Genomic DNA, 71651 nt, shown 5'->3' with positions numbered 1-71651 from the left:
ACTTGTATTTGGCCTTGAGGCAGGAGAGAGGAAATGCGTGTGGTGGGGGGGGAGGGAGTGGAGGAGAGACTTTCCTCTATAATATCTTGTTATATCTTGCTTGTATACTTTCGTATTTCTATTAGAAATTAAGTTTATTATGGAAAATGTATAGAGAAAGGTATGAAAGAAAAATCACCTATGATTCTATCATTCAGAGATAACCACTTGTCTTCGTCATTTAGTGCTGCTAAAACAGAAATACCCAAAGTCGATGGCTTTAACAAAGAGAAGTTTATTCTCTCACAGTCCAACAGGCTAGAAGTCCGAATTCAGGGCGCTGGCTCCAGGGGAAGGCTTTCTCTGTGGGCTCTGGAGAAAGCTCCTTGAGACGCATTGGTCTTCCCTTGGTCTTGGAGAATCTCAGCCCAGGAACCTCACGTCCAGAGGACGCACTCTGCTCCTGGAGCTGCTTTCTTGGTGATATGAGGTCCCCAACTCTCTGCTTGCTTCCGTTTCCTTTTATCTCATGATCCTTTTACATCCTGAGAGAGAAAATGTGGTACAGTCCATACCCCAGGGAAACTCCCTTTACATGGATCAGGGATCAGGGATGTGACCTGGTAAGGGTGTTATTACAATCCCACCCTAATCCTCTTTAACATAAAATTACCATCACAAAATGGAATCAAGGCCTAACCAAGTTAATACACACATTTTGGGGGGGACATAATCCAGTCCCTAACACCACTGTTCACAGTCTGGTATACACTCTTCTAATTTTGGAGGATGGGCGCCATTTGCAAAACTGTTATCATACAAAATTCTTCAAAAACTTGATTTTTAATGGCTACAGAATATCGAATGTGTCAGAATTCATCTATAAATCATATCTGAAATGTTTCTAGGGAGGATATTTATAATAGGAATAATCACCTAATTTGTAACTATAGGTTTATTAATGATGAGTTTCCTTAAAAATCAGACACGAACTTTTTTTTTTTTTTTTTAAAGAAGAAAAGCCTTACGAGGCTTGCTCATTCATTCAACCGTACTTGTTGGCCGTCTACCATTTTCCAGATCACACAAACAGCTCTTTTGGCCTGGGAATCACAGCAGCTCAGACAAAAGGAATATCCCACTCTCTTCTGAGTGATTGTGCTGGAAAGCTCTAAGGGTTGAGGAGAGGAAATTTGGCTGTTCTGTTCCCCAGCACTCAGTGAATGGTGCATGAAGATTCTAAAGAAGAAGTACAAAAATTACATTCGTGTCACTTTTCCAAACCCACATAGCAAGCATTTGAATAATTTCCCAAATCACTGAGGTTCAGCCTGAGAGTTTGCCAGGCAGCAGAAATGAAGGCAATTAGCATCTTGCGACTCTTTCTTGACAAGCAATCATCACTGCTTTCATTCCAGAAGAAAAATGTCGCATTCGAGAAGTAGAACATTTTAACAATTCTTTACAAAGCTCTACGCTTCAGTGAGATGAACAGCCAAGGAAAGAACAAAGCAAACAACATAAACTCTGCCTTGAAAATGCACTTATGAGGTTAGTAGACCGCCCCCTTTTATATTTCATCAGAATATCACATTCACTCCTTCTCCTGAGTGCCAAGAGCCTGGGACGCAGAGTCAGGCAGAACAGGGGTGAAATCCCCCCCCACCACTCGTCAGCTGTGCAACATTTGGCAAATTGCTCAAAATGTTGAACATTCAGTTCCCTACTCTGTAAATCCAGGACATTAATAGATTATTGCTCATTGGATTGTTGTTGTTGTTGTTGTTAGGTGCCAACTCATAGTGACCCTACGCACAACAGAATGAAACACTACGTGGTCCTGCACCATCCTCATAATCCTTGTTATGCTTGAGCCCATTGTTTCAGCCATTGTCAATCCATTTCATTGAGGGTCTTCCTCTTTTTCGCTGACCCTCTACCAAGCATGATGTACTTCTCCAGGGACTGATTCCTCCTGATAACATGTTCAAAGTATGTGAGACGAAGTCTCACCATCCTTGCTTCTAAGGAGCGTCCTGTCTGTACTTCTTCCGGAACAGATTTGCTCATTCCTTTGGCAGGCCACGGTATATTCAATATTCTTCACCAACAACATCATTCAAAGGTGTCAATTCTTCTTTGGTTTTCCTTACTCATTACTCAGCTTTCGAATGCATATGAGGCAATTGAAACCACCTCGGCCTGGGTTAGGCACACCTTAGTCTTCGAGGTGACATCTTTGCTTTGTAACACTTTAAAGAGGTCCTTTGCAACAGATTTGCCCGATGCAATGCGTGTGATTTCTTGACTGCTGCTTCCATGGGTGTTGATTGCGAATCCAAGTAAAATGAAGTCCTTGACAACTTCAATCTTTTCTCTGTTTATCATGATGTTGCTTATTGGTCCAGTTGTGAGGATTTTTGTTTTCTTTATGTTGAGATGTAATCCATAATGAAGGCTGTGGTCTTTGATCTTCATCAGTAAGTGCTTCAAGTCTTCTTCACTTTCAGCAAGCAAAGTTGTGTCATCTGCATATTGCAGGTTGTTAATGAGCCTTCCTTCAATCCTGATGCCCTGTTCTTCTTCACGTAGTTCGCTTCTCAGATTACTTGCTCAGCATACAGACTGAATAAGTATGGTGAAAGAATACAACCCTGACACACACCGTTCCTGACTTTAATCCGTGCACTTGTTCTGTCCAAATGACTGCCTCTTGATCTATGTACAGGTTCCTCATGAGCACAATTAGGTGTTCTGGAATTCTCATTCTTCATAGTGTTACCCATAATTTCTTATGATCCACACAGTCGAATGCCTTTGCATAGTCAATAAAACAGAGGTAAACATCTTTCTGGTTTTCTCTGTTTTCAGCCAGGATCCATCTGACATCAGCAATGATATCCTTGGTTCCTTGTCCTCTTCTGAGTCCAGCTTGAATTTCTGGCAGTTCTTTGTCAAGATACTGCTGCAGCCGCTTTTGAATGATCTTCAGAAAAATTTTCCTTGCGTGTGATATTAATGATATTATTCTATAATCTCTGCATTCAGTTGGATCACCTTTCTTTGGAATAGTCATGTCCTGGGTTGAATTGTGTCAACTTGGTTAGGCCATGATTCCCAGTATTGTGTGGTTGTCCTTTATTTTGCGATTGTAATTTTTTGTTAAAGAGGGTTAGGGTGGGATTATAACACCCTTACTAAGGTCACATCCCTGATCCAAAGTAAAGCAAGTTTCCCTGGGGTGTGACCTGCACCACCATTTATCTTACAAGAGATAAAAGGAAAGGGAAGTGAGGGAGTGGGGATGACTCATACCACCAAAAAAGCAGTGCCAGGAGCAAAGTGTATCCTTTGGACCTGGGGTTCCTGTGTGGAGAAGCTCCTAGACCAGGAGAAGATTGATGACTAGGACCTTCCTCCAGAGCTGACAAAGAAGCCTTCCCCTGGAGCTAAAACCCAGAATTTGGACTTCTAGCCCACTAGACTGTGAGAGAATAAGCTTTTGTTTGTTAAAGCCATCCACTGGTGGTATTCCTGTTATAGCAGCACTAGATGACTAAGACAAGTCATTAATATGGATTTCTTCCAGTCAGTTGACCAGGTAGCTGTCTTCCAAATAATGGATTGTTGCTCACTGGATTGTTAGGTATAGTAAATAAAATAGGCAGTAGAAAAATATTAGAGGTTCTTAGTGTTTTTATTGTGGTGCATAGAGAGAGACAGAGAGGGAGGAAAAGAGAAAGAAAGAGAGAGATAGAGACAAATAGAAAGACAGAGACAGAGAGGGGGAGAGAGAAGGTAGGAGAGAGAGAGGAAGATAGAAGCAGACAGAAAGACAGAAACAGAAAGAGAGATAGACAGAGACGGAAAAGGAGGCCAGAAGGAAGGAGAGAAAGAGAAAGAGAGGCTAGGATTTGAAAATCAGCAGACTGGAGTTTGAATGTGACCTTGGAGAAACAACTCGTGCTGTCTGAATCCGTTTTCTTGTCTGAAATTACTCACAACTCTCATCTGTATTACTCATAAATGTTTTGGATGCAAGTGATGCAAACCAGATTCCAAACAACTTAAAGAAATTATAGGAATGATTTTTCTCCTATCTGGACGTGGAAATTATATTTTCCATAGCTATCCTGATTTAGGAAACCCTGGTAGCGTAGTGGTTAAGTGCTACAGCTGCTAACCAGAGGGTCGGCAGTTTGAATCCGCCAGGCGCCCCTTGGAAACTCTATGGGGCAGTTCTACGCTGTCCTATAGGGTCGCTATGAGTCGGAATTGACTCAACGGCACTGGGTTTGGGTTTTTTTGGTTTTATCTTGGTTTAAGGAGCCATGGTGGTAAAATGGTCGTGCTTTGGGCTGCTAACTGAAAGGTCGGAGGTTTGAACTACCATTTTTCAGGAGAAAGATGTGGTAGTCTGCTTCCATAAAGCTTACTGTCTTGGAAACCCCATGGGGCAGTTCTACTCTGTCCTAGAGGGTGGCTATGAATCAGAATTGACTCAACAACAACAGGTTTGTTTTTTTCATTTGTTTGTTTTATCCTGGTTTAGAAAGTGTCTCTGCTCAAGTCCTTTTGTTGCTAATCTGCCTGCCCCTCAGTGATGCTCTCAGGGGAATAGCCTTTGTCCCTTTGTCCTTTGTGCCCATTTTTGGGAAAGGCACTGGGGAAGTTTCCCTTCAGGGGATTTCTTCAGTGGTGAGCTTCTTTGGGTCTCCAAAGATGAGGCAGCAGTTGACACAAGCCAGGACTGCCCAGGAGGGAGGGCTTGGGAGGGTTATGAACAGTGCCATGGTGGGTGGGCACCCAGGGACTCCCTATTATAATAAGAAGGTATTAAATTGAATGAACTAAACATCAAACTTAAGAATTCGTATATAGCAAATATACATATACACACAATTTTTATTTATAATTGAAATATCAACACTTAAAAAAATAAAAATGAGAAAAAAAGACTAAGGCAATAATTGAAGTCCCTGGGTGGTATAGTTACTGCACTGAGTTGCTAACTGAAAAGTTTCAGGTTTGAGTCCACCCAGAGGTGCCTTGGAAGAAAGGCCTGGTGATTTACTTTCAAAAACTCAGCCATTGAAAACCTTACGGAACACAGTTCTACTCTGACACACGTGTGCAGTGGGCACCATCAGTCAGAGCTGACTTGACAGCAACTGGAGAGAAAGCAGAAATGAACAATTTTAAAAATTCAGGGACCCAATAAATAAACAGATAATAGGGGGAGGGGTTTCAACATACAAAATAAAATAGGTAGAAATGCCAAATTTAATCTTTAAAAGACAGAAATACAAATTAAAATTTTAAAATAAATATAAACGTGTCACAGAAGCAGGAGACTTTAAAACACATTAGGAAAATACTGTGCATAATTATATTTTGATACCTTGAAAAATTCTGGAGGAAATTAATCCTCTTTTAGGAAATTATGAACGAACAAAATTGAAAATTCTAACAGATCAATAACTAGGAAAGAATTGTAGGTACCATATTGACGAGCGGGGACTTCATATAAGTAGCAAAAAGCTTAATTTTTTCATACAACGGTCCCTTCATTTTCACTCTTTTGAATCTCCCTTCCCCATCTCTGAAGGATATCTCAGGCCGATTCTGAAATTTCTGATCACTTTCAGATATTGGAGTACTTTTTTATCCTTGGGTATTAGAAGGTCCACCCTGGACCCAAACAAGTGAAAAAATATACCTCGATCATGAGTCCGAACTCAATATTGTTAAGATGAAGCGTCAATGTAATCCCAATGAAAATACCAGGAGGGTCGTTTGTTCCTTTTAAAGAAATGGATACACTGATTCTAAAAATCATCTGGAAATGGAAAGGATCAGAATAGCCAAAACAACTTTGAAAAAGATCGAAGTTGGAGGACTAATCCTATCTGATTTCAATAATCATTTAGAAATCATAGTAATTTAAATAGTGTGGTATGGGCACAAAGACAGACAAATAGATCAATGGGGCAGAACAGAGGGTCCAGACATTGACCCACACACATATGGACAATGGCTTTTCAACAAAGATGCAAAGACAGCAGCAGAGAAAGGAGAGACCTCTCAACAAAGGATGACGAAACAATTGGATATTCGTATCTTAAGAAATGATAATTTAGATCCATATCTCACACAATATACAAAAATTAACTCAAGTGAACCGTAGACCTAAGTGTAAAATCTAAAACTATACAACCTCTAGAAGATAACATAGAAGAGAACCTTGGTGATCTTGTATTAGGCAAAGACTTCTTAGTTAAAACAAGAAAAGCTCAATCCGTAAGAGAAAAAATTAATAAACTGGACTTTATCACACTTAAAAACTTCTGCTCTTTAAAAGATATTTTAAAGAAAAAGAAAAGGAAAGACAAGCCACAGACGGGGAGGAAATATTCGATAAAGGACTTGCATCTAGATTTTATAAATTCTCAAAACTCAAAAAGAACTTACAAAACTCAACAAAATGGCAGAGCAGGAAACTCCAAGAGCCTATCCCTTCCCCAAAAGAACAAATAAAGTACAAACGCTGTCATGATCAACTTTCTTGGAACTCTGGGTGTTAATCAAAAGCTTGCAGCTTAATCAAGAGCAAGCAGCTGAATCTCAGAAAGAGCTTTGTGGCACACAAATATTTTCAAAAATTGTGGTCATTCTTTTGACCTACCTGGTGGCTCCCCGGAAGACCAAAGCTCTTCCAGGGCTGAGGTGATACCCAAGCAGGAGGCATTTGTGAAAAACAATTAAAGGCAAATGTATTAGGCAAGGGACAACAGATGGGGCAAGCAATTGTCAGCCCCTGACTCATGACAACCTCATGCAGAAAGGAACGAAATACGCCTAGTCCTGTACCGTCCGCATGGTCAGTGGTGGACTGGACACTTGTGATCCATAGGGTTTCCACTGGCTGATTTTCGGAAGTAGATCACCAGGCCTTACTTTCTAGTCTTAATCTGGACAAACAGTAGAGTAGCCAAAAAGCTTGAGAGGAAAGACTGGGAAATAAGATGTTCTGGGGAATAAGGACTTTGAAAAGTCCCCACGTATTTCTGGGAATCTAGAAACACCGCTCACAACCCAGACTGGGTTAGCACCCAGCTCTGGGTTCTTGTCACCTGGAGCTTCCTGTATGCTGACTTGAACTCGCCTTGTTTCTTTGTCCGGGTGCCCTCCTAAGGACAGAGCCCATTTGTTCATCATCCCACCCCAGCCTCAAGGCCAGTCCCATTCTATCACAGATGCTCAATGCGTGTGCGTTTAGGGCAGGAAAAGCGTATCTGCCACTCACGGTGGGTACTAGCAGGTGGCAGATAAAAACAGAGGAATACAGTGAGGCAAAAATGGTAAAGGACAGAAGGACACACAGATCTGTGCTGTGACATTCACCCCAGATATAGGGAGCGAGCTCTGGTTGGGATATTATATTTTTATATGCTTTATATCCATGGCTGGTAGGGAAGTTGGGTTCATTTTCACAGAACTGGATTTGCAGCCACCTTGGTTGGTACGTGACTTTTCCTCAGCGATAAGGACCCTGGTGCCACAGTGGACACCAATTCTTACCTTCTACTGCCCTGAAATCTGGAAGTCACCATAGCTATTATTGTTGTTGTTCGGTGCCGTCAAGTCGATTCCAACTCATGGTGACCCCATGTGACAGAGTAGGACTACCCCATAGGGTTTTCTAAGCTGTGATCTTTATGGGAGCAGATTGCTAGGTCTTTCTTCCACAGAGTCACTGGGTGAGTTCGAACCACCGACCTAGGAGCCCTGGTGGCATAAAGAGTTAAGGGCTTAGCTGCTAACCATAACTTTTAAACCAAAACCAAACCTGTTGCCACTGAGCTGATTACAACTCATAGTGACCCTACAGGACAGAGTAGAACTGCCCCCATAGGGGTTTCCAAGGAGCAGCTGATGGATTCGAACTGCTGACCGTTTGATTAGCAGCAGAGATCTTAACCACTGCGCTATCAGGGCTCCAACCATAGCCATTAGCTACTAAGAATTTTGAGGGGACGGGCAGGAAACTTCTCTTCAGGAAATCGATATTGAATGACGGTTGCGATTCACACAGCTAATTTGTGTTTATGCAGATTTTGCATCCAAATGCCTCAGAGTTTTTTATACCTAATGCACAGTGTCTCATGAATGAAATCACGATTTTTGCGATGAATGGAAAGTGGCAGCTACTGTTCTAATTAAGACTTCCCAGCACACCTAAGAAGAAAACTGGCTGAGACATAAAAAAGAGATAAAATTAATCTGGATTAGAAGACCTTGAAAAGTCCCAGAATTCAGGGCAGTAGAAGGTAAGGATTGGTGTCCCCTGTGGCACCAGGATTCTTATCTCTGAGGAAAAGCAACCTTGAGCAAACCAGCAGCACACGAAGTATCCTTCAGCAAAGGACCTTCTTGTCTTGGAATGTAGGAGGGCTGCTCTCAAGGTGAGCTGGTGGCAGCAGGCGCTTTGCAGAGGACAAAGTTTCCTACATGTTGGCCATTGCACAGACACGTGCAGTAGCTCAGTAGAAAGGCGGATCACTAGAGCACAGTTTCCAAGAGTCAGGCATCGGGGAGCGGCTTAGCTGGGTGATTCTGGCTCAGGGTCTCTCATGAGATTGCAGTGAAGATGTTGGTCAGGGCCGCATTTATCTGAAGACTTGACTGGGGCTGGAGGGTCTGCTTCTTAGAGGGCTCCCTCACATACCTGTCATGTTAGTGACAGCCGTTGGCTGGGGGCCTCAGCCCCTCACCAGCTATCGGCTGGAGGTCTCAGCTACTTACTGGCTGTTGGCTGGAGCCCTCAGTTCCTCATCACATTGGCCTCTCCATGGAGTTGCTCACAACATGGTGGCTGGCTTCCACTACAGCAAGCAATCCAAGAGAGGGAGAAGTGGAACTCACAAGATGTTCTATCTCCCAGCTTTGGAAGGGATATACCATCACTTACGCTGTGTTCCATTGATCTCATAGACCAGTCTGGATCCAGTGCGGCGGGGAGAGTGATGGCTCGCGAGGGCGTGAGCACTAGGAGGCCCAGGCCGTCAGGGGCCACCTCAGGAGATGTTCACCATGCACAGGGAATAGAAACCCTCCCAGAGCAAACCGTAGGGAACCGCATGGGATAAGGAAGAAGATCAGCTAAAGTGGAGTGGCAGGTTCAAGACATTTGACACCCTCTTGCCCATTAAGCAGAGTCCTCGCCTACCCACATCAGAGGCCTGAGGACTGGTGACGCCACCCACTCCACCTAGCCGCCCTCAACAGGTGTTCGAGAATAGGTGGTGCCTCCAAGTCCTTACAGCCAGCAGCACTGGGTGCCCAAGGTCCAGCTGCAAAACCTACCCATCTACATGCTCTAGGTAACAGGGACACGTCTTCCACCCAGGCACTCAGGGGCAGCTATCAGCCCCCTACCTTGCTCAACAAATGACCCCCTACTGCAGCCAGTCGCCCCTACATAGCCTTGCCTGTCTAGGACTGTAGGTGAGAGCCTGCACCACACCCTCAGTGACCGACGACCTGGACACCTGAGCTGAATCCACACAATAAAAGTAAACTGACTCCGGGGCTCACGTACCTAGTAACAGGTCTAACCACCTGGTGACAGGACATGAGGCCTTCAAAGATGCCGATAATCAAAGTAGCTCACACGACCAGCCTATTTGGGCATACCAAAACAAAACAAGGAGCTAGGATGCAGTAAGCAAACATAAAATAAATAAATACCTTATTGATGGCTCGAAGAATTCATAAATTGAGGATGACTAATGGATTGACAGTGGCTGCAACAGTGGGCTCAAATGTAGCAAAGGTTGGGAGGATGGCATAGAACCGGGCAGAGTTTCATCCTGTGGTACACAGGGTGGCTACCACTTGAACGCACTCAACAAGAAGCTTATTGAATAAGCCCAGCTCTTGCTGTTCTCGGTTTGGCCACTAGATGGCGAGAGGGGCTCAGCCATGAGCAAATGTCTGCCCCACCTGGGGCCCCTCCCCAGCAAGTGACCCAGGACACACCTCCTGTGCTCAGACTCCCTAAGGGAAGGTGTTAAGGAGGATCTGTCCTTGTCCTTGAGCCCCGAAAACCCACGGAGACAGGGTGGAAGAGGGGCTCTGGGGGCTGGCTGATCTGTGCCTCCCATTGCAAACTTACTGGGCTGTCCCCCAACCTGGGCCCTCGTGGGTGCTGTACCCTGTGACCACCCCTCAGTTCCCAGGGGGTCATGACTCCCTTCAGGCAGTTCCCAGGACAACCTACAGACCCTTTCTTCTGACTACAGCTGGAATCCCCATGCAGGTCCCCCTTGGGGACTGTGACTTGGGAGAGGGAGTTCTCCACGGTAATGGAGCAATGTGAGGACAGCTGAGGCGGGTGACCTGTGCACCCCTGAAGGAGGTGCGGGCCCTGGACAGTAGTGGGAGCTCTGGAGCCTGGAGCCCAGGGGGTGGCCTGGGAAACCCCCATCCGGCCCCCTGGAACCTGTCCCTTCAACCTTTTCGATACATACAATCCAGCCGCATGAATTACATTCACGGTATTGTGTAGCTGTTTCCAAAATTTTAAGTTTCCGTAACAAGAACTTAGTGCTCCCTAAGCAATGCTCCCTTTTCCCTCCCTCCCCCATCCCCCCCATCCCCTGGTGACCTCTGTTCCACTGTCTCTGTCCTTTGCCTCTTCTAGATATTTCATATAAGTGGGATCATACAATATGTGTCCTTTTGTGTCTGGTTTATTTCACTCAGCATCATGTCTTCAAGGTCCATCGTATCACAGCACGTATCATTTCTCTTTATGCCTGAGTGATACTCCATTGCATAGATGGACCACATTGTGCTTCTCCATCATCTCTTGGTGGACTTCTGAGTGTTTCCACATCATTTCACAAATTTTGTCTCCTGTGCCACCATAGAGTCAGGGATCACACACGAGTTCTTAATCATTCATTCACACATTCATTCATTCATGCATTCGTTCATTCAGTCTAATTCAGGATTAGGTACTTTCTGTCCATCCCTCCATCCACAGAGCTACTCTGGGCCTTCTGCCCCCTGGGTGTGGAGGGTGGGGCCTGCCTCCAGGGAAGCCACCCCAACTGTTCACCTCTGATTCTCCAAAACGAAATCCAGGCCAACTGCAGGAGGGCACTTACTTTGTTTTGTTTCCCGTTAAACAGCCTTTTTTTTTTTTTTTAACCGCATTCAAATTCTTCTCCAGACTTTCCCAGAGGCTCCTCTGGCAAAATCCTGCCCTACTTATGGGCAACGCGAGAAGCTTGACTCTTCCTGGGAAAAGTGGACCTCACCAATGGGGATTTAATTGAAAGCCTTTCTCTTCATCTTGTTCTGGAAACGTTCCCTTCCTCAAGCCTCAGGTTCACTCCGGGTTTTGGGGGCAGCTTTGGTGTGCAGGTGGGCCCTGGGGGAGACGGGGGCTGTGGCTTTGGGTTCCTGCCCCAAACGCCACTAACTCCCTGTGTTGAGTTCAAGAAAGTCACTTTGCCAGCCTAAGCCTCAGTTTATATAGCTGTGAAATGGGCACAACAGGATAGTGGTTCCTGACTATCCCCAGAGTAATTGTGGGGTAGAATTATAATGGTAATTATAGCAAATAGAGTAAAAGGCATGATGTGCCATGAGAGCCATAGGCTGGCTGTGGGCTTGGGGACAGTGCTGATGACATGACTTGGCTGATCCCAAACCTTCAAGGAGCTTGGGCTCTGTCCTGGTCTCACCTCCCATTCAAATCCATATCAGCATAATAGATAAACAGAGTTTTGAAAGTCTAAAGTCGTACCATGGACCAAACCAGGAAAAACAACAGACTTCCCTCCTCGCCCCCATCCCTATACCTGGGACCTAGCAGGAACCACTCACAGCAGGATTTGTCGGGTCTTTTCTGCTTTACCTCATTTTTATATGCATGTTTACCTCCATATTTCTACATAACATGCCTATGTTAAAACTTTGTTTATTTTTAAGCTTTAGGTATTATCTATTGGCTTTCTGCCTCAAAAGAGAGGCTACAGCTCTCTTAGGACACTCTCCTCCAAAAGAGAGGCTATAGCTCTCGTACAACACTCTCCCTCACCACAAATACATCCCCTTCCCCATCCCTCCCAATACAGCTATAGTGCCGTCATTCCTTTGGGAAAATCATATGACTGCTTATATTATTATGGAAACCCTGGTGGCGTAGTGGTTAAGAGTCCAGCTGCTAAACAGAAAGGTCGGCAGTTCGAATCCACCAGGCACTCCTTTGGAAACCCTATGGGGCAGTTCTACTCTATGAGTCAGAATCCACTCGATGGGCAATGGGTTTTTTGCTTTGTTTTGGTTTTTTTTATTATTATGTCTCTGAATGTCTGAGCCATGAGTGTACCACACTATTTCCTTTCTTGTATAACTCTTTTGGAGTCGGGGCTTGTCTGTCTGCCCAGTAGCTCCTTGTTGAGTGGATGGGTGAACTGATGGAAGGTGGTTGATGCTGCAGTGATTGCCCCTCTGAACCTCAGATTCCTGAGACCCCCTGGGCCCTTGTGTGGTCCTAGGCAGGTGGTAGTGCCCCACGGCAGGGGGCAGCCTGCACCTGTGGCTCCACACTCCAGCCCCCTGGGCAGCCTCAGGGAATCTCGGATGCTCCTTTGGGGGCGTGAATCTGGCCTGGCCCCAGCAGGCAGTTCTCCCGTGCCCATACCAGGCCATCAATGCTGGCAAGTGGATCCCGGGTCCTGCCTCTTGGAGGAGACACAGCTAACCTGCCATGCCTGTCTACCCTGAGGCTTGCTCCTGGCCTGGCCTCCCCCTTATCACCCCTTGGGACTGAGATGGCCACAGGGGGCTGAGGGAGAAATGGGGACCAGTGCGGGGCTCATGAAGAAAAAAACGGCACAAGAGAGCAGATCAGGTATAATACAGGGAGGGAGCTGGTTGTGGGCGTGTTGGGGAGCCTGAGGTAACAGAACTAGATGAGGAATGTGGAAAAGGCAAGTTGAGGCCGTTGTCCTGGGCCAAGGGTGGAAGTTGGGGTGAATGCTAAGGTACGTAAACAGGGTGGCAACTCTTTGGGGGTCATTTTATCAATCCAGCTGTGACAAGATATGGAAGTTCCAGCTGTGGCCTGCCTGCAGCTTGCTGGGGCCGGGGGCGCTTGGGGCCCAGGGAGGGATTCTTCTCCCTTCTGAGAGCACAGTACTGGCCTGGCTGCTCCAGGGACTTAAACCCACTTAGGGCCAAGGAACTGCCCTTCACTGAGCCTCAGTCTCCCCATTTGTAACAGAAGAAAAATAAAAACTACTGTGCTTTTCATTTTACAGACATTAATGACCTCCGTCAAGCCCTGGCACCCACAATGGTCACTGGACGACAGATTACTGTCACTGCAGCAGTAGAGGGTGGACAAACGGCAACACGAAAGAAACACCCAGAAAAGGTGGGGTCCTGCCAAGCCTGTGAGCTATGGCTGCCCAGTACTCTCCACATCCCACAGGGGGACTGTCTTACTCAAAGTCCTGAAGTGTGGGGAGCCCCTCAGGCACCCTTGTTCCCCTGCAAGGGGACCAGCATGGCACCAGCACACCATAGGTGTTTTTACAGGCTTGGGAGGGTGTCTGGGAGCCCCTGATGCAGGGCCCCTGGTGGGGGTGCAGGCCCTGTGCTCAGTGTTGGAGAAGAGCATTGTGGGTGGGGTCTTGGCAGCTCCCAAACCACCGCTTCCAGCGGCCCTGAGCTAGCAGCCCCTAAGCCTGGCCCAGTCTCTGAAGTCCCGGCCCCCATTGGGTAAACATCAGAGGGCACGCGATACCAGGTCGCACAGGATGCCAGCCTCTGGGCCTGGGTGTGGCCACAGGGTCTCCGCCCAGTCTTCACAGAGCGCCACATCCGGAGCAGCCGATGGGCTGCCCTCCATCCCCCACACCCACTCCCAGCTCTGGAGAGCTCAGAACTGACTCCAAACTGCTTCCCGCCTCCTGAGCCCTGTTTACCCAGAGGCTCCCGGCTCCCGGCCACATCTTCGTCCAAGACTGGATTTTTGGAAATCATGTTGCGGGGTGGCAGGCAAGTGCCCAGACCCTGAAGTCGGCCCACGGATTTGTCGTACCTTTATTGCACATTTACCACATTGCAAAACACCCCACAGGATGCTGCAAAGGCCACCCTACTGCTGTGGTTCACAGCAGCCCCACGCGTGGGCCTGTTTACACTGAAATGCCTAAGCAGAGTCAGAGAGTTGGAGGTGAGGCCACGGCGCGGGGGGCGCTCCCAGGCACTGCTGGGCATCGGTGAAAGAGCTGGTGGTTGGCGTCACTCTGAGAAACTGTACTGAGTGTCTACCTGCCTGCACCCAGTCCGTGGCATCCTCCTGAGGCCTCTCCAGCCATCAGACGAGCCTTGTGGCACTCCGAGTGCTGAGGCCGGGAAGGCAGGAGGAAAGGAGTCTTTATCTTTAACCAGGCCCAGCACCCAGGGGTGCTCTTCATGTGGAAGTCCCCGGAGCCAGCGGAGGGAGTGACTCCTGGGTAAATAGTGGGCAATCCATGGCCTGTGTGTCTCTTATATACAGATAACCACTTATAAATACAAAATAGTAAATAAAAGGGTGGGTGCCGCGGCCACCTCCACCTTTGTCCGTGAGCACAGACATCAGCCTGTCCTTCCTGCTGGACCCCTTGGAGTAGGTTGCCTCTGACTCCAGAATGATCCACACGCCTCTGAATTCACTGAATTCACCAAGCGGCTCGCAGCCTCTGCAGGAAGACCCTCCTGCTCAGTCCCCGGCGGCCGGCGCGGCGGGCGGGTCACTACCTCGTGGCAGTGGTGGTGGCCGCCACGTGGTCGGAGCCCAGGTCATCCTCCACCACACTGCGGAGCCCGTCCTTCTCCACGCAGTCCCCCACGGCCCGCAGCACCAGGCGCAGCCTCCGGTCTAATGCGTCCAGGTGCAGAGGGTAGAGCACTGGCGCCACCCGGTCGTTCTGCATAGACTCGGCCATCAGGAGGCTCAGCTTGTACTCCTCCTTGGCAAGGAGCTGCAGCCGCAGGTAGGTGGATCTCCTGATTCTGGGGGGCGGGGGGCGGGAGGGAGGTCAGGCCTCTGCAAGGGGGTTGAGGACGGGGCGGGGGGTGGTCCCGGCTGCTGGAAGCTGGGCTTAGGACCAGATGCTCATCAGCGCTTAGCTCTGGGCCCCTGCTCCCGAGTGGGAGTGGAGGAGGGTCAGCTGTGCTGGGCAGCAGGGGGAATACAGGCAAAGTTGGTGCCCAGGAACTGTCCTTCTCAGCCCAGCACGTCTGCCTGGGCAGGTGGAAGCTCTGACATGTGCCCTCAGAGAAGGACAAATGCCTGCTCCCCGACTCTGAGAGCTAGGGGGAGCAGGGTCTTTGTACCCACCCACCCCTGACCTGCTCTAAGCTAGCAACTCACCCTGGGCCTCAGTATCAGCATCTGTGAAGTGGGGACAAGGCTTTGTTTCCAGGGTGGTAGGTCATGGAATGTGGTGAGAAAGGGCCCTGAGCCCCCCTGGTGGTGACGGGCACAGGCACACGTGGGTCATAGTGCTTGTCGGGTTCAGGGCTGGGGACCCTGTCACCTCTGCATTTTGGTCTGGCAGGGCGGGCCTGTGGGGAGGGGCCGGGCTGTGTGGTCTGTACCTGCAGCACTGCTGTAAAGGCACCAGGATGGACAGCTCATCATGGGAGTGCTTCCCAAACCTGCAGAGAAGGCAGGCGGTCAGGGCACACACAGAGGACACGTGTGCAAGGGACACACAGAGGACATGTGTGCCAGGGACACGCAGAGGACATGTGTGCCAGGGACATGTGGAGGACACCTGTGTGAGGGACACACACAGAGGATACGTGTGTGAGAGACATGCAGAGGACATGTGTGCGAGGGACATGCAGAGAACACATGTGTGAGGGACACACAGAAGACGTGTGAGGGACACAAGCAGAGGACATATGTGTGAGGGACACAGAAGACACATGTGTGAGGGACACAAGCAGGAGACATGTGTGCCAAGGACACATACAGAGGACATGAGTACGAGAGGCACAGAGAGGACATGCATGTGAGGGGTACATGCAGAGGACATATGTGTGAGGGGCACATGCAGAGGACATGTACGTGAGGGACACACATGTGAGAGGAACATGCATGTGAGGGACACACAGAGGACAAACATGTGAAGGGAACATGCAGAGGACGTGTGTGAGGGACACACCTGTGAGGGGAACATGCAGAGGACATGCATGCGAGGGACACATGCAGAGGACACCTAGGTGAGGGGAACATGCAGAGGACAAGTGTGTGAAGGACACACATGTGAGGGGAACATGCAGAGGACACGCATGTGAGGGACACACAGAGGACACACGTAAGAGGAACATGCAGAGGACATGCATGTGAGGGACACATAGAGGACACCTAGATGAGGGGAACATGCAGAGGACATGTGTGTGAAGGACCACAGAGGGCACACATGTGAGGGGAACATGGAGAGGACATGCATGCACGTGTGTGAGGGACATACAGAGGACATGTGTGCAAGGGACATGCAGAGGACATGTGCATGAGGGACACACAGAAGATGTGTGAGAGACACAAGCAGAGGACATGTGTGCCAAGGACACATACAGAGGACATGAGTGTGAGAGGCACAGAGAGGACACGCATGTGAGGGGCACATGCAGAGGACATATGTGTGAGGAGCACATGCAGAGAACATGTATGTGAGGGACACACATGTGAGAAGAACATGGAGAGGACATGCATGTGAGGGACACACAGAGTTTATACATGTGAAGGGAACATGCAGAGGACATGTGTGTGAGGGACACAGGCAGAGGACACCTGTGTGAAGGGCATGCAGAGAACACACATGCAAGGGGCACATGCAGAGGGCACACATTTAAGGGTGCACACAGATGACAGGCATGTGAGGGGCACACACAGAGGACACACGTGTGAGGGGAACACACAGGACAGACATGTGAGGGGCACATGCAGAGGACATGCATGTGAGGGCCACATGCAGAGGACACTCATGAGGGGCACACACAGGATGCGTGTGTGCAGGACACACACAGAGGGCACATATGTATAGATATGTCACGAGTGGGACAGAGGCTCAGTGAGCAGCATGCAGCGTGGGCCCGGGTGACAGGTAGGAGTATTTGTCAAAAGTCAACTGGGGCAGGGGGTGGGTGTGGCCAGCCTCTCCAGGGGTCAGGAAATCAGTGTGGCCAGGCTCTCTGGGGTCGGGAAATCAGTGTGGCTCACCCTCTACCATTGTCCAAGTGGATGATGAATGTCTCGTTCCCAAACTTCTCAAAGGTCTCATAGTGGTGGCGGTCCATGTTTCCTGGGGAGGGAACAAACCAGGGAGTTGTGGCGTGTCCAAAACCTGGCTGTGCCATTTGGACATCCTGCCCCTGCACAGAGCAGGACGCCTTCCCCTCCACCTCAGTTGCCACAATAAGAGAAGATGGCTCCGAGGCCCCTGCGTAGCCCCCTGCCTGCTGCCTGGGAATGCTGGAGGGCAGAACCCTCCCTCCCGGGGTTCCCAAATCCCCCACTGGCAGTCAGAGGCACTGGGCGGCCAAGCCCCAGCCCACACCCAGACGTACCCATGAGGAAGTCAAAGATGGTCATGTCCATGAGGTCTAGGATGCGGTGGGGGCTGTCATAGGGTGGTGTCTGCTTCACCTCCTCACAGTAGTCAGGGTCCACCTCCCACCTGTGGGGGGCCAGCGTAAGCAAGGGCTTCCAGCTCCTCCTCTGTGCAGGCGGGGGCTCAGGCCAAATTCTGGGGGCGCCTGGCCACATGGGGCCCAGAGCCAGTAGATTCACGCTGCAGCTGAAGGACTCAGTCCCCAGATAAACATGCATTAACAGCGGTACAAGGCCACATTAACAAGAGCACAGGGTGGGGAGATGATGGGGCTACCCCATTCTGCCCTAGGCTGGCCACACCTGGAGGCACCCATCTGCTCTGGGCCTGCTAGGAAACAGGCCTGGGGCCATGCTCATGGTGCCTACTGTCCTGTGGCTGAAGGAACAGAAGACGTTTCTGCCGCTTGAGGGATGAGCAAGCAGGGAGTGTTTGGTGTCATGGGACTCTGAGGAGCATGAGTTCAAGTCTCAGAGAGGGAGGAAGCTCTTCCTAGGGGGCTAATCAGGAAACGGTGTCTCACACATGCTGGTGTTGGAGGGAATTGTTTGCGCCTCTTCTCTGCCCCTTTCCACCCATGTAGCCACTGAGGAGGCTGGCACTCCGAAGCCTGGTTCCCAAAGGAGCCCGCTCTCACTCGCATCCACCTCCTCGCCACATCCCCACCCTTCCCCCATCCCTCCCTCCTCTCACTCCCTCTCATCCTCCTTCCCCTCCCCCCGACAGCTGGGGTCCACCCAGCACCCCGCACTCACTCGGCCTTCTTGCGCTTGTGGTAGGAGCGCCGCCAGGGGTTCCTCCATGTCTTCCTCTTGGCCAGCGACAGGTCGGGCAGGAAGGCGGCCAGTGAGCCCTCGATCTGGTCGGGCTTCCCGCACAGGGCGTGCTCGGTGGAGCAGTAGTAGGAGCATTCACCATAGAAGCAGATGTTGTTGGCTGGGCACAGGACAGGGTCCGTTAGAGGGGCCCGCTCGGGGACAGGGCTGTGGGCCCACCCAGAGTGCCCCACCCAGGCCGGGCTCTCCTCTGGCACATCCCATGGGCAGGCCCCTGACCTCTGACCCTTGAACAGAAATGGAGCCTCAGAGGGGTGGCAAATTGGCTGAGGTCATCTGGCTACTAGGAGATAGAGCTGGACTGGACCCCAGGTTCTTTCTACTCATCCTCAAAATTATGGGACCAGAGTTGCATGCCACCCTGAGCCCCTCTAGAGTCAAGGTTCAGTAGCTTAAAAAAACCCATTCCCCCTCCTGCCCCAGCCGTGCTGTCGTGGTAGGGGGCTCTGGCTGGGAGACAGACCCCTGGGCCTGGCTGGTTATCTCCTGATGACCGGGGCCCTGAGGCAGTTCAACTCATGTCATATTCACCAAAGGAGTTCGCAGTCTCACTTTTTTATTTGCTTGATGGGCAAACCCTTAAAGCCTAATATCTAAAAGCCAATTGCCATCAAGTCAATCCCAACTCATGATGACGCCATGCATGTCAGAGTAGAACTGTGCTCCATAGGGTTTTCAGTGGCTGATTTTTTGGAAATAGATCACCAGGCCTTTCTTCCAAGCTGCCTCTGGGTGGACATGAACCTCCAATCTTTAACGTAGCAGCAGACATGACTCACAAAACCTCCCACTGACCCCAACGACAGCCTCCCAAACAAAGGGCTTCCTCCCCTCATCTGCACACCACCCTGAGCCCCTCTGGGTGCTCCTCAGCCTCCAGGGCCCGGACTTGTCAGACTCTCCATGAAATCAAAAGTAAGCTCTGTGGGGCCTGGGCTCCTAAACCATCCAGAGTTTCAGCTTCTGGAATGAGGAGAGGCCAGGGGGCAGCCAGGCCAGGTGCCCCTTTCACAGAGGAGCAAGCTAAGGCCAGGAGTGAGGAGGGGGCTGGCCCTGGCCAGGCCTGAGCATCGGAGCTAGGCTGGACCCCGGGCCCAGCCCCCACCACCGGCACAGGAACCCAGCCATCCTAACAGGCTTCGAATGATCCACTCTTCCCCCTCCCCACTTCACTGTGCCATCCCAAAGCTGAGGCTGCACGGGGACTGTCAGCAAGATCACAGGAAGATGCGTCGCTGTCGTCTGCAAGGGACGCAGTGTGATCAAGGACAACGTGGCCCTGACCAAGGCACCGGCTCCATTTTCAGGAGGAAAATCTTTATCTGATCACTCATTGGCTTGAGCCACGAAATCCGTCAGCTACAATAGCCATGCTGTCCCTGCAGAAGCTGGCTCTAGATGGTATCATGTTAAAAGGGAAAAAACACAGGGGCCCATGCCTTTCCCCATCAGAGACCCAAATCCAGTTTTTAATGAACATCCAAGGTAAGCTAAAGGGGCTCGTAAGGCAACCTGTCTCCCCCTTACCAGCTGTGTGACCTTCCCCTCTCTAAGCCTCAGTGCCCTTGTCTGTAAAATGGGGCTAACAGCAGTGCCTGCTTTGTGGGTTGAGTATCAAACACTGTGATCCATATGGAGACAGAAACATGACTGTGCCAAGGAGGTAGCCGGTCAAGGTCAATGTGGAGAGGAGTGGGCTTTGGGGAAGAGAGGGGTCACTGTCCTTTTCACTTTAATAATAATAATAGTAAAGAGAGCCAGGAGAAAGCCAGGGCAAGGGTCACACCCAGGAGAGAACCTACCCTTCCAGCCCTCATCCGGGAACTTGGGGTGAAACTAAAATAAAGGACTGGCCAGCTCTGCCTGAGCTGTGGGAGCCTGGTCACCACACGGAGCCGGTAAACGTGCAGTTTTCTGTGAGGACCAAAGAGGCCGCCTCCGCAGTGTGGCTCTACAGCCTGCGATAATTCTTTTCCCTGAGAACTTCAGGGGGTGACCCAACTGGCAGGTGACTCCTACAATGAAGACATTTGCAAGACTCTGCCAACCTGAGTGCCTCAAAAATGTGGGCAGAAAAACTGGATGCAAACAAGACATCCTTCAGTGGGTGAATGGGTAAACAAACTGCGGTCCGTTCATACAATGGACTGTTATTCAGTCATAAGAAGAAATGAATTCTCAAGCCAGGAAAAGACATGGAGGAAGCTTAAATGCAAATTACTAAGTGAAAGAAGCCAGTGTGAAAAAGCCAATACCGTGTGATACCAACTCTGTGACATTCTGGAAAATGCAAAACTATAGAGACAGTGAAAAGATCAGTGGTTGCCAGGGGTTCAGGGGGAGGAGGGAGGGATGAATAAGTGGAGTACAGGGCATTTTTAGGGCAGTGAAACTATCGTGCATGATGCTGTGATGGTGGGCACGTGACATTCTACATTTGTCAAAAGCTATAGAACTATACTAAACAAAGAGTGAACCCTAATGTAAACGATGAGCTTTAGTCAATAACGTGTCAATATCTGTTCATCAGCTCCAACAAATGGACCACAGGAATGCAAGATGTTAATAATAGGGGAAACGATGTCCAGGGGGTGAGGGAGTATATGGGAACTCTCTGCACAATTTTTCTGTAAAATCTAAAAAATAAAGTCTATATACTAAAAACTGCTTTAAAAAATGTTAATGGGAAGAAGCTAAGCATCTAAGTTCAGCTCTTTCTCAGCTGCACAAGAGAAGGGTAAACAAAGAGGAGTAAAAAGTGTGGCTGAAGCATTCTTATAAGTGCAAGACTGGACAATCAGATGGGTATCCTCATGTGGGTGTCCACGCCTGGTGTGGTCCCAGTGACCTGGGCCAGGTCATTTCATTCCACTCTACCAGGCATCACTGGACCACTCAAGCATCTCCCAAGAATGGAATGTAAATGACAAAAGTCCTGGAGAGGAATAAAGAGCTTCCCTACAATTCAGACAAAGTGAGCAAGGAGTGCTACACAGTAGCTCTACCCAGTGCCTGGTACAAAGAAGGTGCTCCCTAGCATTTGCCCAGCAAGTGAATGAAGAAAGGAGAGACAGACGTATAAGTGGAGCCTCCAAATGCTAGTTCTGAAACAACCTGGGGCAGATAATGAAACAGAATATGACTTATAGTTATGGATACATTTAAGACCTTTAATATAAAGTCAGAAAAGTTTTTCTTTTTTTATATAAATTTCAGAACCTCATGTATACATTGTACATCTAAAACGGGGGAAGAAGCCCTGGTGGCACACTGGTTAAGTGCTTGGCTGCTAACCAAAAGGTTGGTGGTTCAAACTCACCAGTCTCTCTGCAGGAGAAAGATGCAGCAGTCTGCTTCCAAAAAGATTTACAGCCTTGGAAACCCTATGGGGTAGTTCTAGTATGCCCTGTAGTGCTGCTATGAGTTGGGGAACTGACTCTATGACAACAGGTTTTGGTTTAGTACGTGGGGTGTCCTGTGCTAACTCTCAACAGGAACAGCGGAACCTGCTGCTCCTATCAAGTCACTCAGCACTTAGTTGAGGAAGGGAAGGCTGCATGGACCCTACAACTGTGTAAGGGTCTTATGGGGGTATTTTTAAACCCAAGGAGAAGTTCAGAGAATAGAGGTCTCCCCAGGCTGGGCAACCTGAAGAAGACTCCCTGGAAAGACTGGGAGTTTCCAAAAATGAATTCATTTGGCCTTTTAAAATTAAGAAATGGTAGAAATAACCTCTGTGCCCAACGATAGGGGATTGGTTAAATGATAACAGTATAACCATTTTGGCATGATGTAGATTTACATACACTGATGTGCAAGGAGGCACGCTGTGTATTGGTAAGTGAAAACATCAGTTTGAAGAACAGTAGTGTTATGGATTAAATTGTGCCCCCCCAAAAAAGATATGTGGAAGTTCTAACCCCTGTACCTGCGCACGTGATCCTGTTTGGAAATAGTAGGCTTTGTTATGTTACTGAGGTTATACTGGAGCGGGGTGGGCCCTAAACCTAACCCTTTCTGGAGGTGTCTTATAAAGAGGGAGAACAGACTCACACACGCACACACAGGGGAGGACAGATACCTTGTGAAGATACAAGCAGCCAAGGACTGCTGGGTGCTACTGACAAAAAAGGGCCCTTCCTCTTCAGAGCTGAAACCCTGAATTCGTACTTCCAGCATCCAGAGCTGTGAGAAATTAAAAGTCTGTTCCTTAAAGCCACCCACTTGTGGTGATTTTTGTTATGGCAGCCCCAGGTAACTAAGACAAGCATAGAATGATTTTTGTTGTTGTTGTTGTTGTTGTTGTTGTTGTTAAAAAACAGTAACTAAAGCTCATGGCTATTGTGTGTTTGGAAAGCTACCTGACAGTGGGGCTGCCCCCCACCAGGTACATGCTTACCTGGTGAGATGAAGAAGGTTCTCCACAATTTCTTGTCTCGCGTGATGTCCCTGATTTCCTTGGTCATGTTGATCAACCTGCCCGCCACAGGAGGGACGCGTCGAAAATCCAGGATCCTGGCCAGAAAGCAATGGGGAAATGAGTCTGTGGTGTGTGTGGATCTGCTTCACACCTCAAGCAACCGCTCCACAGATCTGAGGAGCTCTGAGAGCCAGAACTCTGCCTCCATTTAAATCCGATCTTAAGGAGGCCCCAGCTCTGCCATGCTGCGAGGACAGGAGGGGACAGCTCCGGAGGGACTGACGTCAGCAGCACTTGTGACTGCCTGAAGAACTGAAACACGCCCTCATTTCTGTGCTAAGTTTAAAATGAAATGAAATGAAATAATCTGCTTTTAACAGAAGACTTTCTAAACGGCGCTGTACACATTGCTGCGTGCTTAATTAAATGGTACGTGCTGAAAACGGGGTCTTTTCTTGCTGATACTGGTCTGTGAGACACCTCGCCCGCCTCCTCTGTGACAAGACGACCAGGCTCCGAAGATCTTGGCTGCCCACCCCCCCTCCCCATGCTAAAATATAGACCACTAAAGCCCCTTCCTTCCTTTCTTCCTCCCTTCCTCCCTCCCTCCCTCCCTTCCCTTCTGCTTCCCTTCCTTCTCTTTCACCTTCCTTCATTCTTTCTTTTTTCCTTTGTTCACACCTACCCATCAGCCTGTCAATAGCTATACATGAATATGTCCTGACTGTTGGGCCCAGTCCAGGGTCTGGGTGTACGTCACGGACCCTCTCTTCATTAGAAAATAATAAGTAAGACAAAGGGATTCTGGGCAAATCAGTTACTCATGGTGCCTCAGTTTCCTCATCTGTAAAATAGGACAATGGTAGTACCTACCTGTTGTGGATTGAATTGTGTCCCCCCAAAATGTGTGTCAACTTGGCCAGGCCACAATTCCCAGTATTGTATGGTTGTCCTCCATTTTGTGATCTGATGTGATTATCCGATGTGTTGTAAATCCTAACCTCTACGATGTTAATGAGGCAGGATTAGAGGCAGTTATGTTAATGAGGCAGAACACAATCTACAGGGTTAGATTGTATCTTGAGTCAATCTCTTTTGAGATATAAAACAGAGAAGCCAGCAGAGAGGAGAAGGACTTCATGCCACCAAGAAAGAAGTACCAGAAGTGGAGAACATCCTTTGGACCTGGGGTCCCTGCACTGAGAAGCTCCTAGATCAGGGGAAGATTGATGACAAGGACCTTCCCCCAGAGCTGACAGAGAGAGAAAGCCTTTCCCTGGAGCTAATGCCCTGAATTCGGACTTCTAGCCTCCGGAACTGGGAGAGAATACATTTCTGTTTGTTAAAACCATCCACTTGTGGTATTTCTGTTACAGCAGCAACTGGATAACTAAGACACTTCCTACAGGGTGTTATGAGGGCAAAATGAATATATATATACGCATATATACATATATGTGTATATATATGGCTCAGAACAGGGAAGTCACTGGATACAGAGTAGAGTCATTGCTGTTGTTATTGTCATTGTTACAATGTGCAACTGTATTCCAGTGCCTGGCAAGTCGCAGGTGCTCAGTAACAAACCCTGAACAACCTGGAGTCTGTGGGGCTCCTCTGAGCAGATGCACAAAGAGGGAGGGCTCACCTGTCCAGGTGGAAGGCAGCAATCTCTGCATTGTGTCTCTCGTAGTCGGAGAAATAAAAAAAGTCGGGAGGTGTCTCCTGCTCCCTGGTTTGCCTGGAGAAATGGGATAAAACAGAAAGCATGTATTACTGAGAAGGCCTTCTGAGCAGAAGGACAGGCAGGGTAAGCTGGGTCCTGGGAGCCCACTAAGATTCCCAGGGACTTTGCGAGCTGGTTGCTAAACAGAGTTGGAGTTAAAAATCAAACGAGAAACACAATGAAACAAAGTTTTAAACAAACGACTTCCTGATTATTTTATGACCCTGTACTGCTTCCCTGCTCTCTATGTTGTGTATGTTTTTCGTGGTTGTGGAAATGTGACATAATGGGGTACCACCATGCATCTCCACCCCACCCTACCCCTGCGCTCCCCTCCCCCGTGCCCCCAGCCCCGGGCTCCTGACCTCATGGTGGAAGCTTTGCTGGCTTGTTAAACTATTACCAGCCCACCACTGGGCCAACAGCCAAACAAGGGCAAGGGGGGGGGCCCTGGGTGGCAGCAGGGATTGAGGAGAGGACAGGTTCTGGTTGTCAAGGAATCACCCCAAAAGTGAACAAGACACAGACTTCTCCAGGGTTAAACTCGGGGGCCAGGGCCAGGTTCCCAGCAGCTCCCTAGAAAGAAAGCTTCTCCTCGGAGGGGGTGCCTATGGGTCCCCCATTCTGAAGTCCACAGAATCAATCCATTTTTCAGTGCCTACTCCCTTCCCACCCCACCGAGGGGCACCTGGACCTTCACCCCAGCAATTAGGATCTTCCCGCCCTCTCCTCCTCTCCCCTGCCTTGGTCCCCATCTCTCCTTCTCATCCCCTGGGCTCCATTCAAGACTCTCTGCTCTGTCCCGGCGCTTCTCTCATCTCTCTGCTTACACTGTTCCATCTTTCTGGAATGACTTTCCCTTCACATCCCCAGGTAGCTAAGTCAGCCTTTTCTAGAGTGTATCCACCGCTAAACACCAGGCTGGAGCTTTCTAGTGCACACGCGCACGCACGCGCACACACACACACAAAGCAAAAAACGAAACCCATTCCCCTTAAATTGATTCCGACTCATAGTGACCCCATGTGTTACAGAGTGGAATTGTTCCATAAGGTTTTCTAGGCTGTAATCTTTACAGAAGCAGATAGCCTGGTCTTTCTCCCATGAAGTGGCTGGTGGGTTTGAACCGCCGACCTCTCAGTTAGCAGCCAAGAGCTTTAACTACTGAGCCACTAGGACTCCTTTTCTAGCACAAAAGACATTTGAAGTTCATGTAAAGGGTGCCAATCAGGGTCCCCTCTTGGGTCTTGGCTGTGCACATTAGCATCCAAAGGCTCTGACAAGGCTTGCGGCCAACGTGTTTAACCCATTGTTTCCCAGGCTGGGCTTGGCCAGGCTGAGCCAGGAGCTGGGGGTCCCTGAGCACACATTCCTTCTTTGAGACTCCAGAAGGCATAGCCAGCAGGTGGAGAGGGGGTGTGGCTGTCCCAGGAGGGGTCAGCATGGATATGGCTTCACAGCCAGGGTGAAGGAAACCTGCTTTAACCAGGAGAAAAGAGCTCAGTAGGCATTTTGTCTCTCCAAGACTATCTGGCACGTAAATACGTAGACCGACTTTGGTCAGATCTTCTCAGGCTGACTCTCACATTCATAGGCTGCACTCCAGTCTTCCTTTGGGGCTTGACGGTCCACACATTTCCCCTGCAGCGGTGCAATCTCTTGTCTGTTGAGAAGCTTCCTCAGCTGCCAAGTGGGGTTACGGGTGGCCTGTGGGAGGCAGCACGCCCCACCTCTGCTTTGATGCTCCTCTCTGAGGGTCACCCTGGCCCTGCGGGGACAGGGGCCAGCAATAGATAGCGGGGCACAGTGACACTGGCCTGACTCAGACCCAGGGTAGGTGCCAGGTCCTAGTTGCTCCTTCTCAGCCAAGTGGGCTCAATGCCACTCTTGGACTGACCGGGGACTCCCATCTGTCCATTGTTACCGGGATCCACAGCCACATAGGGAGTGTGGCTGAGCCTGGGGGGCTGGAGAACCTTCCACATGGGTCTAGTCCCATCTCTGCACTGGCTCACTGGGTATGGGGTCGTGGACCATCCCATGCCTGAGGACCTGGAAGACCCCTTGGCTCCGATTCTGCACCACTCACAGAGAGCCGCAAACAATAGGAAGGAACAAGCTTGCACCTCCCTCTCCCTCTGTCCCAGCCAAGGCAAGACTTTTCCTGAAAGGTCAGCCTTGTTCTGCGAACATAAAGGTCTCTGATATCTCTGACCCAGGAATGTCTAACAAACTGTCCAGGAAGCAGGCACAAGGCACAGCTACTTTTTCAGGTTCCTGTAAATGCAAGTGTTTGACCTTAAGATTTGGAAACATCAGCAGACAGTTGTCCCTCACAAGTCCAAGAGCAAAACTCCTTCCTGCACAAAAATGGAAGTCTGTTTTCTGTTTCTGCCTCCACTTTGGAGCAGGGCTTCCAACCGGTTCCCTGGTTCGAACCCCTGCTGAGAATTTCCATTTCTAACAAGTTCCCTGCTGAGAATTTGTATTTTTAACAATTTCCTAGGAAGTTATACGTAAGAATCACCTGGAGATCTTGTTAAATTGTAGATTTTGATTCAGTATATCTGGGAAGGAAATACAAATTCTCAGCAGGAGTTCGAACCAGAAGGAATCAGTTTGAAGCCCCTGCTTTGGAGGGGGTATTTTACTCCAGAGGGTTCCTTCAGGCCAGACCCAGAGTGGGAACTCAGCCCTCAACCTTTTCAGAATTTACCAGAACAAAAATGGCTGTGGCCTGCCCAAGTGCTGACAACACGAAGTAATGAGAATCTAGGGTCCCACGTGTGATTCAGCCCAAACCTTCTGCACCAAGGTGGAGGGCATTCTGGTCTGAGATTGAATGCTCCTAGTGATAGGAGACTCACTACCTTTCCCCAGGTCAACTATAGCCAGCTTGTGGATCCCTCTAGCCTAGAACCTTTCTTCCAGAGCCCCTCTGAATATAGCCCCCCCCCCCCACCGGCTTTTATACCTTTCAACCACTGAGTGACCTACAGACATAGAACAATTGAAATCCATCTTCAGGGAGGTGAATGGCCCAAGGGGCAGGATGGAGTCCTGGCCTCAGGCTCCCTTGCCTCCTGTGTGTTCTCAGAAAGCCACAGGCCGGAAGATTCCAGCAATCCCTCATGCTTCCGGAAAGTCTATCTCCTGAGTGAGGGATTTCTTTGTCAGCCCTTCTAAGAACTTGTTTGTGACACGCAGCCCTCAGCCCTCTGGGAACAGACTGTTTCTCATGACCCCAATGCTGTGATGCTTGACCTGACGGGCATCTGGTGAGGTGTGGGCCGGCCTCACACTGAGGACCTTGGTGGGGCCAGATGTCTGCTCCAGGAGCCCCAGACGGTCCAGCCGTGTCCACTGGGCCTTGTATATATACACCTACATGTAGCTATTTAAAAATACAATATGCGTCACCCACTCCCTCAGCCCTTTCTCATTTTGTTTTGTTTTAGTCTGTGCTGCAATTAGGAATTATTCTCTTCGGAGAATACTGGCCTTGACCGGTCGTTGCCTGGGCAGCCAGCAGTCACTGCCCAAGGCATTCCTAGAACCTTCCCAGGACTGCTGACCCGTGAGGAAGCCCACTCAGAGGGTGGGCACCAGGCCTTGCTCAGAGGTAGAGACCCCCGTAGACATGTTCTCACCCACCCAGGCCACCTGGGAAATAGTGCCCCAGGTTGCCCTCTTGAGTGACCGCCTAGTGTACCCTCTTGTGCGGCCTAGGCTTCAGGTCAGACTCCCCGCCCACAAGCCCCGTGCTGACCACAGGACTTTCTCCAATGATGGACACATCCTAGCCTGCATTGTCCAGTACACAGCTGCTGGCCACGTGTGGCTGCTGAGTACGTGGAACGCAACTAGCGTGGCCAAGGAACCGACTTTCGCATTTTATTTTATCAAGTTAACTGTAAATAGGCACATGTGGCTAGTGGCCACCCTGTTGGGCAGTGCGGCCCTAGTGGACAGGGCCTTTCTAGGCCTCTCAGATCTCAGACCTGTCCCTCTGTCTGTCTACCTCTGCCTGGTGGAACCATGTGAGGCTGGTCCACCTCTGTCGTCCACACGGCCAGAGGACCCGCTGAATTCAGCCGGCTGCCTGGCCTCTGCCGCCCTTCCTGCCCCACCTGCACAGCCTCTCCCCCATTTTCTCACTTGGACCCACCCATGGCCACTGCCTCCAGGAAGCCCTTCCAGGATTCCTCAGCCCTCTGGGGGCCTCTTGCCTACCTGCCCCCAGGTGGCACTCACCGGTACGACCTGCAGAGGGACAGTATGCCTGGGCTTCACCTGTGTGTGCCATGGAGGGCTCATACCCTGTTCCTGGATCCCTCCACACTCACACTCACAGCACCCTGGGCCCTGCACACAGAGGCAGCCATGGAGTGTTGGAGCAGGAGAACCCAGGTCTGTGTCCCCTCAGAGGACAGACATCACCCACAGGCGCACTCCCGTCTCAGCTCTACCACCGACAAACAAGCCGCGAGCCCCTGGAGCCCCGCTCCAAGCCACAGACCCACCTCTCTAAAGAAGAGGAGCAGCTGGCACCCAGGGCTGCTGTGGGGACAAGGTATGCATGGGCCGGGTACACTGTTGGTGCTCAATGCGTGCTGGACCGATATCTGCATGCAGCTGGATGTGAAGCAGAGCAGTCGGGACCCCTAGAGCACCGAGGCCTCACCTTGTAGGTAGGAAACTGAGGCCCTGGGAGGGATATACACTCAAACACATACTCATACACACATACACACACGAATGCACACATGTACATGCGCACAGGCATTCACACACAGTTACACACGCATACTCATTCACACACACATATAGTTGCACACACCAGTACTCACACAGTCACACACATGCACAAACACACATATGCACACACTCAGTCACTCACATGCACACACATTCATGCACTCACACTCACACACACCCCCCCTTGGGACTGAGCCATCGGAGGGATTCCGAGAGAGGAGGGCACGAAGACTGACTCCGCGGATTTCCCAGCCCAGCCTTTGGAGGGGCTGGGCAGGGGCACTCAGGGCCTGAACAGGCACCGTGTGATTCCTGGTGGCCCAGCAGAGGGAACAACTTGCTGATTCCAGCAAGTGGCACCAATCCCGTCATGAATCCCACTGCTCTGGTGGCACCTGAGCCCAGCAAGTGGCACCAATCCCGTCATGAATCCCACTGCTCTGGTGGCACCTGCCAGCAGAAAACCTGGGGGGTGGCCTTGACCTGGGGAGGGCCAGACAGATATCAGCCTCCGACCCCAGCTCAAGCCCTGCTTGTCAGTCCCAGCACATGGAGGGGGAGGGTGCAGAGCCCTGGGCAGGGCAGCCCAACACTGGGCCATATTCAGGCGCCCCAGGCAGGCAGGCAGGGAGGGAGGAAGCCATGCTGGGAGTAGATGTAGTAAGCGGCTAAAATTACCAGCCTTTTAGAGCCCCGGGGTGCTGGGCAATCTCCCGATCTCACCCCTCTCCACACTGGCCCTCCCCACAACCCTGAGGACATGTCCAGGCAGGCAGAAGCCTCCACGAACTCCCTTGGCAGTGGATGACTCTCCAGCCCCTACCCTTTCCATTGCTTCAGCCCTGTGCTGTGTCCTCCAGTGTGGCTGGACCCCAGACCTCTCGACCTCAGGCCCCTTGGTGTGGGTGCCCTCTGTCTAGACACCCCTGCCACCCTCTCCGCCACCTGTTCCAGTCCCAGAAGCCTCTCTGACATTCTGAGACAGACCCGGCTCTTTCTCTGCAGAGCTTGGCACAGCCACATTGGGCACCATTGTTTGCTAGACTAGGGAGGAAATGCCTGGAGGCAGGGGTGTCCTCTGGACTCGTGAGCCTGGCCAAGTCCTTGGTTTATGACAGGTGCTTAATAAACAAATGAGTGAATGAGGAATTCATGGAAGAAGTGCAGAGAGAGGAGATGGGGAGGGGATACAGCTATATGCAGACTGCAGCTCCTCCCAACCTCGCTTCTTCAATTTCCATCTTCATCATCAACACCTTCACTAACATCACCACCACTAACATCATTGCCAACATCACTGTCATGGATTGAATTGTGTCCCCCCCAAATATTCTGTCAACATGGTTAGGCCATGATTCCCAGTATTGTGTGGTTGTCCTCCATTTTGTGATTGTAATTTTATGTTAAAGAGGATCAGGGTGGGATTGTTAACACCCTTACCCAGGTCACATCCCTGATCCAATGTAAAGGGAGATTCCCTGGGGTGTGGCCTGCACCACCTTTTATCCCTCAAGAGATAAAAAGGAAAGGGAAGCGAGCAAAGAGGGGGGGACCTCATACCACCAAGAAAGCAGTGCTGGGAGCAGAAAGCATCCTTTGGACCCGGGGTCCCTGTGCAGAGAAGCTCCTAGTCCAGGGGAAGATTGATGGGTAGACCACCCGAAAGAGAAAGCCCTCCCCTGGAGCTGACGCTCTGAATTTGGGCATCTAGCCTACCAGACTGTGAGCAAATAAATTTCTCTCTGTTAAAGCCATCCACTTGCGGCACTTCTGTTACAGCAGCACTGGATGACTAAGACAATCCCCAACACCACCATCACCTCCACCACCACTATGACCACCATCATCTCCACCATCACCACCATGACCAGCATCACCATCATCATCCCCACCACCACCATTACCATCATTTCCATTATCACCATTCCACCGTCATCACCATCACACCACCGTCATCATCACCATCATCATCACTATCACCACCACCACCATCATCTCTACTGCCTCCACCTCTACCACCACCGTCACTCACATATACTGAACTCTCACTGCCTGACCTGCAGTGCCCATACCTGTGACGCTTTTAACAAGTGGGCATTTCTCTTTGCCAGTGATGTGGCCTTTGTTCCTCTCTCCTTCACCCCTGCCTACCCTCTGAGCTGGTCTCACACCTGGAGTCCAGGTGGCTCTGAGCCCTGCTGCTCCCAGAACTCCATTGCTATTCCTCAAGGCCTGCTCTGGCCAGGTTCCAGAACAGCTCCTGGTTCCCTCAGGGCCCAACTTGGCCACATCTCACACCTTGGGGCTTTCCACTGACCTACCTCCCTGGGCTATTCACAGAAAGAGGCAGCTCTGTCCAGCCCAGCCCGAGGTGGCCTGCCCCTGGGGCGCCTCACAGCCTGTGGGCTGCATTCATCTTCCCTGTATGTAGGCCTGCCAAGTTCTCTTTCCTGGAATGTTCCAGAAAGCTTAGACAAGTGGCAATGGAATATGCTTTTATCCATGTTCCCAATGACTCCTCGTTCCCCAAAGGGCCTCCAGGACTCTCCCGGGGCTTCTGTGTCTCTTGGGCAGGCCTACCAGATGTACCCACAGCCTACCATGACCCCAGACATCAGTCATACCCTCCTTCATCTCACACATGAGCCCCACTGCCAGCTCCTTAACCACTGTGGGTTGTAAGATGTATCCCAGCTGGCAGTGAGGGTGGAGCAGAGTGCTGGACTGGTGTCAGGAGAGCTGGTAGTCCTGGGCCTTGGTTTCCCCTCTGGACAATAAAAAGTGGGAACAACGAGCCCTAAGGGAGTCCCTAAGGGCATGAAGGTCCAAGGGGTCTCTGCCACACTGGGAAGGTAAGAGGCCAGGTGGGAGGGGGTGAGCCCCTGGTGAACCCCCCATGTCACTCAGAGCAGACAATTTTCACGGTGCCTTTTCCAGCCCCCACAAGCTGCCCCCCAGCTGGCTCCCACCAGAGGCCCCCTTAAGGGGGGCCCTGGCCATGCTGGAACCCCACCCACTGCCCTGGCACCCCACCAGCCCCATACCAGGAGGTCCTGCCTCTGAGCAGAGAGCAGCCGCACCTTGTAAATCAGCATCTAGAATCACACTTCTCCTCCCCCTCAGGAGCTCCTTTCAAAGTTCAAATGAGAGACGCAAAAATACTGGGAAGTTGCTATTCTAAGTGAGAAGTCCCTGTGTGTCGTAAATGGTTAAGCGCTCGACTACTAGCCGAAAGTTGGCAGTTCGAACCCACCCAGAAGCACCTTGACAGGCCTGGCAATCTGCTTCCAAAGGGTCACAGCCTTGAAAATCCTATGGGGCAGTTCTACTCTGTCACATGGGGTCACCATAGATTGGAAATGGCTGCTCGACAGCAACTAAGAACAATTCTAAGTGACAGGGACTCACCTCCCACGTTGGGCAATGAATAAGGAAAACTGAAGAATTGATACCTTCGAATTACAGTGTTGGCAAAGAATACTGAATATACCGTGGATTGCCAAAAGAACGAACAAATCTGTCTTGGAAGAAGTACAGCCAGAACGCTCCTTAGAAGTAAGGATGGTGAGATTTCATCTCACTTACTTTGGACATGTTATCAGGAGGAACCAGTCCCCGGAGAAAGACATCATGCTTGGTAGAGGGTCATCAAAAAAGAGGATGACCCTCCACAAGACAGACTGACACAGTGGCTGCAACACTGGGTGCAAGCAGAACAGTGATTACGAGGATGGCGCAGGACCGGACAGTGCTTCGTTCTACCGGAGATAGGATTGCTATGAGTCAGGATCGACTCAACAGCGCCTAACAACAACATGCAGGAGACCTGGGCTTGATTTTGGCCAATGTACCTCATGTGCAGCCATCACCCCGTTGTTACATGTTGCCGTGATGCTGAACAGGTTTCAGTGGAACTTACAGACTAAAAATGGGTAAGAGGAAAGGCCTGGCAATCTGCTTCCAAAAATCAGCCAATGAAAAGCTTATGGATCACAACAACCCAATCTGAAACTGATCATGGGGATGGTGCAGGACCAGGCATGTTCCTTTCATTACGCACGGGGTCACCATGAGTCAGGCCGACTCCATGGCAGCCAACAACGACTATAGTCTGTGAGCCCCTTGGGGGCAGGGACCCAATGTTATCTGTCTAAATATGACCCTCTGGGCAGAGCTGGGCTCTCTGGGAAGTCTGAAGACGAGGAATGTGCACAGAGTGGGGTCAGCCTGATCATGGGTGGGAGCAACAGAGTGGACCGGTAGGAGGCAGACCAGGAGGCTGGGGTGAGTGGGCTAAACCTTCTGACCCTCAGTCTCCCCAGCTGCAAAATGGGGATAATTCTCCACACCTCCATCCATCAAACAAAGCTTTGGGGGGAAGCACTGTGCCTCCTGTGGGGCGTGGCCAGCCGAGACCCCCCGCTCCACCTCACCCACTCACTCAGCGCTCACAGAGTGGACCACAGCAATGGGTCAGCAACAGGAAAGACCCCGTGGTGAATTCATCAGAATGAGCGAGATGGACAAGCCTTGGTTCCCTCTGGGTTTTGCTGTTTAAGACTTGCACTGAAATAACCAGGGTTGTGAAAATGGCTCCTGTCACTGCTGGGGAGGAAGCAGAATGTGAGGGTCCTAGGGGTGGCACCTTCACTGGCTGCCGCCACCTGTTGACCCACCCTGCCTATCTCCTGGTGAGTGTCCTTGCCCAGTGCCAGAACACCTCAGGACTCCAGGGGCTCAGAGTCCCTGCAGCAAGAAAGCCTCACCCTGGGCCTGAGTGCTGCTCCTGCTTGGCTGGCTGTTCAGGGGACAGCTCCTTAGGGGGACACCTGGGGGCATTTCTGGGGCCGCCCAGTACCCACTCAGGCTGGCATTTCCCCTGGACTGGCAGGGCCACAGCGGAAGCAGGGGAGGCAGGAGGAGACAGGTTGAGCCCATGCAGGCCGGCGCTCACCTCTGAGGTGAGGTCTGAGGCCACATCCATGTTTCCTGGGCCACCCTGGACAGAATGCTCCCAGCTGACTCAGGGGCCTTCAGAAAACACTTAGGAAAATTACTGAACTCACTGTACCTGCAGGAGTCTGAGCCCATCCAAACTGGCCCAGGTTCTCCCAGGCGCCCAGGCCCAGGTGTGCAAGATGTGACCCACCCAGGACAGAGGGGCAGAGCTGGCTTCCTTTTGCCTCAGAGGGAGAGGACGCAGAAGTGTGGATGGGAGATGTTCTCTGATGATTAGTGAAGGAAGCACCCGCCTGCCATGAGGGGGCAGGTAGGTCGGGCACAGAGTGTGTCCTGGCACAGGAAGATACTGCCACTACAAACACTGGGACTGTGCAGCCATGAAGGTGACCATCCCCAGGCACTGTGGTCAGTGCCACAGCGAGGTTGAGAGGCCTGGGAACCACAGTCCCCCCACCAATGTCTGCTCGGCCGTTCCGTTTCACTTCGGCCCAGACAGGGTACCCCCTTATCCGAACCTACAACTTTGCCTCCAAATCAGCAATGGGACCCCCCTCCCAAGCGGGGAAGGGGTACTCAGAGCAGGGACTCACCCCAGAGCCTTTCGAGGGAGGACTTGTGGGAGGGGGGTTCTGGTTTCTGCCGGGGGTGGGGGGCGGGCAGTGGAGAGGAAATAAAAAAAGCTTAAGGAAGGAAATTCATAAAAAAAAGAAAAAAATGAATATGCACAGATGGAATAAATGCACCCCCCCCCCCACCCAGGCCCATCATGGGAGACATCTGTCCAACCCCTACACTCCCCCATGTGTGGTCATGGGACTGCAGGTCCAGCCACACCATTCAATGCATCATCGGGAGTCCCCACGAGGAAACTGGGGCCCCGGCTTCCTTTGGAGGGTCTTTTGAGAAAGGGTCTGGGCTCCATGACCCCACAGTGTGGACAAGACTCCCATGATGCAGAGGGGAGGTGTCACTCGAGGCTTCGTGGGGTCTAGGCTGTCCCATGCTCTGCTGGAAGGAGGTCCTGGGGCACAGCGACTCCTGCCACGGTCGGTAAGGCCCCAGGACAGATCTTTCCAACGCCCACCTCTTTATAAGCTGCTGACTCAACCACTCACAAAGGGGCCACGTGTTAGGAGACCTGGGTGGACTCCAGGCTTGGAAGGGCCCAGGACCGTCCTGGCCACAGAGCCTGTGCCGGTGGCTCCTCCCCAGCCAAGCCTGGGCCTCCTGCACTGGACACACTGAGCTGCTCACACTGTTGCCTGGCTCCCTGAAGGAACTCTTTTCTGGGAACCAGGAGTCGCCCCTGGGCCCCCACCCCCATGCAGGGAGCGGTCAGCCCTGGAATCGCTCCTGGCCATAGCCCCTGAGGCTGGAGCCAGCCACACCTGGCCTGTGTCCTGAGCAGGCAGAAAATATGAAGATTTAAAGGCTGACTTCAACCCCACCCAGCATCTCTCCCTCCCATAAAAAGCCAGTTGAGGGATCCAGGCAAACACTCGGCTCCGAGGCAACCACACCAGGGAAAGGCCCATCCTGGCAGCTCAGTGATGAATGGGGAGGGAAGAGAAGGCCGTGTTCTCAAGGCTCAGAGGGCTGGGAGCCCGAGAAACATTCCGGTACTTTCTTACTCCCAGCCTGGCTTAGATGGCCCCAAGGTCACTAGAAAGGCATACCCTGGAGGGCAGCCCCTCAGGGGGCCTCTGCCCCCAGGACAATGTAAATGGCAGATCTCCGAAGCCCTCTGGGCAGGGGCTGCTCAGAACCGGTTTTCTGGATCGTCGGCACTTCCAATTCTCTCTCTCCCTCTTCCCTAGTGCTGACCACATCCAAGTCTCTTCCATTAGAGGGGCTTCCCTTAGCTCTGAAGAAGCACGGTAAGAGCTGATGGTGATTATTCATGCTAAAGTGAGAATGGCTACTGGGTTGGCCTCTCCCAGGGAATGCTGATAGTAGTTATTCACACTAAAGTGAGAATGGCTACTAAAGTGAGGTTGGTCTCTTCCAGGGAATCTGTGGCGGCCTGAATAACAGCTTGTCAAAGATGACTGAATTCCCAGAACCCGTGAATATGTTACCGCACATGGCAAAAGGGACTTTACAGATATGAGTAAATTAAAGAGGTAGAGAGACTATCCTGGAACATCCAGGTGGGCTTGATGTAATCACAAGGGTTCTTGTGAGAGGGAGGTAGGAGTGTCAGCGTCAGAGAGGAGAAGACGCTACACTGCTGGTTCTGAAGGTGGAGGAGGGGGCCATGAGCAAAGGAGTGTGGGCGGCTTCTAGACACTGGGACAGGCCAGGAACAGAATTTCCCCCAGAGCCTCCAGAGACGGCGTGGCCCTGCCAATACCCGACGTAGGCTTCTGACCTCCACGAGAACTGTGAGAAGAACTCTGTGTTGTTTTAAGCCACTGAGTTCGTGGTGAATCGTCACAGCAGCTGTAGGACATGAACTCCTTCCTGCGCAACACCAATGCAGACGAGGTGGAAAAGGCTGTGAGATTTGGTCCATTTCCACCAGACCTGGTCTTGTATCAGTGCTAAATTCATCGTACTTTTAAGAAGTGGTGCAGAGCATTCTGAGGGGGGCTTCTCTTCTTTCAGAGAAGCCACAGGGAGACAGAACTGAGGACCATCCAGTGTCCCCCATACTCACAGCCATCCTCCATGGCTCCCATACTGTCTCCATTTTAGAGACAAAGAAATCTGAGGTCCCAAAAAGTGAAAAGGTAGGTGCAAAGTCACACAGCTGGGAAACAGCAGAGCCTGGACTGGAACCAGGTGGCTGTGACCCCCTGTCCAGTGCTCTTTCCATGACGTTGTCGTTGCTGCTACGGAGTTGGCCTTGACTTTGATTTAGGCTACTCCCTGCATGACGGAATGCAATGCTGCCTGGTCCTGCTCCATCCCCATGATTGGTTGCTGATCAGGCCACTGTAATCCACAGGGTTTTCATTGACTCATTTGCAGAAGTAGAGCACCAGGCCTTTCTTCCTAGTCTTAGTCTGGAAGCTCTGCTGAAACCTGTTCAATATCACAGCAATACACAAGCCTCCACTGACAGATGAGTGGTGCATCGGCTGGGAATTGAACCTGGATCTCCCACGTGGAGGGCGAGAATTCTACCACTGAGCCAGAAACCCAAAATCAGGGTGTTGGCAGGGCTGCACTCCCTCTGGGGATCCTTTCTTATCTCTTCCACCTTCTGGTGGCCATGGATGTTCCTTGGCTTGTGACTGTATCACTCCAGCCTCTGCCTCCGTGGTCCGTTAGAGGGACTTCCCTTAGGTCTGACGGAAGCACAGTAAGAGCTGATGGTGATTAGACCTCGTCGGTGGTCACATCTCCCTCTACCTCCCTCTTACAAGGACCCTTGTCCTTACATTTAGGTCCCACCAGATAATTGAGGATAATTTCCTACTCAAGATCCTGAACCACACCTGCAAACACCTTCACAGGTTCTGGGGATTGGGATCTGCCATTTCAGGAGGGGGAAGGGGCAGGGGGCATTTCTCAGGCCTGTTCACTGCCCCTATAAAAGTGACCATCCACGACCCCCATTTCTCATATCCAGCTCAGACCCCATCCCCGGGGGGCCAGCCTCAGGGAGGCCAAGAACCAGCTCAGGCGACGCTTCCCTTTCTTCCCTGACTCACCATGGGTCCTGAATCACCCGAGGAACCTTTCTGTCTTGGGTAATCTTCCTGTCACTCACCCAGCAGAAAGCAGCCCCCTTGTCATTAGAGAGATATATTAAGCTGTTTAATACCAGGCTTTCAGTTGTAGATGTTCTGGGAGTAGGGAGGGGAGCCCTCTCCCCAGCAATTGTTTCAGCGAGGCAGTGTCTCACACTAATTTTGGCCATCACCTGTCCTGGCCCCGTGGAAGGGGGGGCTCCTGTTTGTTTGTCTTACTTAAAACCCTGGGTCCTTGCCGATTTACCCCATCTTTCCTGAGATTAAAATATTAGATCTAGGTTTACACCTTCGTGTTTGGACAAAACACTGAGTTCCTCCAGGACCAGGGGCGGGGGACAGTCCAGGCTGGGGTCCGCCAGCCCTGGGTTCACAGCCAAGCCGTCGCTGTCCATCCCAGGAGCACTTTCTCTCCTGCTGCTGTGCAAAGCCAGAGGGACCTTGCAAATGAGGAGGGCGGAAACCCCAGGAAAAGCAAGGAGGGCAGCAATGAGCTTTGAATATTGATCCAAGAGGCCCGGCACCTCTGCCAGCTTGAATACATCATTGTCAAGTCCCTAGGAAGCAAACATATCCGTGACAAGGAGGGAGATGCTGCCCAGCACACATGTGAGAAGAAAATCGGAAGGTGTGCCTTTGGGAGTTCTGAGCATGAGGATGAGACGCTGAGAGGTAGCCGTGAAGGCAGCCCTGCGCAGGCAGACAAGCCCATCAGTGATGGGTCCATAGGATTAGCCTCCTATAGGCATCGGAGGTAGATGTTCTAGTGGTAGAAGGCCCAGTGGGGGCATCAGGAGGCTGGCTTGGACCTTGAAGGGTGTCCCTGAGCCCCTCACGTGACTTTCAGTTTCGACTTCTGGCTGTAAATGTGAAGGTTGGAAGGATAGTCTCAGAAATAGCCAGTTCTGGGTCAAGGTTCTGGGCTGAGGCCCCTTGGACCTCACCCCAGTGTGGGACCCAGGCAGCCACGCATGCTTATATCTCTAAGTTGGGACAGGAGTCCCTGGATGATACAAACTGTGAACGTGCTTGACTGCTAATCAAAAGGCTGGTGGTTGGCGTCCACCCAGAGGCACCTTGGAAGAAAGGCCTGGATATCTACTTCTGAAAAATCAAAAACCTGAAAACCCTAGGTAGCACAGTTCTACCTACAGGGTTGTCATGGATGGAATTATGTCCCCCCAAAAATGTATGTATCAACTTGGTTAGGCCATGATTCCCAGTATTGTATGGTTGTCCTCTGTTTTGTGATTGTAATTTTATGTTGAGAGGGTTAGGGCGGGATTGTAACACCACCCTCACTTAGGTCACCTCCCTGATCCAAGGTAAAGAGTTTCCCTGGGGTGTGGCCTGCAAGCAGAGAGTTGGGGGCCTCATACCACCAAAAAAGCAGTGCCCGGAGCAGAGTGTGTCCTTTAGACCTGGGGTCCCTGTGCTGAGAAGCTCCTAGTCTCGGGGAAGACTGATTAGAAGGCCGACAGAGAGAGAAAGCCTTCCCCTGGAGCTGACACCCTGAACTTGGACTTCTAGCCTACTTTACTGTGAGAAAATAAACTTCTCTTTGTTAAAGCCATCCACTTGTGGTATTTCTGTTATAGCAGCACTAGATGACTACGACAGGGGTGAATTGGGGTTGATTCCACAGCAAAATTTTTTTTTTTTTTAATATATATCCTGGATTCTAGTCTTGTGTGAATTAATATGAAATGAAAATATTTTCTTCCAATTTGAATGTTTAAAAAAAAAAAAAAAGTCGGCAAGATTTCTCAGCCACGGTGTTGAGCCAGAGTCTGGGTCATTTTAACGACCAAGCCAGGTGGGCAGCTTTTCTCCCGGCATTTTTGTTACATGGTCACAGACTTTCACATCCTGACTTGGGGTGGTTCCCCTGGGCCAGCTTTGCCAGGCAGGTTGGCCACGTCCGGCAGCCAGAGTTCCCGACCTGACCCGTGACCTGCCACCCTCCAATGACCACCTGACCCTGTGGGATGGCCGGCTCCCTCACTCCCCAGAGATCTCAGGAAACCACTGCAACAGCTCTTCAAAGCAGGAGGCAGAAGAAGAAGAAAACGGCTCGGCTAGTTTCTTTTGATGAGTGGGAAGTTAACCAGAGGAGACTTGTGAATCTCACAGCATCAACTTGATGGGCATAAATTAAAAAATTATTCAAAGGAGAGTTGTAATGGAAAAAGTCTGAAGTCATTTCCATCTGAAAGTAATTGCAATGGTTTAGACTCAATTTCAAAAGCAAAAGAGGAGAAAAGATTTGCATGAATGTTAAGACCTGCTGGATTTTTAAATAGCTCCCTCAGCTCAGCCAGCATTCACGGATATGACTAAGTGGAAATGAATCCACTTCCCCACAAGTCCAAGGTGCTCCTGTCTGTGCTCAAGTCCCCATGGTTTATCATTTTATTTAAAGGTAATAAAAAGACAAGCACGCTACTCATCTACCAAACCATGGCTTAAATATTTATCACCAAGACTACCGCTATAACGTTGGTTTTTCCCCCAAGGAGTCCTCGATGTTTGGAAAATATCGATAGGAAAAATTAACTGAATCCAGAGATCATGGGCTCGCACTCCGGCCCCTCCAATAGCCTTGTTTAAGGAGGCATAAGTCTGCAAAATGTCCTTCCAGGACACAGAAAACTAGACCCGATCGAGACACTTTTGAATCAAAACCCCTGACTTTCATTTTCTTCCCCAGGAGAAGGAAAATGAAGGCCAGCCTTCTCTCCCCTCCTTTTAATCTCTGTTCCCTTTCAGGACAATAGGAACTAGGGCCCACACCATAGCCGGCTGGCACCCTGCTGTGTGTAATAACCAGAGAGCCGCTCTTGATGCTGCTTTTCAGGGGGATGTCGTGGGGAAGACGACTTGCTTGCTTTCATTTTAAACAAAGGGAATAATCTTTTCCAGAAGCCCCGGATGGAAGGTTACTCCAGGCTGAAGAGGACAGATGGCCTGAGAAGGGTTGGGGGTCTCATCAGAGAAGCCACACACGAAGTGAGGGTGCTCGGCTGGGGGAGCCTGGGCTCAGTCCTTGCTGCCCGGACAGTTCTCGACGCAGTCCTCAGCTTCTCCGTCTGTGAAATGGGGGCACGGCAACATCAGGCCTGAGCGGTGCTCTCTGGGGACAGTTTTCCTTAGATTTTATCAGTTGTTCATTGCCAAGTTGTACAGTTGTTAATCACTTCCTTTCCTTTGATGTTATTAGGCAGAGAAATGTCTAGCTGCCAAGTGGGAGCAGGAGTAGACGGCTGACTTCTGTGGACAGACCGAGTCAGGGCAACTATGGCTGAAAGTGAATCAATGCGTATATGGGCCACCAGGGTGACCCTGGCTACTGAGTAACCTGTCCTGGCAGATGCTGGCCCAGCACATGTTGTGGTGCAGGTCCTCAGAACCACAAAAGGTGGGGAGGGGTCTCTGCTGGTGCGCCGTGCCAGGGCCGTGCAAGGTCACACAGGGCCATGCAGGGTCATATGGGGCCATGCAGTGTCACACAGGGTAACACAGGTCACGACGGTTCACATGGGACCGTGTGGGGTCACACAGGATATGGGGTCACGTGGGGTCACACAGGGCCACGTGGGGCCACAGAGGGCCACGTGGGGTCACAGGGGCCATGTGGGTTCACGTAGGATCACACAGGGTCATGTGGGGATCACAAGGGACCACATGGGGTCACACAGGGTAACCCAGGGTCATACAGGGTCACACGGACCATGCAGGGTCATTCGGGGGTCACACAGACTTGGGTGAGACCCAGACCGCAGCTTGAGGCCCTGGCTCCTGGCAGTGAGGACACCTGCTTCTCCAAAGCCCCTCCACCTGCCTGCCACTCAATCTCTCACGGAGCGCTAAGTGTGTCCTGGCGTGGGGTGTATGGTGCCGAGCAACATCAGGGCAGACAATGCCCAAACCACCAGCCCTGTTCCCACTGTGGGCACAGAACGCAGATGTGCTCTCAGTGTGGTGGGTGGGAGGGGTCGACAAGTCACCGGGAAGGGTCCCTGCGAGGACTGAATGCTCAGAGAGCCCCCTGACACACGGACATCCGTCAGAGAGGCACGACAGGGGCTTCCGCTGTGGGAGCAAGGGCAGCTCAGCCAGGAGCCAACGCTGGCAGACCTGGGAGCCCACCGCCTGCACAGGGCCAGAGACGGGCCCCCAGGCTGGATGGGCGACAAGCCTGTTCCCAGCACCCCGTTGCGCACACACACACATCCCATGCGCACACTTGCACACCCTAGCACGCTGAAGCCCTGGTCAGAGGAGGAGGGCTCAGGTTTCTGCCTTTGGAACACGGTCGCGCCTGCAAATTTCTCTGCAGCTGCTTGTTTATGCATCTTGGCTGGGAGGGATTCCTGGCCTCAGAGCAGCTGTTCCCAGATGGTTTGTCTGGAAAGTATATATATGTACACATACACATATATACACGTATACATATATACACACATGCACATGTACACACACGAACACGTGTGTGCACAAACGCACACGCACACACACACGCTTCTATTCTTTGCAGGGGGAAGCAGAGCAATGAGCAGTGGGAAGGTCCTGCATGTCCCTGAGGAAACACAACGGCACTCTAGCTCCACAGAAGTCGGGCCGAGGCATGGGTCCAGGAGGGCGCAGACAGAATCAAGGGAGACAGCACAGTAGGCCGGGCCTGCTGCCCTCCTCGCCTAAAACCCAGCTAAGCAGGAAACACGAAGCAAGCTGAGTGTTTAAGGCCCTGTAACCCTAGGTGGGGCCTGAAGGGACTCGTCAGGTGGTCAGGAACAGGGGTTGGGGCGCCTCTTCCAGCCCTGCCATGCACACAGGCCAACAGCTCCAGGGTCACTGAGGGGCCTGTCACCCAAGTCAGGAACCCTGGACTCATGCTTCGGCTGTGCTCCCTCGCTGTTGATGTTTACATCGTTTGAGCCTCGATTTTCTCCTCTGGAAGGGAGACTTGAGAATGAAAATAATACCCACCCCAGAGCAGTTGTAAAGGTCAAGTGCCATACGATGGGCTCAGAGCTTCACAAAGTACACACAGGCATCTGCCACTGTTACCAGCCAGAGCCAGGTGGTAAAATGAAAACAAGCTCGGAGAGATGGGCTCTGGCAACGGACCAGGCTGCCCACCTTGAACATCCAAATGTTAAAGGAAAGGAGGTAAAAGGAGCATGTTGTGGGGCACTCGGGCGTTGTCAGCTGCAGGACACTCTACCCAACAGAGCTGAGGTATGTGGGCATAGGTGACTCCAAAGGCCACCACCTTGAGGGTCTTCCAGACCTAGGAGGCAGGGCAGGACAGCAGGTAGCCTTCAAGACCCTATCTTAAGGGAAATGTTACCCAAGGGCCCAGACCGGGGTGAGGGCAGCCTGGCCCAGGCAGAGGGATCAGGGTGCTCGCTGCGGTGAGCTCTTCAGGGCTGTGACGTCCGCAGACTCTGCAAGATCCCTCAGGCTTCTGTGTGGTGACACTCAGGCCTGCCTGCGAGGTTCCCAAGACCCCATGCTGCTTGCCCCGCATCACAGACACAGGGTACTCTGGCCCAACAGGCACTGTCCGGACTTCCACTCTCTGAGCGGAAGAGCAACCGGTGCAAATCTGGACAACTTTGGCTGTAACTACTGAAGGCCACACCTACTCTATGACCCAAAATTCACTCCTAGGCATGAATGGATGGATGGGTAGGATGGATAGGTAGGTAGGTAGGTAGATGAACACACAGACAGATAAGACAGATACCTGCTGTCTAGCCAACTCCAACTCATGGTGACCCCAGGTAGAACAGAACAAAACCTTGCCTTCTTCTGCACCATCCCTATGATTGCCGGCATATTCAAGTCCATCCTTTTGGCTATCATGCCAAACCATCTCACCAAAAGTCTCCTCATCCTCAATGGCCCTCTACTTCACCAAATACAATGTCCTCCTCCAGCGATCGATCCCTCCAGATGACGTGTCCAAAGTAAGGGAGTCATACAGTATTCTATTATGACCCATAAGGGTTTCATTGGCTAATTTTCTAAAGTAGATTGCCAGGCCTTTCTTTCTAGTCTGTCTTAGTCTGGAAGTTCCACTGAAACCTGTCCACCATGGGTGACCCTGCTGGTATTTAAAATACAGGTGGCATAGCTTCCAGAATCACAGCAACATGCAAGCCACCACCATGTGACAAAGGGACAAACAGGTGGTGGCCTAGGCACACAGCTCCCCACCAAAATGGGTGCTTCTGTCCAATGAAGGTACACGAATGTCCACAACAGATTTATTCTTAATAGCCCCAGACTGAAAACAACCTCAAGGTCGATCAACTGGATAGAAATGGTGGTGTATTCATAGTAGGGGAAGCCGTTCATTCAGGAGACTGAAGAAACCACAGCTACACACAACAACACAGGCAAATCTCAGACACAGTGCTGAGCAAAAGGACCATCTAATTCCATTTATATAAAGCACAAGAGCAACAGAGGGACGCTGTCTACGGAAGCCCGTTGAGGCTGTCCTCGGGAGGTAGCACCCCAAGGGCAGGAGGGGCCTCTGGGGGCTTGGCAGGTTCTGTTACTTGATCTTCTCCTGGTTATACGTAGGCGTTCCATTTGTGAATATTCACTGAGCTGTTCACTTATGATTTGTGTATATTTCTATACGACTGTTATAACTCAATAAAAGTGTAAATTTTTAAGAGGCAAGAGAAGAGGGAGGAGATGGGAAATTATTATAAGTGTTGGTAAAATTAAAACTTTATTGAATTTTGCCAACACATATAATATTTGCTCTTGATCTAATCTAATCTCTCCTGGATCAACATAATGAAAAAAGGCCCCAAGAGGGGCAGTGAATTGATAAACAGTGAAGATTGAAACTATTCACCACCTTTGTCAACCCAGGCCTTGAAATAAAGGGCTGATATATATAGAACATCCCCACATCTGTCAATTTGTTGTGCTGTGGTGGCTTGCATGTTGCCGTGATGCTGGAAGCTATGCCACCAGTATTTCAAATACCAGCTGGGTCACCCATGGTGGAAAGATTTCAGCTGAGCTTCCAGACTAATACAGACTAGGAGGGACCTGGTGGTCTACTTCTGGAAAAAAGTAGCCAGTAAAAAAATAGCGGTGGAACACTGTCTGATACAGTGTTGAAGATGAGCCCCTCAGATTAGAAGGCACTCAAAATATGACTGAGGAAGAGCTGCCTACTCAAAGTAGCGTGGATGGAGTCAAGCTTTTGGGACCTTCATCTGCTGATACGGCATGACTCAAAACGAGAAGAAACAGCTCCAAACATCCACTGATAACAGTAACGTGGAATGTATGAAGTATGAATCTAGGAAAATTAGAAGTAGTGAAAATGAAATGGAATGCATAAACATCAATATCCTAGCACTAGTGAGCTGAAATGGACTGGTATTGGCCATTCTGAATCAGACAATCGTATGGTCTACTATGCTGGGAATGACAAATCAAAGAGGAACGGTGTTGCATTCATCATAAAAAAGAACATCTCAAGATCTATCCTGAGGTACAATGCTGTCAGTGATAGGATAATATCCATACGCCTACAAGGACAACCAGTTAATAAGAGGACTATTAAAACTGACGCACCAACCACTAAGGCCAAGGAAGAAGAAATTGAAAATTTTTACCAACTTCTGCAGTCTGAAATTGATCAAACGTGCAATCAAGATGCATTGATAATTACTGGCGATTGGAATGCAAAAGTTAGAAATAAAGAAGGAACAATGGTTGGGAAATATGGCCTTGGTGATAGAAACGCATGACAGAATTTTGCAAGACCAATGACTTCTGCACTACGAATACCTTTTTTCAGCAACATAAACAGTGACTATACATGTGGGGTAAACTCTGGTGGTGTAGTGGTTAAGCGCTATGGCTGCTAACCAAAAAGTCAGCAGTTCAAATCCACCAGGCGCTCCTTGGAAACCCTATGGGACAGTTCTATTCTCAGAATTCACTTGACAGCAACGGGTTTCGTCTGGTGTTTTTTTTAATACATGTGGACCTCGCCAGATGGAATACACAGGAATTGAATCAACTACATCTGTGGAGACAATGGAAAAGCTCAATATCATCAGTCAGAAGGCCAGGAGCTGACTGCAAAACAGATCATCAATTGTTCATCCGCAAGTTCAAGTTGAAGCTGAAGAAAATTAGAACAAGTCCACGAGAGCCAAAGTAAGACCTTGAGTATATACCACCTGAATTTAGAGACCATCTCAAGAATAGATTTGACACATTGAACACTAGTGATCGAAGACCAGACGAGTTGTGGGATGACATCAAGGACATCATACATGAAGAAAGCAAGAGGTTATTGAAAAGACAGGAAAGAAAGAAAAGACCAAAATGGATGTCAGAGGAGACTCTGAAACTTGCTATTGAACACAGAATAGCTAAAGCAAAAGGAAGAAATGATGAAGTAAGAGCTGAACAGAAAATTTCAAAGAGCAGCTCGAGAAGACAAAGTATCATAGTGAAATGTGCACAGACCTGGAGCTGGAAAACCAAACGGGAAGAACACGCTCAGCATTTCTCAAGCTGAAAGAACTAAAGAAAAAAATTGAGCCTCGAGTTGCAACACTGCAGGATTCCATGGGGAAAATGTAAAACAATGCAGGAATTATCAAAAGAAGATGGTAAGAATACACAGAATCACTGTACCAAAAAGAATTGGTGGATGTTCAACCATTTCAGGAGGTAGCATATGATCAAAAACTGATGGTACTGAAGGAGAAGTCCAAGCTGCACTGAAGGCACTGGCAAAAAACAAGGCTCCAGGAATTGACAGAATATGAATTGAGATGTTTCAACAAATGGATGCAGCACTGGAAGTGCTCACTCGTCTATGCCAAGAAATTTGGAAGACAGTTACCTGGCCAACCAACTAAAGAGATCCATATTTGTGCCCATTCCAAAGAAGGGTGATCCAATAGAATGCGAAAATTATCGAACAATATCATTAATATCACACACAAGTAAAATTTTGCTGAAGATCAGTCAAAAGCGGTTGCAACAGTACATCAACAGAAAACTGCCAGAAATTCAAGATGGATTCAGAAGAGGACATGGAATGAAGGCTATGTCAGATGGATTTTGTCTGAAAGCAGAGAATACCAGAGAGATATTTACTTGTGTTTTATTGACTATGCCAAGGCATTGAACTGTAGATCATAACAAATTATGGATAACACCGAGAGGAATGGGAATTCCAGAACACTTAACTGTGCTCCTGAGACACCTGTACATAGACCAAGAGGCAACTGTTCAAACAGAGCAAGGGGATACTGAGTGGTTCAAAATTAGGGAAGGTGTGTGTCAGGGTTGTATCTTTTCACCATACTTATGCCACCTGTATATTTAGCGAATCATCTAAGAAGATGGACTATATGAAGAAGAATGGAGCATCAGAACTGAAGGCAGACTCACTAACAACCTGCCATATGCAGATGATACAACCTTGCTTGCTGAAAGCGAAGAGGACTTGAAGCACTTACTGATGAAGATCCAAGACCATAGCCTTCAGTATGGATTACACCTCAACATAAAGAAAATAAAAACTCTCACAACTGGACAAATAAGCAACAACATGATAAACAGAGAAAAGACTGAAGTTGTCAAGGACTTCATTTTACTTGGATCCACAATCAACACCCGTGGAAGCAGCAGCCAAGAAATGAGACACATTTGCAGCTATAAATTTCCCTCTGGGATCTGCTTTGGCTGCATCCCATGAGTTTTGGTATGCTGTGTTTGCACTTCCATTTGTCTCTAAGTATTTTCCGATTGCCCTTGTAATTTTTTCTTTGACCCATTGGTTGTTTATGAGTGTATTGTTTAATTTTCACAGAATTGTTAAGTTTCCAGTTTTTCTTCTGTTATGGCCCTACCTTCATTATATTATGGTCAGAGAAGATACTTTGCATGACTCCAATCCTTTTATGTTTATTGAGAGTTCTTTTGTGAACTAACACGTGTTCTATCCTGGAGAATCATCTATGTGCACTGGAGAAGACTGTATATTCTGCTATTGTTGGGTTGAGTGTGCTATATACATATTTGTTAGGTTCAGTTGGTTTATGGTGTTGTTTAAGTCCTCTACCGATGTGCTGAAAACAAAAAACCAAACCTTTGCCTTTGAGTCGATTCCAACTCATAGCGACCCTATAAGACAGAGTAGAACTGCCCCATAGGATTTCCAAGGAGTGCCTGGTGGATTTGAACTGCTGACTTTTGGTTAGCAGCCATAGCACTTAACCACTATGCCACCAGGGTTTCCACTGATGTGCTATGCATTATTAAAAGTGACATATTGAAGTCTCCACCTATTATTGTAAAGCTGCCTATTTCTCCCTTCAATTCTGTCAGTGTTTGCTTTACATATTTTGAAGCTCTGTTGTTAGGTGCATATATATTTATAACTGTTATAGCTTCTTGATGCATTGACCCATTTATCAATATATAATGTCCTTCTTTGTGTCTTGTGATAGTTTTTAACTTAAAGTCTATTTTGTCTGATATTAGAACAGCTTGTTCTGGGTTACTGTTTGCATAGAATATTTTTTTCCATTCTTTCATTTTCAACCCATATGTGTCTTTGGATCTAAAGTGATAAGGAACTTCTGCCATATTGCTATTTGTTTTCTGTGTATCTTATGCCTTTTATGTCCACCATTTCCACCATTACATCCTTCTGTTTTATTTAGTTGACTTTTTTTGTAGTGCACCATTTTTATTCCTTTCTCATTTCCTTCTGTGTGTATATTATAGATGTTTTCTTTGTGGTTACCATGGGGATTACATTTAACATCCTAAATTTATAACAATCTAGTTTGAATTGATATCTACTTAACTTGTATAACATACAAAAATTCTGCCCCTATATAGCTCTGACCCTCCCCTCTTGTTGTTGTCACAAACCACATCTTTCTACATTGTGACTATTTCCCAGAGTTCTGACAAAGTTGGTTCTGACTGTTTCCGCTTATTTTTCTATGTTTCTGTGGGGGCACCGGAGCTTGGAGCTACAAGTTCTGCCATTTTGCTCTGTAGACTCTATTTTTATAACTTTGATTTCAATTCCTCTCTGCCTTTGGAGTACAGCTTCGTGTAGGGAACTTTCCACAATCACACCAGCTTTCAGCAAGCCCCTTCTCAAATTTCCTACAACAGCTACCAAGCCTCAGTATCACAGGTGTTCGTTAAGCCAGGCTTGAAATTACCCATTTCACACTTTTTCGAATCTGATCTGGGGATTTTTTTTTCTTTTCTTGCAAGCAGAAGCCAAATCTGTAGAACAGCAGTATTGTTGATTTCCAATGTTGATGTGGCTGTTGAAGTTGTTTTTCCTCCATCCTCAGGGAGGGGTATACCTTTTCTTTCTTTAATGTCTTTAAAGACACTTTAAATCCCAAACTATGCACAAGCAGAGAAGGAGTTTTAGCTCTTGGTAGCCACTTAAAAATGTGGCTCTAATGCTGAGAAGGTTCAAACAGGTTACATTAGAGACCTTTAAAAACAGCCTCTCCAGACACCAGGGGAGTGACACGAATCTGTCACTGGTGAAGAGGCCAAAGGCCAAAGTGATTCTGCCCCCACAGAGCACCCAGTCTTTCGGTTCCATTTCTAGCTGCTTATAGCAAGCAACCTCTACAGTAGCCACCTCTCAAATGCACCAAATATTTGTCTTCTGTCTAGTGCTTGGAGATGAAGACTTAAACACTGAGAGTACTCAGAAATAATCAACGGCTCAATGATTAGCTCTAGGGGGAGATTTTCGGGCTGCTTGCTTAGAGCTCCCACAAGTCTATGCTTACCATCATAACCGGGGCTCCATTACCTTCTCTCCCCCGAGACGGTAAGGCGCAGAAGGGCAAGGTTCCTTGGTGCCCTCTAACACAGCCTTGTACAATGTAAGTAAGCAAGGCCCAGGTGGACACAGCAAGGACATGCAGCCTGGGATGTGGCCAGCACTCCTCTTGGTGGCTCATCCTCTACGCTTCAGGCTGCCATATGCAGGGTGGGGACCTACTGTAAATGGTATCAGACCCCAACTACGGACACGGGCCAAGCTTCACAGGTTAAGGGCACAGTCCTCCAGAGTGCCACGTCTGCCCAAGACTTCAGACACTTCAGGAGTTTGTAAAACACCCTCACATCTGACCAGCTGGCTCCAAATACATCTGACCAGCTGGCTCCAAATTCAGGGGTTGCCACTACCTCCTCAGGTTTGATAACTCTCTAGAACAACTCACAGAGCTCACTGAAAGTGCTATACCTACAATTACAGTTTTATTAGAGCAAAAGGAGACAAATCAGAACTAGACTAAGGGAAAGATGCATAGGGTGAGGTCTGGAAGGGTCCCAAATGCAGAGCTTCCTGTCCCCAAGGACATGTCACTCTCCTGGCACATCAATGCACATAGAATATTGCCAACCAGGAAGCTCATGTGAGCTTCGATGTCCAGTTTTCATTGTGGCTTAGTTTCATAGACATGCATGACTGAATCACCGACCACACGCTTGAACTCAATCTCCACCCCGTCCCTCTCCCCAGAAGTTGAGCTGACAACATGTGGCTCAAAGCTCCAACCCTCTAACAACATGGTGCATCTTTCTGACATGGATAATCCTCACCCTGAGTCACCTCATTAGCATAACATAGAAGGGGTGTGGCCCAGCCCATCATGAATAATAAGAGCATTCCTACCAGCTATCTGTCAGTTTGTCCTACTATGGTGGCTTGTGTGTTGCTATGATGCTGAAAGCTACTCCACTAGTATTTCAAATACCAGCAGGGTCCCCTATGGCAGACAGGTTTCAGCAGAGCTTTCAGACTAAGAGTAGGAAGAAAAGTCTGGAGATCTATTTCCAAAAATCAGCCAATGAAAATTTTATGGATCGCAACAAAATTTTGTCCAATATAGTGCTGGAAGATGAACCCCCTAGGCTGGAAGGCACTCAAAATACACAGTGGCCTCAACAATGGACTCAAGGATGGGCAACATTTCATTCTGTTGTACATGGGATCACCATGAGCCAGGGCAGACTCAATGGCAACTAACAACGACAGAGGCGACCTCCCAGAAACCAGGGACAAGGCCATCCCAAGTCTCTGTTTCGTGCCTACTCACCTCTCTGCCTTTGCTCCCCAGCCCTCACCATCCGCAGCCCATCACCACGCCCAGAGGGTTTGCTTCTCCTAAATATCTCCTAAGTCCATTCTCATTCTCCGCCCAGTCCAGGCCACATCACCTCTCACCTGCCACCTGCCACAACCTTCTCACAGGTCTCCCCATTCTGACACACCAGCAAGAGCAGCCTGTCTAAGATGGCTGCCTGGTACTCCCAGAAAAAATCCAAACTCCAATTGTCCTTTTAGAGCTGGCCTCTGCCACCCCGTGAGCTCGATTTGCCTCACCTTCCCCCCATTCTTGCTCTAACCGGGACTGTTCAATGGAACCTTCTGCAAGGATGGGCAGGTACTGTGTCTGTACTTTCCAATGGGGTAACCACTAGCTATGTGCAGCCACGGAGCACTCAAAGTGTGGCTGGTGCAGCCGAGGAGCTGAAGATTTAATCTGATTCCACTTAAATCAATTTCCATTTAAATTACCATATGTGGCCAGCAGCTGTACTGGGTAGTACAATGATCAGCCCCTGTGAAACCTTCCAGTTCCAGGATGTGCCAACTCTGTGTCCTCAGGGCCTTTGCAGACGCTGTTCTCCTGGCCTGGAATGACCTGACCTCCCCCTGGCCAGTTCACACTCACCTCAGGCCCCAGCTAGATGTCATTGCTGACAAAGCTTCAGCTGCCCACCAAGTATGACCCTGGCCCCTGTGCTTCTTTCTCCTAACTCGGCTCTGATCCTACTAAACGACTGAAAGGCTCGCTCACATGCCTACATCCTGCACCTTTCACTCATTCTCTCACCATTCTACGTGCATCTATTGAGCACTGACTGTGAGCCAAACCCTGCTTTCCTGGGGGGACCCTGGCGGATAACGCAGGCATTGCTCCTTGTCCCCACGGTACAGCAACAAAGCAGTATGTTAAGGATGTCAGGGAACCTGGATGCTCCTCTTGAGAGGTCTAGGGAAGCTGTGGCTTCTCAGGAGGGCACACTGGGTCTGGTCATGTCTGTATTCCCAGTCTGGTTCCAGGCCAGGCCCAGGGGCTTCGTGAGTGTCTGCAGAAAGGTGACATGAATCAGGGTCAAGGGCTTGGTCCGCCTGTAAGGCTTCTTTCCAAGAAGCAAGTTAAAATCTGTAGCAAAGAGCCTGCACTATTTGGTGTGTCCACCCAGAGACACCCCCACCCAAGTCCATTTCCACCTAGCTAACCCACCCCAGCTTCTCTTAGCTTACCTTTCAGATACCTTGCATCCAGTACAGTTTACATCTGGAGGGGGCCCTAGAGACCTCTTCATACAACGGGTAAACCGAAGCACAGGAAGGGGAAGGAACTTGCTGGGGTCCTACACTAAGAGTGACCATGCCAGATCTGTGGGCTCTTGGGGTAGACCAGTGTATCAAACCTCAGCCAGCGCCTGTTGTGCAAACTCTGCCAAGCCCATGAATCACCTGCACCACTATTTACTTAAAACATATATTTTTCAGTATGAAAAACTTAAACCCTACACCAAAAACAAAAGCAATAAAAAAGAAAGGCTTCAATTGGTCTCAACCCACCAGGATCAAACGAGAATGAAGAACACCAAGGTCACACAACAACTACGAGCCCAAGAGACAGAAAGGGCCACATGAACCAGAGACTTACATCATCCAGAGACCAGAAGAACTAGATGGTGCCCGGCCACAACCGATGACTGCCCTGACAGGGAGCACAACAGAGAACCCCTGAGGGAGCAGGAGATCAGTGGGATGCAGACCCCAAATTCTCATAAAAAGACCAGACTTAATGGTCTGACTGAGACTAGAGGCATCCCAGAGGTCACGATCCCCAAACCTTCTGTTGGCCCAGGACAGGAACCATTCCCGAAGACAACTCATCAGACATGGAAGGGACTGGACAATGGGTTGGAGAGAGATGCTGACGAAGAGTGAGCTACTTGTATCAGATGGACACTTGAGACTGTGTTGGCATCTCCTGTCTGGAGGGGAGATAGGAGGGTAGAGAGGGTTAGAAACTGGCAAAATTGTCACGGAAGGAGAGACTGGAAGGGCTGACTCATTAGGGGGAGAGTAAGTGGGAGTATGGAGTAAGGTGTATATAAGCTTATATGTGACAGACTGACTTGATTTGTAAACGTTCACTTAAAGCTCAATAAAAATTATTAAAAAAAAAAGAAAGGCTTGACATTCTCAAAATTAAAAACTTTTGTGCTTCAAAGGATACCATTTAAAATGTGAAAGACAACCAAAGAATGAGAGAAGACTTGCAAATCATATATCTGATAAGGGTCTTGTATCTAGAATATACAAAGAACTGTTACAACTCAATAATAAAAAGATAAACAACCCAATTAAAAAAAGGAAAAGGACTCAAATATCCAAAGAATATGTACAAATGGCCAATAAGCACATGAAAAGATGTTCAACATCATTAACCAGCAGGGAAATGCAAATCAAAACCACAATGAGATACCACTTCACATCCACTATTGTTACTGTTGTTGGGTGTAGTCTAGTTGACTTTGACTCATAGTGATTCCCTGTGACAGAGTAGAACTGCCCCATAGTGTTTTCTAGGCTGTAATCTTTATGGGAGCAGATGGCCAGGTCTTTCTAAGATGGCTATAGTAAAAAAAAAGTCAGATAATAGCAAAGATGTGGAGCAACTGGAACCCTCAGACACTGCTGGTAGGAATGTAAAATGGTGCAGCCACTGTGGAAAACAAGCTGGCGGTCCCTCAAATGATTAAACATAGAGTTTCCTTCCAAAAAAAAAAACAAACCTGTTACCAATGAGCTGATTCTGACTCATAGTGACCCTATACGACAGAGTAGAACTGCCTCACAGAGTTTCCGAAGAGCACCTGGTAGATTCAAACTACTGACCTTTTGGTTAGCAACAGTAAGCTCTTACCCAGTATGCTACCAAGGCTTCCCAGAGTTTCCTTATGATCGAGCAATTCTACTCCTAGGTATCCGCCCAAAATGAAAACCTACGCTCAAATAAAAACTTGTACGTGAATGTTCGTAGCAGCACTATTCACAATAGTCAAAAGGTGGAAACAACCCAAGTGTTCACCAGCAGATGACTCGATAAACAAAACGTGGTCCATCTATGCAATGGACTATCACTCAGCCATAAACAGAAATGAAGTCCTGATGCATGCTATGACATGGGTGACCTTGGAAACTCATTATGCTGAGCGCGAGAAGCCAGACACAAAAGACCACATATTATATGATCCCATGTACATGCAACTTGAGAGTAGGCTAATTCGTAGAGACAGAAAGTAGATTAGTGGTTGCCAGGGGCTGGGGAGAGGTAGGGGATTGAGGGGGAACAGCTAAGGGGTGCAGGGTTTCTTTCTGTGGGGATAAAAATGTTTTAAAATCGACTGTGGCAAAGGTTGTATCTATCCATGGATATACTAAAAGCCACTGAATTATACACTCTGAATGAATGACTTGTATGGTATGTGAATTACATCTTGACAAAAACCAAAAAAAACCAAACCTGCTGCCGTCAAGTCAATTCCGACTCATAGAGACCCTATAGGGTAGGGTAGAACTGCCCCATGGAGATTCCAAGTGGTGCCTGGCAGATTCGAACTGCTGACCTTTTGGTTAGCAGCCGTAGCACTTAACCACTACGCCATCATACCTTGACAAAGCTGTTAAAACAAAAACTTAAATATTATAATCTAACCATAAAGCCATACAATCCAGGAACTCTGGGGCTTAATATGCTGGTTCCATATGTTTTTCGACGTCTATTAAAAATACATAACCATTACCATTTTGAACCGCCTCTCTCTCTCTCTCTCACACACACACACACACACACGCACACACGCTCACACTTACGATCTGCAGGAACCCCTCCGGCCCTGGCCTGCCTTGTTGCTGCGTCCCTCTCCTAGACCCTGCATCCACCTACACCCTCCAAGAGCTCAGAAGGAAAAACACTCTGTCCATCTAATTAATTCATAACATTCCACTGACCACATACAACACTATTGCCAGCTCACAGACCAAAGTCCTTGCTTAAAGAGAACGATTAATCGTGGGTTTTAATTTTTTCATGTGGTGGTCACAGACCACAGCCATGTGAATGAGCCCCTCCTGGGGCCCTGGGTTCCAGCCCTGCATGATCACCCAGAGGCAAGGGGGCTGCAGGCCACAAGACCACAGTCAATGAGACTCCAGGGCTCTGAGATCCTTTCTTCCACAGATTGTCAGGCCTTTCTTCCATGGCAGCACCGGCTGGGTTTGAACTGCCAACTTTTTAGTTAGTAGATGAACGCAACCATTGGTGGTGCCCTGAGACCTTTCACATAATAAGGGCCTTTAAAGTAGCCACTTTTAAGGAAGCTCAGGTTTCTGGGACGCTGAGGTCTACCCTGGAAAGGACCTGAGGGGCAGAGAGCACCAAGACCCAGGGAGGCAGGAGTTGTTCCACGAGTGTTAGGGGGTGAACTGTGCCCACCCAAAAAAAGAAATACGGAAGTCTTGACCCCTTACTTGTTTGGCAGTAGGCATTTTTCTTTTGCTATGTTAATGAGGGCATGCGGGGGAATAGGGTGGGTCCTAAACCTAATCCCTTCTGAGTTATAAAAAGAGCAGAACAGAGACAGACACACATACGGGAGGAAGACAGACACCATGTAAGGATCCATCTACGAGCCAAGAAACATCCAGGGCTACCAGAAGGTGAAAGAGACAAGGGAGGATCTTCCCCTAGAGCCTGCACAGTCCTGCTGACACCCCAAATTCAGACTCAGCTTCCAGAACCTCGAGACAGTAAATTTCTGTTCTTTAAAGCCCCAGGACACTAAGACAGGTAGGAGCCCACACTTGCGCACCCAACTCCACCAGCCATGATCCCCGGCTCCCTAAAATTGTCCCTCATGACGCCGAGGGTTTCGGTTTCATAAACGCCCAGCAGTTCACTTCCTGAGCCACCGGACCCACCACAGCAGCTCACTTCCACTCAGCAGGAACAGGGAGGGAAATGAGTGTGATTTCACGAACTCCCCAGACACAGACACTGGAAGTCTTCATTAAAGGCCTTTGGCCGCTGCAGCCTCAGGACGGGCGCTCAGCATCTCACCTCCAGCCCTCACCGAGGCAAGGAGTTCTGCTGTAGCCTTTCCTGACTTCCTTTTCATCTCCATCAACAGATTGTCCTCAATGGAAGTGGGTAGCGTCCCCAGCCCTGGGCTCCCGCAGCCCTGGATCAGACGCAGGTCAGGCAGACCCTCGGGGGAAGCCCCAGGAAGGGCCCCCCCCGCCCCGTGGAGTCCACCCAGGACATCCGTTCAGAGGAAGGGGGGCAAGAGGCTAGGGCTGAGCACTGACTAAAAGGACGCCTTCAACCACACATTGCAAATTAACAGCTATGTATTATTTTTCTTTTTTTTTTTGACCTGCAAAGTATTTTAAATGCTTCTAAATTAGTTGCCACCACTTTAAATCTGGAGAGGAAACAAAAAAATAAAAAATCTGTCTTCCTAGCTTATCTTGAAAATTGGAAATCAGGCCTGCATTCCCCGATGGTCATGACTTGATGAACCACGAGATGGGACCTATGCTCTGCAGTTTGCCACAGTCCCCACCCAGCCCAGCGGCCTCGCTCAAAGGACTGGAATGGCCTCATGGGCCTTTGGGTGTGCAACCCATGCTCTAAACACAATGAAATCTCTCTTGCCAGTGCAGAAATGGCCTTGTTTGGGACGAACGACAGATGGAGGAACAACCTCAGATCACTCGGGATACCCAAGCCCATGATCTTTAGAGTGAATAGTCACAAACCACAAATACACATCCTATATTTCCTGCCATGATCTGGCTTTCAAATATTCCTACCCCGTCATTCCCATAAATTTTCGTGTGCTGTCACATAGCTCAAAATCTATTTTGGTAACAGTTTCTATTTCTGTAACACAGTAACATGTAGGCCAAACAATGGCTGGGAGTCAAATCCAGCCACCGTCTAATTTTATAAATAAAGTTTTATTGGAACACAGCCATGCTCACTCACTTACGTACTGTCTGCGTCTACTTTCAGGCTAAGATGACAGAGTTGAAGAGTTGAGACAGAGACCAAATGGTGTGCAGAGCCTAAAATATCTACTGCTGGCCCTTCACAGAGAAAGTTTGCTGACCCTGAGGTTGAGCGGTGGATGATGGAAATGGCACCTCCTTGTAGAGGCATTCTTTGGGTCCATTTCCCGGGTTCCTTGTTTAAAATATGAATATTCTCATTGGGGTAATAATGATCCACCAGTGGATTTTCAGCTGTACTAAGGGGTGAGGTTGGGGAGAGTGGAGGTTGGGGGACAGGAGGGGTGGGAAGTGCAGAGCCACCAGCTTGGCCATTATCATGAGAAAGAGCTACGAGCTCCATCACAGCGCACCCTCAAACTCTGCCCACCCGCAGACCCTTAGCGTGGTCCCTCCTGTTCCAGCGCCCTCTCTGCCCTCCCACCCCACCCAGAAAACGCCTGCACTTACTTCATGGGCTTGAACAGCGCCTGCCCGTAATTCTGGAACGTCATTATGAGCTTGAGCTGCGTGCCCCCTGACTTCATAGCTGCAAGAGGGAGGGAAAGAGAAACTGAGTCACTCACTGCCTCCAGGGGGATGAGGGCCAGCCCAAAGAGGACCAACTAGGTCCCCCAGGCGTGGCAGAGAGACCCTCATCTGCCTGGGAGGTTTGGGTCCTCTGCCGCCATGCTCCTTCCCTGCTGATTCATGCCCCTCCTGCCACTCTGGTGTCAGAGCTCAGAGTCTGTCAAAGGCTCTGAACCAGACAGAAGGCACCAAATTCTAGAGTGTTTGCTCACCAACAGCATCTCTCGCCCCTGTGCACGTACTTATGCACACATTCACACATACACACACGCACTCCCACACATACATACACACATGCACTCATACATACACATACCACATGCGTGCACCATACTTGCATGTGGATGCACTCACACACATGCAAGCACACACACCACACATGCACACACATACACTCACACGTACACATGTGCACACATACACATGTGCACACACGTGCATAAACCATACATGTGCATACCACAATGCACACACACATATGTGCACACACAGACATGTGCACACACAGACACATGCATATTCCCCATTGCTGGCCTAGAAGAAGGGGAAAAGGGCCCCCCCAGTCTAAGTCTCTGGGTTCTGAAGGAAGCCCAGCAGGGTTTGTTTAGAAGACCCCAGGACCTCTTGGGTTGGAGGTACCCTCCTCGTCAAAAGCAGCTTTGGGGCCCACAGGTCATGATCAGGGAGTTCAGAAGCCTCCAGAAGCTTTGTTCTGTGGCTTCTGGCTGCTTCACCAGCTCAGGAGGCTAAAGAATTCCCAGCCTCCCTCAGCTGTGGGTTTTCTTTCTGCTGATAGGACAGAAAGGAGACGACTGGGGATTTCCAACACTGGAGACAGAGCTGGTCCCAGCCATGGCAGCTGGTGAGCAAGGCCCGAGTGAGGAACGACCCCCACCCCCACGATCGCTGCATGGGGACCCCATTATTTTCACAGGAATACCGACCATCCCCATGTGCAAACCCCTGACCATCGCTGTGTGGGGACCCCTGACCATCGTCGTGTGGGGTCCCCAATGCCAAGACAGCGACAGGGACACTGGATATCCCAGGGCTGACTGTCCACAGGCAGTCCTCGTGGGAGCTTGTCCGGCATTGTGGGGCCCTTATGTGTGGGAGCCAAGCACTGAATGATGCACTAACAGAAATGAACAAGGTGAGGGCCCCTCAAGTTTGCATTCGGTGGGGCGGGGTAGACCGTTCATTAATAACCCGAGGATAAATTCAGGTTTCGAAGGTCCGATGGTGAAGCAGGCAGACAGGGTCTGGGGACGGGGGGTCCTGCCCAAGAACAGTCACAGTCCTGGGGGCAGAGACCCTGAGACGGGCTGCACCAAGGTCTGTTTCCTCTTTCCATGGGTTTCTTTATGTGAAGAGAGCGAGGAGTTGGGCAGCAGCTGGGCAGCAGTGTGTGTCAGACATGTGGGACACTGAATGAGTTGATGAGAACATGGGAGAGAGGAGATGAAGGTAGAGAGAGATCAGGGCCCTGCAGGTGGAGGTGCAGAGCACAGGGAGGGTGGGCAGCGGGCGGGCAGGGAGTGGGAGAGGGGAGAAAGAAAGAGGGACTCCCGGTGACCAAGGACTGGAGACAGTGATGAGAGGTACCAGGTGAGAATACCTTCCGAATTCTGGAAGCCAGGGGTCGTGGGGGAGGGGGCTGGGTGCTAGAACTGAGGAGGCCTGGGTGTTCCAGGGCAGGCTGAGCCTAACTCAGGTTCTGGATGCAGACATGACCTGCCTGAAGATGGCCAACCATTCTCAAGAATGGCAACCGCCAAGGCGCTGTGGGTGCCATATTGAGGGCTACGCTTTGGCAGGAGTCTTCAGTCATCTCCCATCTCAGTTTCTCCTTCTGTGAAAGGGCTCAGGGTACCTGCTCAGCCTCCTTCTTGGGGTCGTGGTGAGGATCAAAGTCAGAGTGTATACAAAGCTATGAAATTGGACAACTTCACCAGGGAGTGGGTGTACACACAAGCCTGGGCAGTGGGTACAGACATGAACCTGGGAAGCCAAGCACTAAGAGGTCATGGAATTAGGAGAAACGTGCACAAGTCTGAGGACAAGCCACTATAGAAGAAGGAGGAGAAACAGAGACCGTGGTGTCCTCAAAGTCAAATGAACAGAGATTTCATGGCGAAGTGTCTTGTTGAAATCATATCAGTGTAAGTTCCAGTGACGACACTACGGGGGTAGAGGGGATACGGACCACACTGGCTGCCACTATCAGAGGAAGCGACACCAAAATGACTGTCTATAAAATTTTTGTGCAGTGTTTCAGCAGAAATTTATTATTCCTTATAAAAATATCCCAACAGTTATAACAAAAACATTTTTTGTAAGCCTGGCTTCCAAAAAATGTCTCAAGGTATCAATATACCTACAAGGCTAAAAGTCTATCTTAATTTACTTTTTGAACCTTCTAGTGCCCTCTGGTCAGAGCTGTCATTACTACCTAATTTTAATGACGCTTCAAATCACGTGGTTTCATCTGCAAGCGTTACAAGCAAGAATCGTTGGGGTTTTTTGCTGCTGGTGTTTTCACAGTCCCTGATATTGTCAAATCTTCTGGTGTTTTAGCTACAATACTGTGGTAATTAGTATTTGTGAGCCTATATCAATAATTTTTTTTGAGGATGAAGTAATAATTACAGGAAAAGAAGGAGCGATGTATGGGAATTACGATTTACGAATAACATTAGTACAAGAACATTAGGATTCTGTATGGTCTGGCACAGGAGGAGGTCCATGGCAGTGAGTGACATCATGAGTTACTGCACTAGGTGACATCAACCCTAGTGACACTACTGGTAAGTTATTAATTATACCTCCTTTTTTTTTTTTTTACAAAGAATCCTTAAAATTTAAGCTTTACAGTCATATTGTAAATTATCACTTAGACATAATAAAAGTTTTCTTTTGTTCTTTCTAAATCAAACTAGGGTGAGGATTTCTTTGACCTGTCACTGCCTCCACTGCTCACCTGTAAGATGGGAAAGATAATCACACCTGTGTCCTCGGGCCACCGTGAGGACTGGGGGAGGACAACACTTGTGAGGAGGCAGTGGTGGTTCCATGGTAGAATTCTCCCCTTCCATGCGGGAGACCAGGATTGGGTTCCCAGCCAGAGTACCCCATATCCACACAGCCACCACCTGTCTGTTGTGCAGACTGTGTGTTTCTATGATGCTAAACGGGTTTCAGTGGACTAACACAGACTAGGAAGAAAGGCCTGGTGATCGACATTCAAAAACCAGCCAATGAAAACCCTTTGGATCGCAACAGTCCAATCCATAACTAATCATGGGGACCGGCAGCATTTTGTTCCATCGTGCATGGAGTCACCATGAGTTGGGGCCAACTCAACGGCAGCTAAAGGCAACAACAATTCCTGACAGTGGAGAACTCCACAGCCACCCCAACCCAGACAACTGACCTTTTAACAACACAGCACACTGTTTATGATTTTACTATTAACCAAGCCAAAAACCAAACCGTCACGTCGATTCCGACTCATAGTGACCCTATGGGACAGAGTAGAACTGCCCCATAGGATTTTCAAGGAGCGGCAGGTGGATTTCAACTTTAACAACAGCTTATAAAACACTTCCCCTCCACAGGCCTCCTCTTTTTGAGAAGCGTGTGTATATGTGTGTTCACAGGAGTCTGATGCTGCGGCAGCCCCAGCCCTCAGGGGTGGGGCTCTCTCAAGAGCAGAATTGTTGGTGGCTTTAATTTTCTCTTTCTCCTTATCTGCACTTCCTGAAATTCTACAATGCACATTTATTGTGTTTTTAATAAGTTGAAAACAGAAGTGATTGTATAAAATCATCAGCCCAATGAAAGCTCATTGAATGTTCCCATTTGCATGTAATAACCAGGGTCCCTGGGTTAATTATTCCTTCCTAGGCCTTTCAGAGTTTGTAATCCTGTTTTTTTTTTTTTTTTAATAACCAAATATTATGCAAATCTGGTCAGTCTAATCATTCTTGTTCTGGAAGCAACTCCCATCTGCCCTGCTGTACCCTGACCCCATGCCCACGCTGTTACCAACTCTCCCCATGGACCAAATACATAATTAGAATTAGAAGGCATTAACACCTCACAGTGACTAGGAATGCCAGGAACACCCGGCTCTTGCTAACTATGCTGGGCACCAGCTGTGCTCTTGATGGGGGACCTTACCTTTCCAGCCCAGTTCTACCATCAATCTACCACATCGAGAGGCAACAGGTATTAAGAGTCCTCTTTTTTTTTTTTGTTCTAGGATAAGATAAGACCACTCTGCCAAAACCCACAAAGGAACCGCCAAAGGCTCAAGATAATCATCTGGGGTGGGTGAGAAATGGGGACCCCCACCTAGCACATGGCCAGTGGGTTAGCCACCCTACTCTGCAGCTGCAGAAATGGGCTTGGAAACGCAATCAAGGTCCAGGCTGCAGGGGGCAGAGTCAAGGCACAAACTGGGTCTTGAAAAGCTGGGCAGAAGTTTGGGGGTTCTTTTGGAGCAAGACTGAGGTTCTGGCCCATTGCTATGGTCGTGGGGCAGAAGCAAACCCAGAGAAGGGGTCCAGCGTGAAGAGCTGGCATGGACGCTCACATTGGGGGGCCTCCCATGTTCCCAAGGATATTAAATTGTGATGTAAAAGAAGAAAAATGGTGCAGTTATTGAAATATGAATGGACTTCAAACTGGCCCCTCTCTGTGGCAGGTAAGTTTGGGAAAGTCACTGAGCCACAAGCAGCTCCAGCACCCTCTGGAAGTTCCTGGAGAAGGGGCAGGGCTGACCCAGAGCCCAGGAGGAGAGCTGGGACCGAGCATGCCCCCTAAGGGAGAACCCTGAGTTCTACCAGAATTGCTGTGCACCCCAAGCAAATACAGGGCCCGGCCTCAGGGCTGCCAGGACAGGATGAGTGAGGGATCCCGGAAGCACTGAGGGCAGCTTCCCACTCTGCCCCACACGGCCATTCTCCCCGTTTCTAGAGAACCTGGTCTGTGCACTGATTTGCCACCTTCTGACTTTTAAAGACAGAACTAGTCCAGGTCTTCGCCATCCCTGCCTGCCTGTCACACCGTGGGAGCTGGGGTGTTGCTGTGATACTGGAAGCTATGCCACCAGTATTTCAAATACCGGTAGGGTCACCCATGGTGGACGGGTTTCAGCAGAGCTTCCAGACTAAGACAGACTAGGAAGAAAGGCCTGGTGACCTACTTCTAAAAATCACCCAGTGAAAACCCTATGGATCTCCACAGAACACTGTCCGATATGACGCTAGAAGATGAGCCCCCTAGGCTGGAAGGCACTGAAAATACACGGTGGCCTCAACAATGGCCTCAAGCATATCATCAACTGAGAAGACGGCACAGGACCAGGCAGCATCTCATTCTGTTGTGTGTGGCGTGGCCGTGAGTCGGAGTTGACTCAATGGCAACTAACAGCAATACTACCATGTAGGTGGCCAGCATGGGGCTGGTGACACAGATGCTCCTGGCCTCAGTCACCTCATCTGTGAAGCAGGCCTCGTATCTGTCTTTGCAGCCTCAGCAGGGGGAGGGGGGGGTCTGTCAGGGCAGGAGGTCTGAGCGTTTTTAGGGTCGTGACTTTGCTTTAGAGGTCAGAGTGAGGCACCGCTGTTCTGGAAAACTCACAGGACCAGATAGCTCAGACCTTCCTTGTAACTCACAGAACGCGGCCCCTGCGGGGGCTCAGGCCACCCTCTCTTCCCCAGCCCACCCCACGCACCCTCCCACTCTGGACAAGTGTTTCAGACCCCAGACACACGGAGCCCCTCTGCCTCCTCACATACATAGAGAGGGTCAACATGGCTCACAGTCTGGGGCACTCCTGTGGGCTGAACTGTGTCCCCCAAAGACACAGTTCAAGTCCTAACCCTGTGAACTCAACCTTGTTTGGAAACAGGGTCTTTGAAGATGTTATCAGTTACCATGAGGTCACGCTAGAGCAGAGTGGATCCTAAACCCACCTAAGAGGTGTCCTTATAAAGGGGGGAAAGAGACACACAGAGGGAAGACCCCGTGTGAAGATGCACCTGCAAACCAAAGAATGCCTGGGGCCAGCAGAAGCTGAGAGAGCCTTCAGAGTGAGCTCAGTCCTGCTAACACCTTGACTTTGGACTTCTGGCCTCTAGAACCGACAGAGAATCGGTTTCTGTTGTTTTAGGCCACCAGTTTGCGGTCCTATTGTTATGGCTGCCCCAGGACACCCAGACAGGCACCCAGGAGCCCCGGCCGGAGGGGAGGGTGTGGCAGCACCCAGGAGCTGGCCTGGGGGTCTCAGAATGCCAGATCACGGCCCTCTCCAGTACTCTGGAAGCCTCCAGCCCTGGACCTGCCACCCCGCCTTGTGAGCCCTCGAAGGCCTGATCCCAGCTGCCCAGACTCCAGCCAGCTATACACAGAACCTTCTGGAATTTTGCCATGACAGCCTCTAGCCTGCCTGTTTGTTTTTCCACCCCTTTCTTTACAGCTGCTTTCTTTGATTTTAAAAGTTACATTCACTTAAAGAGAGCTGCAGCTCAGCCACAATGGAAACCAGCAGCCCTCCTGAGAAATCAACTCTCAGAACAAGATCCTGTCGGTAGTGGGGCTGACCACGGCTGTAGCCTGCTGTCCAGGCTCGAGGGGCGGAACTGGGTTGGCAGCAGCCTGGGTGACCGTTCTCATCAGACATTGCAGCGGAGCTGAGAAAGGGTGATATCGAAAACATAGCTCTCGGCATCCTTAGTGGCGTCCATCCTTCCGTCCAACGACTTTCAGTAGTTCCTCCGGCATCCAGTCCTCCTTCTCTGGGTCACCCAGCCAGGCCCTGGGGACTGTGGCCTTGGCAGCAGATGCCACCCTGGTGAGAGATGCTGTGGCCTTTCTGGGGCTGGAAATACCTCCTGGGGGATCTCGCTCCTGACTAATTAACCGGGGCAGCCGGTGCCCGGCCCCAACCCAAGCCCCCAGGGCAGCTCCTCACGTGGGCAGCTGCAGCTGAAGGCCCCTTTGTTCCTTGAGGCTGCAAGCCAATTAGTGCTGGATTCGGCTCAATGCTCCCCCACTCCCCCCACCCCCAGCAGATCCATTAGTGTCGGGACTTCTGTCCTGCGAGCTGGTTCCTTTTGTTCACCCTCAAGCTCCAGACCACGCTCTGTGCTGGTCCCTAGGATGTGATTCAGGCCAGAGGCTGCCCCACACACCTTCACAGGCAGTGACTGCTTTTCCCTCTTCTTCTTAAGAGATCCTGAGAACAGAGTCCTGCATCATGCTGGCTCCTCTTTGCACCCACAATTGTGCATGACAGTGGCTAGGGGATTGCTGGCCTGGCCGAGGCGCCGCACATGTGAGCTCAGGCGGGATAGAAAGGATAATATCCTGGCCGTTACCAGGCAGCCAAGCCCAGTTATAAATAAACCACCGCTGCCCAGACCAGCTGTGCCGTGTGCCATGCGGCGCTTCGGGAATTTGATCAAGTGGCTCTGAATGGGGAGACTCAATGGGGCCGTTCCAGGAGGAGGGCCGGAGAACCTTGCCGGAATCCTTCTCCATTAGGGCAATATTTCTGGGCTCACGTTTAATGGCGAGATGAGTAACTGGGAGGGTAAAGTGGCCCCCACAGGCTGAGAAGACAGAACTTAAGAGCCATACGATACCCTGCCCAGGGTGCCCCTCTAGGAAGCCTCTTGTCCCTGTGGTCAACAGGGAGCTGTAAGGCCAGGCTGGCTTTTGGATGTGTCTCCAGCTCCAAATATTTGAGATCTTCTTTTGAATGCTACTGCCCTGGGTCATCATGACTTCAGGTCTTTCTTTTTGTCTGTCTCATGCCCAAAAAGGGGGAGCTGCCGGCAGGCACAGCTGGATCTTCCACCCTTGGAGATGTTCGGGGCTCCTTACAGGGGGCTGTCTGTCCAGGGCTCCCATGTGCCCCTCAGAAAGTGTCCCCGCTTCCACTCTGCTCCAGATCACAGCAGAGACAGGGACAGGGCCACCAGGCAGCAGACCCCTCAAATCTAGGACCAGCTGGGCCTCCACCCCAAACCGCCAGCCAGGTGTCCACACCCAGAAGGTCCTGAGAGCAGCCATGGCCTTGGGTAGGAGTAGGGGCCAGTGAAGGGGTACCCTACCCACAGACACCTTTGGGAGAGGGCTCAGCAGTCCCCCCATGCACCCTCTCAGACAAGGGGAACTGGGCCCAAACCCCTGGGCCCATGCTGGCTGCTCTGGTGAGATGGTGTCCTGCTCTCTGAGGAAGGGGGCATCCCAGACACATGACTCAACAAGAGCACTCACTGGCCTTGGTCCCCAGGCCTGGGCCCACAGCACTGCTCAGCACTGGCCGGGCACAGAGCCTCCCCTCCCTCACCTGCCCAGACGCTATTTCACACCCACTGTTACTTATACCTGGAAGCCACACAAGGACCCTGTGAAGTCAGCTAAGGGCCCAAGACCCTTCCTCAGATCCTGAGGGGGGATATATTTGGGGCTTTAGAGTATCCCAGATAATACTGAGCACACGTGGGGCACATACCCCGTGTTGATGGGCACCCTGAGCAGGGTGCGGGCCCAACCCTCAGCCACCCACCCGTGTCTGCAGAGAATCTGTGAGCACCCACTCCAGTGAGGAAACGAATACTGTCTGCAACCTCGCCAGTCAGCCCCGCCCCCCAGGAGTCGGGTCTCGTTGAACCCGCTGCCCATGAGTTGTGTCTGGATTCCAGGTTTGCAGTCAGGTTGTGGGATCCTGATCATGGTGTCCCCATGGCCTCGGGAGGAGCCCAGGGCTCTGAGAGGGTCACAGACCTGCTCAAAGTCACCAGGAAGAGCCGTGGACCTGGAATTCACACCCAGGAGAGGGCACAGCATTAGGCACTTGGACCCCACTGTCCTGTCTTGGCGAGGGGATGGAGCAAATGGCCAGCTCAGTGCTCTGATGACCACACAGCTCAGGAGCAGGTAAGTACTAAGCCCCAAGGCCAGCACAGGCCAAAAGAGGAGTGAGGCCCTCCCCTTCACCCCCTCACCAGACGGTGGGCGCAGAGCAAACGTTCATATTTTACAAGCTGCTCACTTCCACCATTTTACTCCATCTTTGCAATCCTCCCCAGCTGATGTGACCCCCACCTGGCAGACAGGGAAACCGAGGCAGAGAGCAGCCCACACCAGTGGCCAAAAAGGAAGGGGTTCTGTAAACATAAGCTTCCTGCCTCCCTGCCCCCATCCTGTGTGACGGAAGTCTGCATTTAAGGCCCAGGTTGGATGCCAGCTCTTCTAGAAGATCCTCCTGGAACCTCCCTTCCCTCTAATGGAGGTCAACTCCTCTCTAGAAGCTCCACACCAGTCAAGATCACCCACCCACGCACTGCAGCTGTGGAGTGAAGCCCCAGGGAGCAACTTTCAGGACCAGAGCCTCCCAGCCCCATCTCTGGGGACTAAGGAGACCCTTGCAGACAACCACCCACAGACCAAGCCCCGATCCTGGAGCTGCTGAAATCAGTCATCCAACTCAGCTGGTAACTAACCTTCAAACTTCATTCACCCCAGCCCCAAAGACAGCCCAGCTTCTCCTGCTAGGAGGGGCCACACGACACCCATGTTGAAGCAGGGGACCTAGCTCAGAGCACAGAACCAGCCCCCTCTATGAGGGAAGAGGACTGCAGCCATTGGGGTGGTAGGCAGGCATGCGGGCACCTTCTTATTCTTTTACCTGTGGCCTAGTCAGTGCCCTCTTGGGGGCCAGCTGAGGTGGAGGGAGTCCCACAACACAGCAAGGGGGTGGCGGGGCGGGGGGTGGTGCAGCCTCTCTATATCTCTTTCTCTATCTCTCCATCTCTGTGTTTGTCTCTCACTCCTGTCTCTCTTTTCTTCTCTCTCACGCTGTTTCTCTTCTCTTCTCTCTGGCTGTCTTTCTCACTCTGTCTCTCTTCTTTCTCTGTCTCTTTTTCTCTCTACAGTACCAGGAACAGCGGCGGAGCAGCCCAGCCAGTGCCAACAGCAATTCTGGTACCTTTCTTTCCTCTTCTCGGCCCGGCAGGCTCCTTGCCCTCGAGGCTACAGTGCAAGCCGCCCGGAGGGGACACTCTGGCAGCCCCCAGCCCGGACACCCCCGCAGCTGCAGACAAAGGCCAGGGCATGCACAGGAAAGCACCTACCAACACTGGTTATCTTCTGGGAGCTGAGGTCCTGCAGCAGTGCCTCGATGGCGGGGTTGTGTCGTGAGTACAGCTCATAGCGGTTGATACCGATGTGGAATTTCAACCAGTTGGGGTAGGCGTCCATGGCCGTGCCCCCGGTGGGGAGAAATTCTTCACCTTCGTTACCTTCATGTGGCCTGTAGGAAGCAAAGACAAAGGAAAACACACTTGCATATGCTTGCGAATTGATCCAAAAGTCCACAAAAAAGAACAGAGTGTGGGGTCCTGAAGGCCCTGGTGAAGGATGAACGGTCTGGTGGCAACGCTGAGACTTTAACTTTGGGTTCAGATGCTCGTAGATCAAAGAGGGGCCGGTGTGTTTGCACTTTCTTTCCTGGCTCTTGTTCTACCCGCTAATAACACACCCGGAGGCCATGACTCCTAGTTATCCTCCGCAGACGCCCCAGACAAGCTACAACTAAGGCCAGACTAACCAGGAGCGTCCGTGCCAGCCTGGCCCATTCAGTCCGGGATTGCTGGGCCCTGAAGCCACCTGACTGCAGGCCACTGGCTGCTCTGGGAGCAGGAGCAGAGATGTCTCTGACCATAGACATGTCCAGGCCTTCAGGAACCTTCCCTAAGCCTTTGTTCCAGTGACCAGGGGTCGGAATGGTGCAAGAGGCTGAATTTGATTCTAATTAGAGCAGCCTTGGGTGGGGAGAGAGGACGAAGCAGGCCCTCTTGCTGGCCAGGCCCCAAGGCGCCACCTCCTTGCCTGTCCACACATCCCTGGGGTCAAGGGTCAGTCTGGGGGAGGACACACCCTCTAATCTGTCTGCTGGCTGGAGGAAGAATGGAATTGTCTTAGCTTTAATTCACCTGGAAGCTCTGTCCTGCAACAGACTTGAGGGGTGTCCAGGCACCTCCCAGAGGCTGCAGTTGCTGACCCCTGGGAGGGCCGAAGGCCAGGCTACCGCTGTGCTTCTTGAGTTTCTGAGCATTTCCTGGGCCTGGGCCTGGGCAGCAGACAAAGCTCAAGCCACCCAACACGACCGTGAGTGAGACAGAAAACTAGGGCCTGGGCACATTTTGGGAAGAGGGGATTGGCACCAGTTGTTTTGGAAACCTGGACCTCCCTGCTCCATACTCAGCCCCGTTGCTTGGGTAACCTTTTGCAGGTTGTTATTTATTCTGGCCTCGGTAGTAGTTAATATTTCACTACTCAGGTTGCTGCATCTGCTTATTTTGAACCGTGTGGCTGAAAGGAGGGCCTTGGGAGAAGGGCTTAAGCCAGGATGGCTTAAAAAGATGTCCTGGGGGCAGCTCTTCTCCACCCTGCCTGCAGCCTTCCTTGCACGAAGCTTCCACCCCCTTAGCAGCAGGCACTGCTCCCAGCTTGCTTGAGAGGGAGACCCCTTTGTCCCGCTCACTCATTTCTGACTCATTCATTCATTGCCTAACCCACTTTCCAGGCCAGTGACCAAAGCCTGCAGGGCAGGGGCGTTTCCTGGAAAATTGGGCTCTGGAATTCCTCCCCATCACACCTCCCTGGCTCTGGAGTGCCCAGCCTGCCTGTCACACCAGCACCTAGCAAAGCTCCCAACTGCCTGGCAGCCCCCTGAGTGAAGGGCACTGGAGACAAAGGCTGGAACCAGAGACCTCCTGTGCCCCAGCCTGCAGCCCCACGCCACAAAGCTCCTTTTGCACAGGGTCTCTTCCACGGGTTCAACTCCCTCTGGGGGGGTCCCTGAACCCCTGGGCCTGTTTGCATAACTGGGGTGCAAGGACATTACTGGGGAGCAGGCGGACAGATTTATCTTTCTTCTCAAAGGGTGCCTGGCTCCCTTAAGGGCAGGTCTGCCGGCACCCACCCAACCTGCGCCCACCCGAGGACACGGAGAGTCCCCCACTCACCAGTCCGAGTTCTCCGCTGCCTTGGGGTTGAACCTGATGTCGCTATTGACATTAAACAGAACGTCATCCTCTGTTAACGGTGGAACGGCCACCCGGTAGAGTGGATGTTCAAACAGCCTGGCCAGGAGGGAGCCGTCCCCGCTGGGGCTCGGAGGCGGCGCTGACCTCTGCGGACCGTGGGCGCGGAGCAGCGGCCGGTGCGCTGGGTCGCGGGACTGCGGGGCGCCAGGGTCCCGCCCTCGCCAAGCTCCCTCGGCCGGCTCAGCCGCGGGCGGCAGCTTCTCCAGCGAGTGGGACGTCAGGTTGGAGGAAGGGTCGGAGCTGAAGTCCTGGAGGATGCGCAGAGTGTGCTTGTTGGGCCAGCCGGGCTCCGCAGCAGCTGCCGGGGGCTCCCCGGGGCGGCCCCGCGCCTGGGCCCAGCCCGGCGCCCCCGCCTCGGCCGCGGGCTGCGCGCACGAGCAGCCGGGCTCTCCCGGGGGCCGCACGGCGCGCCGCTCCAGCTTGGGCAGCAGGTCCAGCACGATGTGCAGTGCGCAGGCCACCAGGAACACCATCAAGATGAGCACGCGGAACCTGCGCACCAGGATCATCTTCATGGCCACGGGCGAGCGGCTTGGGTCGGGTGCCCTCCGGCGTGCCGCCAGCCCCTCTAGCCTCGGCTCCACTCGGACGCGGCGCCGCCTCGCGGGTCAAGGTCCATCCAGCGTTGGGACAGCTACCAGCCGCGGAACGGCAGCCGGGCCTGGACCCCGCGGAAGGAGCCCGCCGCCGGAGCCCCCGCCCGCCGGGCCATCCCGGGGACCGACCCCTCCCGGCTTCTCCCGAGCGGCCGCGCCCTCAGCGGCCAGGCCCCGCGTCCCTGATCCGTGAAGCTCCGGGTGTGGGGGGCGGCGCAGAGCGCGGCGGGCCGGGGGCCTGGGGACGCAGCCGGGGGATGCCCGGGCGCACGCAGTGGCCGGCGCGGTGCTCCGGTGCCGCGGCCCCGCTCATCAGGCGCGCGGGGGCCCGACGCGGCTGCCCATCCCCCAAAGGGGCGCGGCGGGCCTGGGTGGTGGCTGAAGCTAGAAGCGATCCGATCCCGGCGCGGTCCCCTCGGTGGGCTGCGGACGGGCGGAGCAACGCGGCTCCTCGGGGCAGCTCTCTGGCAGGGCTCGGCGCTGTCACGCTAGGCCGAAAGGCGGGGACCGACAGGAGGGACGAGGGTGCAGGGCCGCGTGGACAGAGGACTAGGGACGGAGGACTGAGGCGGGAGCGGCGGGGCGGGCAGGTGCAGCTGCCGCGTCCCGGAGCAAGAGCTCCAGCACGCCCTAGCCCCTCGGTGCGCCCCCCGCGAGCAGGGCGGGCAGATATTCCGACCACCGGAGCCGCCCCTCGCGTCAGAGCGCACGGATTGGCGGAGCCGCGACCCTGGCGAGAGTCACGGCCAAACCCGGCCCAGCTCACTCGCTCCTTTCTCCTCCCCTTGGCCGCGCCCGAGAGGCCTCTGCAGACCGGAGCCGGCGTGGAAAGGGCGCCTCTGCCCGCGATTCCCAGGGAGAAGGCGGAGAACGAGACCAGAGAGGGGTAGGCGGGGAGCCGGTGTCGCTACCGACACTGGCGAGATGGGCGCCCCGCCTGGCTTTTTTTTCAAAACCCCCGCCCGGGCTCGGCCTGCGGCCTCCCGGCTCGTCCCCAGAAGGGGCCTCGGCCCCGAACCGAGGCCAAGTCCCTCCCCGAAGCAGCGGGGCGTCTGCACCCCCGGAT

The 71651-nt window shown here is 50.8% G+C and overlaps 1 protein-coding gene across 1 annotated transcript; it reads right to left on the bottom strand.

Moving 5' to 3' along the window:
• Positions 1-14079: 14079 nt before the first annotated feature.
• Positions 14080-70646, bottom strand: FAM20C (FAM20C golgi associated secretory pathway kinase). The gene is made up of 10 exons (XM_064295932.1): positions 69909-70646; positions 68013-68191; positions 57745-57823; positions 24574-24666; positions 22905-23020; positions 18425-18605; positions 17626-17735; positions 17279-17360; positions 15649-15708; positions 14080-15060 (listed from the first exon to the last, which is right to left on the bottom strand). Exons 1-10 carry the CDS (start codon positions 70502-70504, stop codon positions 14802-14804), a joined length of 1755 nt encoding a protein of 584 aa, XP_064152002.1. The 5' UTR covers positions 70505-70646; the 3' UTR covers positions 14080-14801.
• Between the last annotated feature and the right edge of the window lie 1005 nt (positions 70647-71651).

The sequence above is a fragment of the Loxodonta africana genome, chromosome 12 (genome assembly GCF_030014295.1).
Source record: "Loxodonta africana isolate mLoxAfr1 chromosome 12, mLoxAfr1.hap2, whole genome shotgun sequence".
NCBI classification, from domain to species: Eukaryota; Metazoa; Chordata; class Mammalia; order Proboscidea; family Elephantidae; genus Loxodonta; species Loxodonta africana.
This window is presented reverse-complemented; position numbering and strand designations above follow the sequence as displayed.

What these genes read in the sequence shown, in the direction of transcription:
- FAM20C (XM_064295932.1), bottom strand. Translation starts at nt 70,504, where the DNA reads ATGAAGATGATCCTGGTGCGCAGGTTCCGCGTGCTCATCTTGATGGTG. An exon ending in AACCTTCTTCATCTCACCAG is followed by an intron (nt 18,606 to 22,904) that starts GTAAGCATGTAC and finishes TCCTGTGCCCAG; the next exon opens with CCAACAACATCTGCTTCTAT. An exon ending in CACAAGCGCAAGAAGGCCGA is followed by an intron (nt 17,736 to 18,424) that starts GTGAGTGCGGGG and finishes GGCCCCCCACAG; the next exon opens with GTGGGAGGTGGACCCTGACT.